At 41.3% G+C, this 72,089-nt stretch overlaps 1 protein-coding gene across 3 annotated transcripts; it reads right to left on the bottom strand.

Annotated features, from left to right (window-relative positions):
• Positions 1 to 40,971: 40,971 nt before the first annotated feature.
• On the bottom strand, positions 40,972 to 52,867 carry LOC126471191 (cystathionine gamma-lyase). Of its 3 annotated transcripts, none has more exons than XM_050099302.1 (8): positions 52,715 to 52,867; positions 52,215 to 52,402; positions 46,452 to 46,868; positions 45,431 to 45,566; positions 45,076 to 45,228; positions 43,901 to 44,075; positions 43,648 to 43,786; positions 40,972 to 41,097 (listed from the first exon to the last, which is right to left on the bottom strand). In XM_050099302.1, exons 2-8 carry the CDS (start codon positions 52,365 to 52,367, stop codon positions 41,089 to 41,091), a joined length of 1,182 nt encoding a protein of 393 aa, XP_049955259.1. In that variant the 5' UTR covers positions 52,368 to 52,402; positions 52,715 to 52,867; the 3' UTR covers positions 40,972 to 41,088. The 3 variants fall into 3 exon arrangements, with proteins under 3 accessions (XP_049955259.1, XP_049955258.1, XP_049955260.1); XM_050099301.1 differs by having other exon boundaries at positions 52,709 to 52,863; XM_050099303.1 differs by lacking the exon at positions 52,715 to 52,867 and adding an exon at positions 52,579 to 52,597.
• Between the last annotated feature and the right edge of the window lie 19,222 nt (positions 52,868 to 72,089).

The raw sequence follows: 72,089 nt of genomic DNA, 5'->3' as shown, positions 1-72,089 counted from the left end.
ATCGCATGAGGAAGTAGTATGAGTCAGGCAAGTGCCCTATGCATTCTCCATCGATATAGGTTCCTTCACTATCACATCCCTCTCCATAATGAGTTGCATGGAAATGACTATAAAAATTGTGTTAACTTCCGTACATGGGCATTAAGACAGGATCATCCACATGTATCATGTATCTTGTTTAGTGATGAAGCCAAATTTGCCAATTATGGTCAGGTAAACTGCCCAAACATGCACTGTTGGTCTGTTGATAGCCCCGTTGGCTTCATCAGCTGGAATGTCAGCATCCATGAAGTGTAAATATGTGGTGTGGGATAGTGAACCATCAGCAGCCTCCAAACAGGCCATCTTAGGAGGAACCTGTGGTACCAACATGATGTCAGCCCAGCCTATAGTGCAAGAAGTACTACAGCATGTCTTCACGAATTCTTTGCAGATTGTTAGACTGGACACAGATGACCTGTACCTTGGCCAACCAATTCCCTGTATTTCACATCAGTAGACTTTCTGCTGTGGGGAAAGCTGAAAGACACTGTCTACAAGGACATACCCAACTACACCTGATGATAGGTTTGACATATTACAGCAGCCAGCTCAGACATCTCCGCTGAAATACTAGCACGTGTGTAGCAGTCATGCCATACCAGACTGGAAGCGTGTATTGCCACTGCCTGTGGTCATTTTGAATACAACCTGTGATGGTCAACTCTCTCGTTACTAGTCAGAATCCATGTAACTAGTGTATGCACTTGTGTTGTTCTCTAATATGTGCTACCACACATATTGTACCAGTGATGGTGTGGGAACTTTTCAAAATACAATATCTCATAAACAACTTGCACTAGAGTCCTGCGACAAACACCACTGACGTTCTAATGCATCCTAATTTTAGGTTGTTAATGTCAATAGGCGTTGTTTCGTTTAAAAAAAGGTATTTTTGCACAAACAATATAGTTTCTAAATATTATTACAATTTGCTGATTGGATAATACAGGCCTGACTACCAATCTATTCTGTGAAAACTGTGCATCACTAGCGCTTTCCATTTCTGCAGTATTTGCAGTGCAAGTTTTAGGTGACTTGCCCTGCATATTGTGGGATACTTCCACAGTAGTTCCATTAAAGGCGTATTGGTTTACAAAATCGGGTTTCAGCCGTGCAGAATTTTGTTTTCACACTTCAGCACTGCATTATTCCAAGCTGACTAGAAATCAACAATCAATGCATGGAAGTTTTCACACACAAAGTCATGTGAAACAATGAAGATGTCAGAGAATTCTATCCACTACACATTACAGCTTTCAAAATAGTTAAATCACAAATTCAACAGATGGCAACACAAAAAACAGATTTTATAGCCTACTGGCTGAAATCACCCCAGACAGCTGAAATTAGCCCATATTAAGGTACTATGCTGTTGTAGGATGATGGAAGCCTCAAAGTACGCCCTCTAACAAGTGGTGTCTTGTTTACACAACAACTGTATGTGATAATTTAAAATCATTAGTGGTCCTTAAGATTAGACTGCAATATTTCATAATTAGATAATTAAATACAGAGGTTAGAAGACATATTTGGCAAATTAATCAGTTTCTGCAGTCATCTTTTATACAAATACAGGCACAGCTACACATATCAGACTGCAGAGTTAGTCCCATAAGTGCAACCAAAAAGAGGTTGGTTAGACACAAACAGATAAATTTTGAAATCAGTTTACAGAAAAGCTGATGCAGAGAATGTAGAAAATATTAGTAAGTCATTATAACAAATACATGCAAATGTAAATGGTAACAATGAAACAGTTGATTTCTGCACTAGCCAGCTTGCCAGTCTGGAAAAAGGCAAAGTAAACAATATCAGACAGCTGATACCTCTGGTGCAATGCTAATGTCCCACGTTCAGGCAGCACTGCTAATCACAACTTGAGTGTACTTGGGGATTGTCTGGATAACATAGACATTCTGTTAATGATTGCAAAATTACTGCACATTGTCCTCTGATGGACACACAGAGACTATGAAACTACAGGAAGCCTTGTCACATGCTGTTTGTAGGCAGTTATCACCAACTCCTGGAAGGAACATGTCTCTGCACTAGCATATTGGCAATGAAGGGCTCCCCCCCCCCCCCTCCCCCCCTCCCCACCCAATGGATACGGCACATTGATCTTGCCAAAAGCCAAGAGGCTAAGTGTACTATAATATGGTACATATGAAGTCCCAATCAAAATCAAGAGTCAAAACTACAAAATCATCAAGGCTCTGGCTACGCCACCCTTAGATATATATATATTTGAAGCATGAATTACTTCATCCCTTTGCCAAGAATTACACATATTGCATCCTGAAAAGTATCAGATGAAATACTGATATACTCATGAGTCTTGACTCTTGCTTTTAATGGGGCTTCATACGTAAAATAGTACAGTATACTAAGCTTCTTGGCTTTTGGCAAGATCAATGTGTAGTGTCCATGAGGGGGGGGGGGCAGTGGGGGGAAACCCCATTTCCCACATCACTGGAATTATTAACAGCAGTAAGGGAAAAAAAATCTGTCACTATACTATACCTTAATAAGTGCGCAAATGGGCTCCCACTTGGAAATTATAATGTTGTTAACTTGTAAGAATTGCAGATTTGAGCCTTACACCTTTCCTGCATGACTGGTGTGGAAAGCCCAACAAAAACTTGTACAGATAAAAGTGCACAAAACACTAGTGGTGACCCCAAACAGAATATCCCATGCCCTGCTCTTCACACAGGAATTACTACACTGTTAACTACCAAACTAGATACATAACATTCCTAGGTCATGTGAGTTTACCTTGTTACTGTTATAACCTTTAATCACTAATAAAGTGCGTGGAGATACAAAAGTAGAAACACTAGCTGGTTACATGTTACTAACTCCGTATCTGTCATTCGACTGCCGGGCCGTGACATGCGGCCGGCGCCGTTCATAACCAGGTGGCGCTCCCGCGCTCGGCCGAGCTGCGGAGCGCCTCTATCGCCGTGTTCGCGTACTAACGTAGCGGCACTTTTGAATGTCGTGGCAATGTCACAACACTTTTCCCCCCTTGAAAAAAAAAAACGCTCACTTTCGTGGAGACACGGACAGTGCGGAGACATCCATGGCCTCTTGGGAGGTCCCGAGAAGATACCGCGGAGAAACACGAGAGTATGGTCGAAAATGTCCAGGACGGAAGCTGGCGCGTGGAACGTGCCTCCTGGACGAGATGATGGGTGAAAACTCCGGAGCAGCATCCATAGGTGTCGTGGACCTGGGGGTGTGCTCCAGCGAGATGGGTCCCGGAGAAGGCGGCGTCGCGACTGGGGCCGGTTCCGGCGTACTCGGAAGCGGTAGCGACGGCGGCGGCAGCAACACGCCCGGAAGATCGGCAGCAGCGACAGGACTGGCTTCTCGGGCTGGTGGAGACGAAAAAAGGGGCGGTGGTACCGGCGTGGCCACCACTCGTGGGCGCATCTGGTCGTAATGGCGAACAACCATGCCGTCGTCCGTACGTATTTCACAAAGCCGGCGGCCGCGAAGAGCCTGGACCACCCCTGGAATCCATTTAGGGCGAGATCCATACCCCCGTGCCCACACGTCGGCGCCCACCGGGTATTTTCCCGCACTAGGGGACACAGTACAAGGCCTGACAGGGTGAAGCAGATGCAGTAGGGTGCGCGGTTGGCGGCCATGCAAGAGTTCAGCAGGGCTGCGATCACCCAGAGGCGTGAAGCGATAAGAACTCAGAAACTGCAACAGAGCGTCATCTGTGGAAAAATCACTAAGGAATTTTTTCATTTGGCTTTTGAAAGTGCGGACAAGGCGCTCGACCTCCCCATTCGATTGCGGATGGAAGGGCGGTGCTGTAACATGATGAATCCCTTGTCCAGTACAAAAATCACGGAAGGCCTGCGAAGAGAACTGAGGGCCATTGTCCGTGACAATCGTGGATGGAAGACCTTCTAGCGCAAAGATTTTTGACAAAGCCAGTGTCGTCGCCGCAGTGGTGGGCGACGGACAGCGAACAACAAACGGAAACTTCGAGAAGGCGTCAATCAACAGTAGCCAATAAGTGCCGAGGAAGGGGCCGGCAAAGTCAGCGTGCACCCGTTCCCACGGCTACGCCGGATCAGGCCACGGAGAGGGCAGAGTACGAGGCGCAGCCAGTTGTTGAACACACTGATCACATGCAGCGACCATGTGGGCGATGTCCGAATCGATACCGGGCCAATAAACGTGCCTGCGGGCCAGGGACTTAGTCCGAGAAATCCCCCAATGGCCCTCATGCAATAGTTTGAGAACAGCTTTGCGAAGAGAGGCAGGCACCACAACCCGTGGAGATGCGCCATCCGTGGCCAGAAGAACAACACCCTCACGAACAGACAGACGAAGGCGCAAGGCATGGTAGTTGCGAAGGGGATCCGACGCCCGGCCCTTGGTCCTGTCCGGCCAACCCCGCTGAACAAAACCGATCACCTGACGCAGGACCGGATCCCGCGCAGTAGCCGACGCGACCTGCGAACCTGTAAGTGGAAAACCCTCGACCGCACGACGTTCTTCCTCCTCAATGTGGAAACAGAGGAGTTCATCGCGATCGAAAACCGGGTCGGGGCCCATCGGCAAACGCGACAACGCATCAGCGATGGCGTGCTGGGCCGTGGGGCGATAGTGAATCTCATAGTGAAAACGAGACAAGTATAAGGCCCAACGTTGCAGGCGGTGAGCTGCCTTATCCGGAAGCGACGCCGAGGGGCTGAACAGAGAGACCAGCGGCTTGTGGTCGGTGATGAGGTGAAACTTAGAACCATACAAAAAAACGCTGAACTTTTTCAGAGCATAAACGATAGCGAGCGCCTCCTTTTCTATTTGAGAGTAACGCCGTTGGGCATCGTTGAGGGTCTTGGAAGCGTAGGCGATGGGTCGTTCCGACCCATTGTCATACCGATGGGCAAGAACAGCCCCTAGGCCATACTGTGACGCGTCAGTCGCCAGAACCAAGTGCTGACCCGGACGGAATGTGGCAAGACAAGGCGCCGACTGCAAATGAGCCTTCAGGCGGACAAAAGCCTGCTCACACTCGGCGGACCAACAGAAAGGAACGTTTTTGCGTAACAGCTGATGCAGAGGATGAGCCACCGCCGCCGCGGAGGGAATGAATTTGTGATAATAAGCAACCTTGCCTAGAAACGCCTGAAGTTCTTTGACCGTAGACGGCCGGGGTAGAGCGGTAATGGCCGCAACGTGCTGTTGTAGAGGGCGTATACCCTCACGGGACAAGTGGAAACCAAGATACACAATGGAGGGTTGGAAGAACTGAGACTTGTCCAGATTGCACTTCAACCCGGCTGAATGCAGAACCCGAAACAGTGAACGCAAATTGCGAAGGTGCTCCTCAGTGGAGGCCCCCGTGACAACAATGTCATCCAGGTAGTTGATGCAGCCGGGAACGGAAGCCGTGAGCTGTTCCAAAAACCGCTGAAAAATGGCCGGTGCGCTAGCGACGCCAAATGGTAACCGCTGGTACTGATACAACCCACAAGGAGTGTTGATGACGAGAAATTCCTTGGAAGATGCATCCAACGGCAACTGATGGTACGCCTCCGATAAGTCAAGTTTGGAAAAGAACTGGCCCCCAGCGAGCTTGGTAAATAACTCCTCAGGACGGGGAAGAGGATAAGTGTCAATGAGGCTTTGAGCGTTGACAGTGGCTTTAAAATCACCACACAATCGCAGACTCCCGTTTGGTTTAGAAACCACCACGATGGGCGATGCCCATTCGCTGGAGGTAACAGGAAGGAGAATCCCCAAAGCCGTTAACCTGTCTATCTCAGCTTTGACAGGCGCACGCAACGCCATTGGAATAGGGCGTGCCCGGAAAAACTTAGGGCGAGCCGTAGGTTTAAGAGTAATGTGGGCTTCAAAATCCTTGGCACGACCCAGACCAGCAGAGAACACGGACGAGAATTCAGAACACAAGCCATCCAGCTGTGGATACAGAATGTCCTCAGATATGAGGTGCACATCATCATCAATGGAAAACCCGAACAACTGGAAAGCATCATAACCGAACAGGTTTTCAGTGCCCGCATGATCCACCACATAAAACGTGAGGGGCCTAACAACAGACTTGTAGGAGTGGAAGCATCAAACTGGCCAACGATAGGAATTTTCTGCTTATTATAAGTTCGTAGATTTCGTGTAACGGGAGACAAGGGAGGGGAGCCCAACTCCAAATACGTGCGAGAATTAATGAGAGTTACTGCAGAGCCAGTGTCCACTTGCATGCGAATGTCTTTATCCAGAACACGAACAGTAACAAACAACTTATTCGTTTGAGAAAGCACACAGTTAACATCCATGTCCGATGCCTCGTCCTCGTCGACAGGAACTTGAGGGGACTGACACACAGAAGCAATGTGGCCTTTTTTCCTACAGGAATTACACGTGGCCCAACGTTTTGGACACGCGGCTCTGTCATGCTGTACGAAACAACGTGGACAAGAAGGAAGGGCGGAACGAACCTGCTTCTGTAGTTGCTGTTTTTGCTGCGAGCGTAGCGGCCCAACGCGACGTTGTTGACGCGAGTGCACCGCCGCCACGTCGTCGTTTCCCTGTGAAACAGGCACATTGTCTGCGTCGAAAGTGGTCTGGACAGCGCCTACATCACACCATGCGTCTATTTGCGCACCAGCAGCGTGAGACACTTCAAACGATTGAGCGATGATGAGAACTTCTGACAACGACGGGTTTGGCAATTGTAAGGCACGTTGCCGAACTTCTTTATCAGGAGCAAGCCATAAAATAGCGTCCCGAACCATTGAATCAGCGTAAGACTCATGATGAGTGTCCGTGACAAACTGACATTTCCGACTCAGACCGTGTAGTTCCGCCGCCCAAGCCCGGTAAGATTGATGGGGCTGTTTACGACACCGGTAAAAAGCCACACGGGCGGCAACGACATGGGTGTTTTTTCGGTAATAGTTAGACAATAAGTCACACATTTCTTGGAAGGACAGAGAGGCAGGTTCCCGCAGAGGGGCTAACTGAGATAGCAGCTGATAGATCCGTGGGGAAATCCAAGATAGAAATAACAACTTACACATAGGAGCGTCGACAACGCCGAAAGCCAAGAAGTGTTGCCGCAAACGCTTCTCATAATCCTCCCAGTCTTCAGCGGCCTCGTCATAAGGAGGGAACGGAGGCGGAGAAGAGGAAGATAGACGATGAGTAAGCAACGTCGACAACGCCTGAATAGCAGCCGTCAGCTGTGTTTGTTGTTCAATAAGCGCTTGCATAAGCTGTTCCATGTCTGCCCCGACACGAACACACAAGTCCACAACGCAGGAAAAAAAATATCCGACCTCGTCGCCAAAAAGTGTTATAACCTTTAATCACTAATAAAGTGCGTGGAGATACAAAAGTAGAAACACTAGCTGGTTACATGTTACTAACTCCGTATCTGTCATTCGACTGCCGGGCTGTGACATGCGGCCGGCGCTGTTCATAACCAGGTGGCGCTCCCGCGCTCGGCCGAGCTGCGGAGCGCCTCTATCGCCGTGTTCGCGTACTAACGTAGCGGCACTTTTGAATGTCGTGGCAATGTCACAACAGTTACACCCACAGAAATCTGTGACAGATTGTCCACAAGAAATAATTACAGACAATTTTTTCAAAGAGTAAGTCTACACTGGTTATACTCTGTAGTGAATCAGTCAGTCATCATTTTGTGCTTGTTATAAGTAAGGTCAACAACATAGCACACAGTGAATAGAACTACAAGGTCAGGGGTTGATAATAGAATCCAATGTGATATATCCACACCAACTTTCCGATTACCCACTGCTATTAACAGGAACTATCATCATGAATATAAGTCACACATTGATTTATGTATCTGACCCACTACTTGAAATTTTATCCACATAAAGCCCAACGTCAGACCCAACCCTCTCTAGGTTAAATGCTAGTCTCTCAGAATAGCTGGCTCTCAATGGAACCACTTCTGTATCACATAAAAAAGTACCATAATTAACATCAGCAGTGACTAATAGTTATAGGAACCTCAACCACGGCTGCCTCTATGATTTTTGCAGTAATAGGTACCATATACTACCAATTTCAGCCAAAGGTAGTCCAAATCCCATCCCTGCTAACCTTCAACCTACAGGTTCCAATCAGTCATGACAGCACCAGTAAGATGCAAATCTGACAAAGACAAAGTTGTCCATGAACAAATAGTCAACTGCCAGTGAAGTTTTACAGAAAATGTAACTAGTACAAAGGACAAACTGACACCATGAGTAGAAGTGGAGTGTACATAACTGTAAATAAACCAGTGTCTGTGTTTCAGGAAAATGTTGGAGTGGATTTTTTCCATACAGGGCAGATACTGTAAAAAGAAAAAGTTGTAATGGGTCTTGGAAAGAGTGATAGAGCACCAGGACAGAAATCAGGCCATACTGGAATCAGCTAGGCACCAGTCAGTGACCCTCATGCTGAGGGGTGTAATACCTCTTCTACATTGCAGCCCTCCATGTGTTGAAACCAGGTTGCACTAGGATGAACAAGTGCTTGATGTGCTGCTGGTTATGACAACCATCATTGCCTCCTTTCCAAATAATTCAGTGTGACAAACTAACATTGTGAATGTTGTAAAATCAGTGAGTAGCATTAAACATTACCAGATTTTATGACTGTGAAGCAGTTACTTCAAATTCTTGATTTCTGATGATGCTGAGATGGGGTAAATATCTCTTTGCTGCATTAATCTCCACCTACAAAAAAGTCTGAGCTCTTCACGAGTCAGGAGCTACATTTCCAGTTAACCAAATCAAAATGATGGGACCAAAAAAGTTAAATACTTTTTTAAAAAAACTTATTATGCCTGTTGAGTCTTGTGCCATAGGAATCAAGGGAGAGGATGTTGTTTGGAGGCCAGTATCCTCTTTCTACAACACAACTACACACATGTATTAACAGGGTCTTTTATTTACATAACCAGGAAGCTACTTTACTTTAAGAGTCCATGTGTTGTGGTACAAGCTCTTCACTGCTGGTGAAGTACAAGTCCTGCTATGCAACGAATGACAGATGCCAAGTTAGAATGTGAGTTAGTGTGCCAGTGACTGAGCGGCTGAACTAGTGACTAAGACTGAGTCGTCTGGTCTGTGGTCACAATCTAAATACTTGCAGTTGGGAGGGCATTGGCAGCGCATTGCTTGCAAGTCTGTCTATAGCCTCTCTCCTGATAGGCACGCTTGATCCAGCACCTACTATCGACCTTATTGCAACATCTTTGCTGACCAATGTACTGGCGAAGGCTTACGCCAGTTCATTCCTCCCACCCCCGAAATGCCCAACTGTTGTCAAGTAGGAGGGCTGCGAACAATAACGGGGAGGGAGGCAGGATGCTGGACATAGAGATGAGCTGGGAGCCATGACTGTGGAGGTTGTACCCTGCCATCTGGCTTGTGAGGCAACAGGAACATCCTGCAGAAAACTGCTTCCAGGACACACATCCAGGCCTGAGAGCGCATCCTAGCTGACGATAGTGACAGCGATGGTGGGTCTTGGTCGAATGGGTCAGCGACTGGGGATGGAGGGAGGAAGGCGCATTGTCCATCCGCTCCTCCTGGGGTGCCCTGGTGGCCCCAGTGGGTGGCTGCAAAGGCCGTGGGATCCCATGAGGCCAAGAATCTGGGGGAAGAAAAGCAGCAGAATCATGGGTTCTGTTGGTGGTGCTGCAAACCATCGGGATCTGCAGTTAAGTACATAAAAGAGCCAATGTGTTCCTGGATCACGCCTCTTTCCCAGTGCCCATAGTTGCCATAAGCCCTGAAAAGAACAAGATCGCGGGGGCAAAGTGATACTTCTGGACCATTGGTGGCACTGGAAGCTGCAATGGGTGTAGCAAGTGCAGCAGTGTCTGATGGCGGCGGCCATGCAGAAGTTTCACAAGTGATGGTCCGTCTCATGGATGGGAGTGACAGGAGGTGAGAAAGAGTTGCAGTGCCTGTTCCTGTGTGAGGGTGGTGCAAAGCTTGGCCATGTGTTGTTTGAAAGTGCATACAAAGTATTCTGCTTCTCTGTTGGACTATGTGTGAAATGGAGCACTTGTTAGATGACAAATGCCATTTCATTCACAAAACTGTTCTAATCACATGAAGCGAACTGTGGTCTGTTGTCCGAGACAAGTACTTCTGGCAAACCTTGTATGCAAAATATGGACAACATCTGAAAGGTGCTACATGATGTGGTAGCAGCCATAGGTAATGCAAATAGAAACTTGCTAAAAGGGTCTACCACTATGAGCCACTGAGTGCTCCAATATTGTCCTGCAAAGTCAATGTGCACTTGCTGCCATGGCAATTGAGTCTTAGTCCAAGTTGAAAATGTCTGTGGTGGAGCACATTGGTTTTCTGCACATGTGCAACACTGTGACATCATCTGTTCAATATGGGTGTCCATACCCTCCTAAGTACAGTGCTGTCACGCTAACCATTTAGTGTGAACAAGTCCCCAATGTCCTTGGTGGAGCAATCGCAACACATCCCTTTGCAACACTCTGGGAATAAGCACATGCAATTGTCCACTATCATTCTGAACTACTGAACTATAATCACACCCTGTTGAACTGAAAGTTTATGCCAACATGCAAAATATCGTTGCACAACTGAGTTATGGATACTGTTCTATGGATGAGGCCAAGACATACAAATGTAATGCAACAAAATCTTGAGATCTGGGTCTGCTTTTGTGGTCTGTGCAATTCTTCAGTAGTGCAAGGGAAAAGATTCCAGCAATTCAGAGTCCTGCTCATCGATTTGGCAACAAGATACGGGATGCATCAAAATCAGAATCTGGGCCAATCGGAAAGTGAGATAGGGCGTCTGCATTACCGTGCTTTGTCATAGGTTTGTACACAATTCCATACTGATACTAAGAAAGTAACAAAGCCGAACATTGCAATTTTTGAGCAGTGCATTTAGGAACTGGCTTTGACGGGTCAGAAAAGGACTGCAAAGGCTTATGATTGGTCACTAATTAGAACTTACGACCATACAAATAATGATGGAATTTGGTCACACCATACACAATAGCAAGAGCCTCCCAAACAAATCCAAGGCATCTAAACCAAATATGTTCTCACTGTCATGTGGTTTCAACACAGTAAAATTCACTGTCCTAGTGTGAGATTTGTAAGTGGCTGGCAAATTACATTGTCCAATCACTGGAATCTCCTATCCATTGTAAGAAGTGAGGTGCTTGCTGGATTTAGAAATGAGTGATGAGCCTAACTGTTCGTACTTAGTTCAATTAAGCAAAGTCACTGAGGCACCTGTGTATAACTGAAAGTTCGCATAACAGCCAGCAATTCGCAATGAGACAAATAATCTGTTAGATCATTATTGCACAGCACAAGGGAGAGAAGATGGTACAACCTTACTTTTACTTTTGGCAAAACCTGTTGTTGGTTTTGAAACACAGTGCTCACTGCATGTGAACAATCCTGTTTTCTCTTGGAGCAAGCAAAGTTGTCATTTTTGTGTAGTTGCAAAGAAACTGCTTTTCTTTTCACACGTGTAACACATTACGTCTTTTATGGTGAGCAAAACATATAAGGCAAGACTTCACTAAATTCACAGGCCTGTTTACATGTCTACATAGCTGTCCACACGGCTGTGTATGTGCTAATTGTTGTGGCTGCTTGGGGTGGTTGCAAGCAAGGGGCAACTCAATCCAACAAATTGGGGCCTGGTCCAACTTTTCAGCTGCTATGGCACCCAAATAACATTGCTCTATGATTTGCAATACTTGAGGAAGTGATGGATCAGAGTACTTTAGGATCTGTTCCCATATTCTACTATCTGGGACATTCAATGTTATTGCATCCATAACCATCAAATCACTGTAAAAGTTGCCACAACTTCACTTAAATTTACACTTCCTAGTCATGCCCATGAATTCTGTGTACCACTGGCGGTACGTCTGTTCCGGCTTTTTCTCAAGTGAAAGAACTGATATCTGGCTGCAGCTACTTAGACATGCTGGTCATAATATTGAGTTAATGCAGTGATTACTTGGTCATAGTGGAGTTCATCAGGAGACACGGTTGGCAATAGTTTTTGTATTAACCTGAACACTGGGGACCCTGCAATCGAAAGGAAATATTTAACTTTACAGTGTCTCCAACACGGTGAACTTGACAATGTACTTTGGTCTCTGTCAGTTATTTGAGTCTTTCCTCTTTGATGTCATTAAGCAGCCAGAATGGTGGTATACTGGTTGGCGGCACCTGTTGGGTTGGTTGGTTGATCTGTCGTGTGGCCGACACAGCTTGTATAGGCAGTAGTTGTACTGTCATCAGTAACGCAGCATTTTTTTGGTTCTGAAATTGAAAACCTTGTGTTAGATCCCTCATAATGGCCATCTGCAGCTGAGGTGTGGGGCCAGGGGTGAACGGGGTGGGGTAACCATGGTTTAATGTGGAATATTAGTGAAGAGCTTGTACCACAACACATGGACTCTTAAAGTTAAGTAGCTTCCTGTTTCTGCAAATAAAAACACTGTTAATACATGTGTGCAGTTGTGTTGTAGAAAGAGAAATTTGATTAGTTCTGTGGCTCCCCTCCTGGAATGCATGCAAGAACTCAACAACAACTGAGCCAATAGCAATAGGAACCCCCGCAAGCTAAAACACAAGAGAAGCAAGCAAAATCATCGGCCAAGCTGATTAACTTTTATTGCCACTATTGAGTCTTGTACCAGGAATCAAGAGAGAGGTGGCCAGCATCCTCTTTCTACAACACAACTGCAAACACATAATAACAGTGTTTTTATTTGCGGAAACAGGAAGCTACTTAACTTTAAGAGTCCATGTGTTGTGGTACAAGCTCTTCACTAATATTCCACATTAACCTCACTGCTGGTGAAGTACAAGTCCCAATATACAATGAATGACAGACATCAACTTGGAATGCAAGCTAGTGCACCAGTGACTGAGCAGCTGAGCTAGTGACTGAACTAGTGACTGAACTAGTGACTGAGACTGAGTCTGAGCTAGAGACTAAGTCTGAGCTACAGACTGTGACTGAGACTGAGACCTCTGGTCCACAGCGGTGATCTAAATACTTGCAGTTGAGAGGGCATTGGCTTGCGAGTCTGTCCTTGACTTCTCTCCTGATGGACACACTTGATACAGTGCCTCCTGTCGATCTTGTTGCTACCTCTTTGCCGACCGGTGAACTGGCGACACTTCACGCCACCACAGTGCCACAGAGTTGACGTAACATTGACACTACTACATCTGAGACAATAGTAGCCATACCACGGCTACTGTTACTGGACCTTCTATGTGTTTTAATAACTGAAATGTTAGAACATGCATGGTTAAAAACAGGTTTTTTTTTAAGTTTACAATTACTTTTCCGAAACAGATTAGAGAATTTCATTCCATTATTTGTTACAAAATTTGTAAATCAGTTAACATGCTGAAATACCATGATCATTATGGCCAAATTATAACATGATATCTGCATCTTTATTTTGTGAACAGAACAAGTATGAGTTGTTGTTTGTCTTGATAAAGTGTAAACAGTTTCATTCTCACATGTATTCTTCAAACTCTCAAAATTACTATCCTTACTACATATGAATTTAGTGAGTACGAGTTTAAACATTTGGTTACTGTGGTTTTTATGTACTTTCAGGTACTGATTAGTTATCGTGACATATTAACTATATTTCATCTTAAATGGATCCATACTCTGGACTTCACCAATTCTGTCAACAAATATCATAATCTATGTTCATAAAGTTACACATGTTTGAGTAAACATTGAAAGATGGTACTGTGCACTTCAGTTGGCAAGGAATCACAGTTTTCACAAAGTGCTCTCCTATTCTGCTACTTTATACACACCTCCGAATTATGTTGGGACTTTGTTGCGGTATACATGTACCAGAATAGGTATATGTTATACAGTAATTTTGGTGTACGTCTATAAATACAAAGAAAACTTGAATTTGAAACACCAGCACACAGAGTCTTATTTTTCCTCCAATCTACTCTGATGTTTTGTCCTTTCCTAAACCAATTCACCATCTCCATCACTTATGGTCCAGACAGAACAATAAAAGAAAAATTATATCATTTCAAACACTTGAGGCATGATTAAGGTCTTACACTTTACAGCATCATATAAATTAAAATTCAAAAGTTTCAGGTAGATTATATTATTAAGTAGTACATGTATATAGCACAACTCCTTCAAATTTACAGGTTCTTAATAACCAGAGCATTTTGTTCTAACAATGGAGAAGCATGTGGTTCACTAGGAGACAAAGTTTATAAGAAAAATTGCTAACAATCTATTAGTAATTCATTCCAATATGTAGCTCATATTTTATGTCTTACAACTTTTATGTACATGACATGGGAATATCTTCCAACTATAAGCCATCATTGTTCTAACAATGGAGAAGCATGTGGTTCACTTGTAGACAAAGTTTATAAGAAAAATTGGCAACAATCTATTAGTAATTCATTTCAATATGTAGCTCATAATTTATGTCTTACAATTTTTATATACATGACATGGGAATATCTTCCAACTATAAGCCATCATCAGGAAAATCACATATTTACAATTATAATAATCATTTTGTGACCAGAATAGGTATGAGTTGTTGTTTGTTTTGATAAAATGTAACAGTTTCCTTCTTACAAGTATTCTTCAAGCTTTCAATGACAGTAAGTTCTACAGCTTATTCAAGAATGGACTTGTATAATTTTCATTTCATAGTACTACACTAAATTTCATCTTGATCAGTTCACATACAAATAATTTCAATCAAACGTGTGCACATGCAAATTAAAGTATAAATCAATTCTGTTTCATCTGGTATAGGCTTATGCAAGTGCTACTTTCATCAAGTTATCACTCAATAGTTATAAAAATACATCTCTTACTTCTCTCATAACTGCATAGGTGTAATACAACTGTTGTGACCAAGTTGAAAGCCTTTCGCATTTCTTTCATTTGGTCATAGGGTAATTAGTGTTTTCAAGATCTAACAAAGGCGAAAACTTTCACAAACTCTCTGATACACACTTACACGTTAATTATTCATCTGCTGATTCATGTATTTCATTTCGAGGTATAAGTAGAAACATTGATAGTTGTGTAGCTTTGTGGTAATATAGTTGATGCATTTTGCCTAAAATAAGTAAATCATTATTTGTGCTGAGGTAGGAACAGTCAGGAAGGCCAGAAATAACAAGGCTGACCCCCTTCCAAGCAGAACTATCATCCAAGTTCGTGAACCACCATGTGTATAAAGAAAATTCACATAAATGCTTGTTCTTACTTTGTGCAGTGTATAACTATACAACCCTTCTTCATTTGGTATAAATACATTCTCATACAAATTGCAATTCAACAAGGGAGTTGGTGAATTTTCTCAGTGTATCAGTGGTATAACTAACACCACGACATTGTTGCCAACTACAAATGAAATGGGGACATGACACTGGACATTGGCACAGTGTCAGAGTGTTGCATGGTCTGATGAATCCAGATACCTTCTTCATCATGCAAATGAGAGGACACAAATCCATTGTCTTCCAGGGAAACAGATCCTTAACCTGTACTGCAGGACAGAGACAGGCTGGCAGTGGCTCCATTATGCTGTGGGAAACATCCACTTGGGCATCCATGAGTCCAATGGAGCTCGTGCATGTTACCATGACAACCAAAGAGTATTGAACACTGGTGCAGACCATGTACACCCCTTCACGATGCTCCTGTCTCCTGACAGCAGTGGCATTTTCAACAAGATAATGCGCCATGTCACAAGGCCAGGAATGTGATGGAGTGGTTCGAGGAATGCAGTGGCGAGTTCCAATTGATGTGATGCCCCCCCCCCACAACTCGCCAAATCTGAACCCCATCAGACACATCTGGGATGTGACTGAACGTGGCATCAGAGTTCATTGCCTCCTACCCAGAATTTACAGGAATTGGGTGATGTGTGTGCAGGTGTGGTACCAACTACCTCCAGTGATTAATAAGGCCTCACTGCTTCCATGCCATGAAGTGTCACCGTTGTTATCTGTGCCACATTAGACATAGCGGCTATTAGGTAGGTGCTCATAATGTTCTGGCTGATCAGTGTAGGATAATGTGTATGTGTGAAATATTTCAGTATAAATAACAATTATCCATATATGTATTCAACAAACTTTTCAAAGTATACAAATTCAACATCATGAGCAGCTATAGATCATCTAGGATTGATTAGAATGTAGTTTTGAATTTGAGTATCTGACACAGTGATAAGAAATATTCTGATCTCAACATATATATAATCATTACAAAAACCTTTAACTGGCTCACTATAAGTCTTTGTAGGATACTTTCTATAAAACTGTATGTCTGATCTAGCATTTTCCAACATTCATGGTACAATCATCATGTGTACAAATGAGGATAAAAAAGTCATATTTCTGTTAAGAAAAGTGTCATTCATGCTCACATGGTATCAGATTAGTTGTTTGGTATATTCACATATTTCCTTTCTTGAATGGTGTATGCCCAAATGAGATTCATAGCCACTTACAAACTTTTCATAATGCTTATGGCTTGACATTTCAATGGATTTAGTATGAGATCTCATTCATAGAGCATAATATCAGTTTGAAGTATAGTCATTCCATTCATAAACATGACATATGGCAACAGTATAAGCAGTATATCATGAAGCAATGGGCTAACATTGTAGAGCCCGTAAGAGATGGGAAGTAAGCCCACACCAAGGTGACATGATGATCTTGTCTCATCCATCATAATACTACAGTGGAATAGTAACTCACAAATACGTGATCTGATAATCATTGTAAGTATTGTATAGCTTATCAAAGTATAAGTAACATAATAGGTTGCAATTGCTCTGTACACAGGCATGTTTGCAAGTTGTCCGAGATCACTGTACACAACTTTAAATTAGAAACACTGCCTGAATGGTGTTACAAGGAGCATATATAGTTCTTAATTTTTCGCACTGATAAGTATATATTTGTTCTGAAGCAGTGCTAATATCTTCCCCTACTTCATTATGACAATTATTTGTTTACAATGCAATTCTTTTCTCATTTCAAATGTATGTGTCTATACTTCAGTCTTAAATTAACTGTACAGATATTTCAGTGAATTAAGTGACTGATATATTGCAAAGTGTAAGTTTCATACATCATGATAAAATAAATCAACATATATCGTCTCTTTCCCTACTCACGGTCTTTACATAACAAACTAACCTCAGCATGATGTAGAGTATCATGACAGTGTGAAGATAGTATGAAATGTATATATTGGAGGGCAGAATAAAGAATAATGCGGCTCTGGAAATCAAAATTTTTTGAAGTCAGATGGCTAGTGAATCAGTGTATGCCACACACTTGATTCACAAAGATGATGCATACCTCTGCATCTTGCATTAACTTTTACTAGAGCATATAAAATTCCTTATACTCATTCGCATCTTGTAGTAACAAGAAATTGCTAACCAATTTGATTGTATATTTGTATGACTTCAGCTGTACAATATTTCTTAACCTGAATAACTTTCTGGCATAGGATAAATTAGCCTATAAGTGCTTGGATGAGGAATCTCTATTATTTCAAATTGTCCACTATTAATGTCAAAAAATTTCTTAATTTCTCTCCTAACTGCTCCAGATTTTTCACTGGTTTTCACAAGAACCAAATGTCCTACCATAAATTTTCTTACTTTTACTCTCCTATGCATAGAATTATATCATTTCATTTATTAAATTAGCAGGTTTCTTGTCATACATTATCTCATATGGTGGAAATCCAGTGGTTGAATGTTGTGTAGTATGTCTTACTATATCCTCAAAACTACTTGTATTTTCAATCCAACATAAGTGATCTTCAATGCAATAACACATACATAGTGTACCTATCTCTTTCATATATCTTTCGGGAGGGTTACTTGATGGATTGTACACCAGTATTAATGTGCATTCTCTATAAACCTTCTCCACTATTTAGAAGTAAACTGAACTCCATTACGAGACAGAATAGCTTTTGGGATCCCTACCACAAAAACCATGGACCTTGCAGTTGGTGGGGAGGCTCGCGTGCCTCAGCAACACAGATGGCTGTACCGTAGGTGCAACCACAACGGAGGTGTATCTGTTGAGAGGCCAGACAAATGTGTGGTTCCTGAAGAGGGGCAGCAGCCTTTCCAGTAGTTGCAGGGGCAACAGTCTGGACGATTGACTGATCTGGCCTTGCAACACTAACCAAAATGGCCTTGCCGTGCTGGTACTGCAAACGGCTGAAAGCAAGGGGAAACTACAGCCGTAATTTTTCCCGAGGGCATGCAGCTTTACTGTATGGTTAAATGACGATGGCGTCCTCTTGGGTAAAATATTCCGGAGGTAAAATAGTCCCCCATTCAGATCTCCGGGCGGGGACTACTCAGGAGGATGTCGTTATCAGGAGAAAGAAAACTGGCGTTCTACGGATAGGAGGGTGGAATGTCAGATCCCTTAATCGGGCAGGTAGGTTAGAAAATTTAAAGAGGGAAATGGATACGTTAAAGTTAGATATAGTGGGAATTAGTGAAGTTCGGTGGCACGAGGAACAAGACTTTCGGTCAGGTGAATACAGGGTTATAAATACAAAATCAAACACGGGTAATGCAGGAGTAGGTTTAATAATGAATAAAAAAATAGGAGTGCGGGTAAGCTACTACGAACAGCATAGTGAACGCATTTTTGTGGCCAAGATAGACACGAAGCCCATGCCTACTACAGTAGTACAAGTTTATATGCCAACTTGCTCTGCGGATGATGAAGAAATTGATGAAATGTATGATGAGATAAAAGAAATTATTCAGGTAGTGAAGGGAGACGAAAATTTAAGAGTCATGGGTGACTGGAATTCGAGAGTAGGAAAAGGGAGAGAAGGAAACATAGTGGGTGAATATGGATTGGGGGAGAGAAATGAAAGAGGAAGCTGTCTGGTAGAATTTTGCACAGAGCATAACTTAATCATAGCTAACACTTGGTTCAAGAATCATAAAAGTAGGTTGTATACATGGAAGAATCCTGGAGATACTAGAAGGTATCAGATAGATTATATAATGGTAAGACAGAGATTTAGGAACCAGGTTTTAAATTGTAAGACATTTCCAGGGGCAGATGTGGACTCTGACCACAATCTGTTGGTTATGAACTGTAGATTAAAACTGAAGAAACTCAAAAAAGTGGGAATTTAAGGAGATGGGACCTGGATAAACTGACTAAACCAGAGGTTGTACAAAGTTTCAGGGAGAGCATAAGGGAACAATTGACAGGAATGGGGAAAGAAATACAGTAGAAGAAGAATGGGTAGCTCTGAGGGATGAAGTAGTGAAGGCAGCAGAGGATCAAGTAGGTAAAAAGACGAGGGCTAGTAGAAATCCTTGGCTAACAGAAGAAATATTGAATTTAATTGATGAAAGGAGAAAATATAAAAATGCAGTAAATGAAGCAGGCAAAAAGAAATACAAACATCTCAAAAATAAGATCAACAGAAAGTGCAAAATGGCTAAGCAGGGATGGCTAGAGGACAAATGTAAGGATGTAAAGGCTTATCTCACTAGGGGTAAGATAGATACTGCATACAGGAAAATTAAAGAGACCTTTGGAGAAAAGAGAGCCACGTGTATGAATATCAAGAGCTCAGATGGAAACCCAGTTCTTAGCAAAGAAGGGAAAGCAGAAAGGTGGAAGGAGTATATAGAGGGTCTATACAAGGGGGATGTACTTGAGGACAATATTATGGAAATGGAAGAAGATGTAGATGAAGATGAAATGGGAGATACGATACTGCGTGAAGAGTTTGACAGAGCACTGAAAGACCTGAGTCGAAACAAGGCCCCGGGTGTAGACAACACTGGAACTACTGACGGCCTTGGGAGAGCCAGTACTGACAAAACTCTACCATCTGGCGAGCAAGATGTATGAGACAGGCGAAATACCCTCAGACTTAAAGAAGAATATAATAATTCCAACCCCAAAGAAAGCAGGTGTTGACAGATGTGAAAATTACTGAACTATCAGTTTAATAAGTCACAGCTGCAAAATACTAACGCGAATTCTTTACAGACGAATGGAAAAATTGGTGGAGGCCGACCTCAGCGAAGATCAGTTTGGATTCCGTAGAAACATTGGAACGCGTGGGGCAATACTGACCCTGTGACTTATCATAGAAAATAGATTAAGGAAAGGCAAACCTACATTTCTAGCATTTGTAGACTTAGAGAGAGCTTTTGACAATGTTGATTGGAATACTCTCTTTCAAATTCTAAAGGTAGCAGGGTTAAAATACAGGGAGCGAAAGGCTATTTACAATTTGTACAGAAACCAGATGGCAGTTATAAGAGTCGAGGGGCATGAAAGGGAAGCAGCGGTTGGGAAGGGAGTGAGACAGGGTTGTAGCCTCTCCCCAATGTTATTCAATCTGTATAATGAGGAAGCAGTAAAGTAAACAAAAGAAAAATTCGGGGTAGGTATTAAAATCCATGGAGAAGAAATAAAAACGTTGAGGTTTGCCAATGACATTGTAATTCTGTCAGAGACAGCAAAGGACTTGGAAGAGCAGTTGAACAGAATGAACAGTGTCTTGAAAGGAGGATATAAGATGAACATCAACAAAAGCAAAACGAGGATAATGGAATGTAGTCAAATTAAGTCGGGTGATGCTGAGGGAATTAGATTAGGAAATGAGACACTTAAAGTAGTAAAGGAATTTTGCTATTTGGGGAGCAAAATAACTGATAATGGTCAAAGTAGAGAGGATATAAAGTGTAGACTGGCAATGGCAAGGAAAGCGTTTCCGAAGACGAGAAATGTGTTATCATCGAATATAGATATAAATGTCAGGAAGTCGTTTCTGAAAGTATTTGCGTGGAGTGTAGCCATGTATGGAAGTGAAACATGGGTAATAAATAGTTTAGACAGGAAGAGAATAGAAGCTTTCGATATGTGGTGCTACAGAAGAATGCTGAAGATTAGATGGGTAGATCACATAACTAATGAGGAAGTATTGAATAGGACTGGGGAGAAGAGAAGTTTGTGGCACAACTTGACTAGAAGAAGGGATTGGTTGGTAGGACATGTTCTGAGGCATCGAGAGATCACAAATTTAGCATTGGAGGGCAGCGTGATGGGTAAAAATCGTAGAGGGAGACCAAGAGATGAATACACTAAGCAGATTCAGAAGGATGTAGGTTGCAGTAAGTACTGGGAGATGAAGAAGCTTGCACAGGATAGAGTAGCATGGAGAGCTGCATCAAACCAGTCTCAGGACTGAAGACAACAACAACAACAACAACAACAACAACCACAAAGAGGACCCCTTTTTAATTTTTTGTAGTGTGTCATCAGTGGTGGCTTTCTTTATAGGATGTAACTTATGAAATTTGAAGATGGTCTTACCGTAACAAAGCTTCGACTGAACCCCCCCCCCCCCTTTTTGCTTTTAGTAACTGTACAAACAAATCAAATCAGATTCTACCAGTTCCATCTGCTTCTTTGGAATAATGTACAGCATGTGTCCTCTGCTAATTTGGTTGCTGACTTTTAAATGTTTGATGTCTGTCACAAGCAACTAAAATGGTTATAGCTCTCCTGGTTAAGTTATAAATATGTAAATATTCTTAAATCTTATGGGCACACTTCAGTGCTCCACAGCAGCTATAACTTTCATGTACATACTTAGTAAGACTATCTACACACTGTTCTGGCCAACACAACTTCCACCTATCACTATCTGGACTGTTTCTCCAAAATAATACTGCCTTATAATATTTCTCCACTTTTTCATTACCGTTCTTTCCCGTACGATTCTTCACAAGCTTCCAGCAGTCATCATCATTTTGTTTTCATCTTATATCATTACAAAACTTCCTAATTTCCTTTTCATACTTAAGTCCCTTCATGTACATGATTCTAAAATCTTTTTCTTCCTGATTCCTAATCTCTACACATCCAACCCCTACCCCTACCCTCCCCACTGTTAATCTAGACAGTTCATCCACAATTATATTTTCTTTTCCTTTTATGTATTTTATTGAATAATCAAACCATTCCAAAAAAAAGTGGCAGTCTTGTAAGCTTACTGTGATGATGATTATGATTTTGGTTTGTGGGGTACTCAACATCATTGTCATCATCAGCATCTGTACAAGTTCCAAATCTTTCTATTTTCAGTCCTGGCGCTTCCCAAATGATGATGAGGACAACACAAACACCCAGGCCCTGGGCAAAGAAAATCCTCAACCCTGCTGGGAACTGAACCTGTGATCAGAACATACTGTATTTTTATGTAACACTGTAATTCTTCTTTTTTTTTTTTTTTTTTTTTTGTAATGTTCTGCTTGCAAATGCTATAGAATGATGTTCTATCTTCCCATTCACTACTTTCTCTTGAAATAATGAGGTCCTACCCCACTATCACTACTGTAAGTCATTAAGCAATATGGTAGTGTCAAATCTGGATTGTGCAGGATTTTGCAATCACATAACTGTCTCTACATTTTATCAAAAGCTTGCTGGCTTTCCTTTCTCCATTCCCGTTTTATATTTCTCCTTAGGAGATTCCTCAAACTAGATGCATTCAAAGCCTCATTTTTTACGAATTTTCTACAGAATCCAACAAACAAACAAAAAAAAAAAAAAAAAAAAAAAAAAAAAAAAAAAAAAAAAAAAAAAAAAAAAAAAAAGGTAAGAAAAATGATTTTAACTGTCTCTTTGACTTACGGACAGGAAATTTTGCTATCTCTAATTGTTTATCACTGTCACACAAAATTCCTTCCTCTGTAATGCTGTGGCCAAGAAATTCCAAATGTTTCACAGCCATCAAATTTACACTTTTCCTACTTTTATGACATACCTCCTTTCCTTCACCTTCTCCTTAGTTCTCTTAATAATTCCAAGTGCTCTACCCATCTACATATACTATCAATGTAGCAAGTAATTCGTTTCTCAAAACAAAATCTAAACTTCACATAAACTTAGCTACAGAAATGTTTAACCCAAATGCTGCAACACAATACTTATAAGATCTGCCACTACACAAAAAAAACAGTGTACTTTCTAGAACTGGGTTCCAGAGATACCTGATGAAAACAAGACTAGTCATATATATTACATCTTTAAATTTGTGCAACAGCTCGTCTGTATTTCCAGGATGGTCAGTTTCTCTCTCTAATATTTTATTCAAGTGTCTTGTTTCTAATACTCTATTCCTGCATCTCATTTGCATACTATGAGCGCGTTACTGAATTCACTGCAACTGCTCCCTAGAAGTACCCAATATTCCATCTTTTGTAATTCTCTTTCTACAGCCCTCTCTTCTACACAATGGTATTCCATGAGGTTTAATGAAAAATGGTTCATGTTCTCTTAGCTTACGTTTACACTGGTCATTCTTTACTCTTCCCAGTTCCTCATTAAAAACATCACAATATTCCCATAAAAATTTCCTTAAATACTCCTCCAGACTCTTGCTAAGTTTCTCAGCACCCTCTACTTTGGTTTTGACTAAATTATGATAACATTTCAAATCTTTCCTCTCATTTAAACTGCTGCTTCCTCTTCAATATATCCTCTATTGTCTAAATACTTTATCCCCTTGATTTGATTATTGCTATTCCCACTTGCAGTGATCAACTTGGTTTGAGAAGAAATACCACTTCTTGGTTCAGTCAATCTAAATTCTTTGGTCGTCCAACAAAATCCTACTTTAGCTTTTACAGTCCAACCCATGCCCAAAACAGTTTCCTCACTCTGATCAGGTAGAGTCTGTGCAGGATACAGTGGTCGATGCACAGTGACCACTTTTCACCCAAACAGCTTTGCAAGTTCATTTTTTAGTTCATAAGGGGAGGCCGACATTGCTGATCTTGTTGCAAAAAAATTTTCAAATGTGTGTGAAATCTTATGGGACTTAACTGCTAGTCCCTATGCTTACACATTACTTAACCTAAATTATCCTAAGGACAAACACACAAACCCATGCCCGAGGGAGGACTCGAACCTCCGCCGAGACCAGTCGCACAGTCCATGACTGCAGCGCCTTAGACCGCTCAGCTAATCCCACGCGGCTACTCTTGTTGCATTTTCAGCAGAATTCTTTTTTGATACTAAGTAAAGCTGATCTTTCTGAATGGTCGCTATGCAAGTGTGGGTGTGAAGGTGCTCTACTTAATATTTACACAAAATGTGAGTGTAGGCTTCAGCTTAGAATGGGACTTTCCCCACAGCATGCTGATGGCCTGCCTGCAACCCCCACCACTACCGCTCTCCCCACCTGTGCCCAACGGACTACCGGCCACATTAATCTGCATGCACTCTACCACAAAGCATCCCTGGATAAATGATATGTTATTGATTCTAAATGACAGTAATATTTATTTGTTCACAACTTTACTATACCTCACAGTAGCTCCTCTAATCTTAATTCCTATTATGGCAAGTCAACAAAATCTGGACTGTGCCTTATTCTATCCCGTAACTATTCAGACACCACAGTTCGGACTCCCTGTATCTATTAAACAGTTGCCTTCCAACTTACCAGTTTGAATATGAGTATATGGACCACCCTTTACATCATTATCATCTTTATTTTCAGCCTTTATGTGTGTTTCCATTCTTGGTTGCACGGTACTAACAGGTGAATCAGTTTTTTCTAAGTTCTCTGAATTATTCCCTCTCTCCACTTAATCAATGCTGGAGGCACACTTCCATGTGCCTTTCTCAGTGTATCTTTTTTCCTACTACCACTACTTTCATTTCCATAATGATCCCAAACTACTTTTAAACTTCATTATTTATCCATTTCCCTCTCACCTCATAACAATTCATCATAGCTTTACTGATATCAACTAGTAGAACCTCACTCTCATGTACCTCCTTATATGTTCATATTCAGCAGCGATTTTTGCCAGTATTATTCCCATCAGGTGCTTAATTGACATAAGCCAAATTATATTAATTTCAGCACATGTTTCTTTGTCATCTGTAATTGTTCTATTACATTTATGTTACTTCAGAAAGGATCCTAACATTTTTTTGGTCTGCGATGGTGCGATGCGAATATTTCTATAGGTCATATTGCCCCACTACGCACTTGCGGCCCTGGTTTCCACCACCGACATCACTTCTCACTCAGTTCTTAGCTGGTCACTCTCTCAAGCACATCTCCTTGTAACACAGTCTGCAGTTGTTAGGGTATGACATTTTCATGAGCATACAAATTACCCCATCACTTATCGTTTTTATTAGCAAGTGGGTTCTTCTCTATACATCCTACATTTTTATTCATTTCTAGCCACTTCTGATGGATTGTGCCCCTTGGTCTAACGGTTAACTGGTTACGTTTGGCTTACTGTAATCCTTTCTGGATTCATAGTACATGTTTTTCATTTTTGTGTTCTAGCCCATTATCTGTTTTAGGTCACATTAGGTTGGGTGGATATGTCTTGACGGTGATTATAGTTTTTACAGAATTCTTAGGCATGCTTGAGGAATTGTGGATCCATGCTTTCCGCTTACCTGACAATTTGCTGATTGAGTTTTATATTCATAGACAAGGAATATTCAATCTTGTCCATATCGCAAGTGTAACATTATGATTTAACCTGAATGAGATTTTCACTCTGCAGCGGAGTGTGCGCTGGTATGAAATTTCCTGGCAGATTAAAACTGTGTGCCGGACCGAGACTCGAACTTGGGACCTTTGCCTTTCGCGGGCAAGTGCTCTACCAACTGAGCTACCCAAGCATGACTCACGCCCCGTCCTCACAGCTTTACTTCTGCCAGTACCTCATCTCCTACCTTCCAAACTTTTCAGAAGCTCTCTTGCGAACCTTGCCGAACTAGCACTCCTGAAAGAAAGGATATTGCGGAGACATGGCAACATCCTTTCTTTCAGGAGTGCTAGTTCTGCAAGCTCGGTTGGTAGAGCACTTGCCTGAGAAAGGCAAAGGTCCCGAGTTCGAGTCTCGGTCCGGCACACAGTTTTAATCTGCCAGGAAGTTTCATGATTTAACCTGTAAGTAATTTGCTCTTTTCCTCATTACTGATTGTAACTATAATAGACCACAATTGTAGTGAACGCTTTTTACAATTTAACATACCTAACCTGATGATGTGGTTTCTAAGCTATGAAATCAGTCGTTAAATAAATTATTTACAAGATCAGTCAAGTGGTCATTATTCACTGTTCTGGCCTCCCTGAGTACAATCAATACTGTCTCCATAATTACCTTCCTCTAATACTTTGTCTTTAACTTCTGCGTATATCATGCCATTTAATTCTTTATATAAATTTATTTATTTACACTTCAAGTTCTGTAGGACCAAATTGAGAAGCAAATCTCTAAGGTCATGGAACATGTCAGTACGTGAAATTACAACATAAAAGCAATAACAGATAAAAATAAATGTTCATGAACCTGTAAAAAGTCAGTCCATAAGTTTAAGTAAACGCAGTCAACAATACAATAAGAATCAGCTTAATTTTTCAAGGAACTCCTTGACATAATAGGAGTGACCCATGAGGAAACTCTTCAGTTTCGATTTGAAAGCACATGGATTACTGCTAAGATTTTTCAATTCGAATGGTAGTTTATTGAAAATGGATGCAGCAGTATACTGTACACCTTTTTGCACAAGAGTTAAGGAAGTCCAATCCAAGTGCAGGTTTGATTTCTGCTGACCATTAACTGAGTGAAAGCTGCTTATTCTTGGGAATATGCTAATACTGTTAACAAGAAATTACAGTACGGAATATATATATTGAAAGGCCAATGTCAAAATACCCAGACTCGTGAACAGGGGTCGACAAGAGGTTTGTGAACTTACACCACTTATTGCCCGAACTGCCCGTTCCTGATCCAAAAATATCCTTTTAGAATGGGAAGAGTTACCCCAAAATATAATACCATATGACATAAGGGAATGAAAATAAGCAAAGTAGACTAATTTTCATGTTGAAAAATCACTCACTTCTGATACTGTTCGAATAGTAAAAATGGCAGTATTAAGTCTTTGAACAAGTTTATTTGAAACCAAGCCAATGTTGCACACATCCTTCACTACCAAGTCATCAGCAAACAGAAATATTTTAGAGTTACCCATAATACTAGAGGGCGTATCATTTACATAAATAAGGAACAGGAGTGACCCCAACACTGATCCCTGGGGCACCCCCCCCCCTCCCCCCACTTGACTGTACCCCACTCAGACCCCACATCACAGCCATTCTGAACATTGTGAATAATGACATTTTGCTGTCTGTTGCTAAAGTAAGAGGTGAACCAACTGTGAGCTACTCCATGTATTCCGTAATGGTCCAACTTCTGGAGCAATATTTTGTGATCGACACAATAAAATGCCCTAGTTAAATCAAAAAATATGCCAAGCATTCAAAGTCTTTTGTTTAGCCCATCCAGCACCTCACAGAGGAAAGAGAATATAGCATTTTCAGTTGTTAAATGACTTCTTAAGCCAAACTGTACATTTGATAGCAAATCGTGTGATATAAAATGATCAATTATCCTTACGAGGTGCATTCAAGTTCTAAGGCCTCCGATTTTTTTTCTAATTAACTACTCACCCGAAATCGATGAAACTGGCATTACTTCTCGACATAATCACCCTGCAGACGTACACATTTTTCACAACGCTGATGCCATGATTCCATGGCAGCGGCGAAGGCTTCTTTAGGAGTCTGTTTTGACCACTGGAAAATCGCTGAGGCAATAGCAGCACGGCTGGTGAATGTGCTGCCATGGAGAGTGTCTTTCATTGTTGGAAAAAGCCAAAAGTCACTAGGAGCCAGGTCAGGTGAGTAGGGAGCATGAGGAATCACTTCAAAGTTGTTATCACGAAGAAACTGTTGCGTAACGTTAGCTCGATGTGCGGGTGCGTTGTCTTGGTGAAACAGCACACGCGCAGCCCTTCCCGGACGTTTTTGTTGCAGTGCAGGAAGGAATTTGTTCTTCAAAACATTTTCGTAGGATGCACCTGTTGCCGTAGTGCCCTTTGGAGCGCAATGGGTAAGGATTACGCCCTCGCTGTCCCAGAACATGGACACCATCATGTTTTCAGCACTGGCGGTTACCCGAAATTTTGTTGGTGGCGGTGAATCTGTGTGCCTCCATTGAGCTGACTGGCGCTTTGTTTCTGGATTGAAAAATGGCATCCACGTCCCATCCATTGTCACAACCGACGAAAAGAAAGTCCCATTCATGCTGTCGTTGCGCGTCAACATTGCTTGGCAACATGCCACACGGGCAGCCATGTGGTCGTCCGTCAGCATTCATGGCACCCACCTGGATGACACTTTTTGCAGTTTCAGGTCCTCATGCAGGATTGTGTGCACAGAACCCACAGAAATGCCAACTCTGGAGGCGATCTGTTCAACAGTCATTCGGCGATCCCCCAAAACAATTCTCTCCACTTTCTCGATCATGTCGTCAGACCGGCCTGTGCGAGCCCGAGGTTGTTTCGGTTTGTTGTCACACGATGTTCTGCCTTCATTAAACTGTCGCACCCACGAACGCACTTTTGACACATCCATAACTCCATCACCACGTCTCCTTCAACTGTCGATGAATTTCAATTGGTTTCACACCACGCAAATTCAGAAAACGAATGATTGCATGCTGTTCAAGTAAGGAAAACGTCGCCATTTTAAGTATATAAAACAGTTCTCATTCTCGCTGCTTGCGGTAAAATTCCATCTGCCGTACGGTGCTGCCATCTCTGGGACGTATTGACAATGAAAGCGGCCTCATTTTAAAAAATGCGCATGTTTCTATCTCTATCCAGTCCAGAGAAAAAAAAATCGGAGGCCTTAGAACTTGAATGCACCTCGTACATACGCAGCCTTTTCAATAACTTTTGCAAACAATGATGGCATAAAAATAAGTCTAAAATTATCTACATTATCCCTTTCCCCCTTTTTATAAAGCAGCTTTACTACTGAGTACTTTAATCACTCAGGAAACTGACCATTCCTAGAGAAAAAATTACAAATATGGCTAAATACAGGGCTAACATGTGCAGCACAGTACTTTAATATTCTGATAGACACTCCATCATAACCATGAAAGTCTTTAGTCTTCAGTGATTTAATTATTGACTCAATCTCCCCCTTGTCTGTATCACAGAGGACTATTTCAGACATCAATCTCGGAATGGCACTTGCCAAGAAAGTTATATGATTTCCTGTAGAAACTAAATTTTTATTTAATTCATCAGCAATGCTCAGAAAATGATTGTTAAATACTGTACATATCTCTGATTTATCAGTAACAGAAATATTTTTACTACGAACTGACTTTATATAGTCAACCTTGTGCTGTTGACCAGACACTTCCTTCACAACTGACCATATGGTTTTAATTTTATCCTGTGAATTAGCTATTCTATTTGCATACCACATAATATTTGCCTTCCTAATAACATTTTTAAGCACCTTACAATACTGTTTGTAATGGGCTACTTTAGCTTGGTTGTGAGTACTTCTAACATAATGATATCATTCCCACTTTGTTCTACAAGATATCCTTATCCCACTAGTCAGCCACCCAGGCTGCCTATTACTGCTAGTACCCCATTCAGAATGTTATAATGGAAAACAACTCTCAAAGAGCATAAGAAATGTGTTAAGGAAAGCATTGTTTTTATCATCAGTGTTATCGGCACTATAAACATCCAACCACTCTTGTTCCTTGACAAGGTTTAAAAAACTCTCTATTGCTGTTGGATTAACTTTCCTACATAGTTTGTAATTAAGGATGACAATGGTTTGAGTGAAAAAGCCTTTTAGTGTTAAAATTTGTGCAGCATTGTCTGAAAGGCCATTCACGCTTTTACTAAAAGAACGCCCATATAGTAATGAAGAATGAATAAAAATATTGTCTATGGCTGTGCTACTGTTCCCTGCACCCTAGTTGGAAAAAACACAGTCTGCATCAGATCAAATCTATCTCTCTTCCTATTTTCTCTTCATCAGCATCTACATCATCTTCACTTTCCTCGTTACTAGCAATTGTTGCCTGTTTCTCACTGATAAGATAATGATGATTGGTTTGAGGGGTGCTCAACTGTGCGGTCATCAGCACCCATACAAATTCCCAATCTGTATACAGTCCAATCTAGACACTTTCACAAATGATGATGAGGACAACACAACACCCAGTCCCCGGGCAGCAAAAATCCCCAACCCGGCTGGGAATAGAACAACTGAACTTCAATCGAACAGGCCTTGGAAGGCCCAACAGTACTGACTGGCCGCCGTATCATCCTCAGCCCACAGGTGTCACTGGATGCGGACATGGAGGGGCATGTAGTCAGCGCACCGGTCTCCAAGGCCGTATGTCAGTTTACAAGACCAGAGCCGCTACTTCTCAGTCACGTAGATCCTTGGTTTGCCTCACAAGGGCTGAGTGCACCCCACTTGCCAACAGCACTCGGCAGACTGGATGGTCACCCAGCCCAACAGCACTTAACTTTGGTGATCTGACGGGAACCAGTGTTACCACTCTGGCAAGGCCATAGCAACAACACTAGAAACAGTAAATTTTCCATCTACATACGCCACATCTTCAGTCATTAACTTGCATAAACCAAAGTCAAAGTCTCTCCCGCTTAAACTACATTATATGATACACTGTAAAGAGTTTGTGACAAAGCAATCTCGGATCTCCTTATTTCCTCTCTTGTTTTGCCATCTGCCTCCTTAAATTCATTTTTGCCTAATTACCATTAACATGCGCGAGTATAACCTGCATTTCCATATAAGAGAGAGGTTGGCCCTCAATCTTACAGTTGTTATAGGGTGAAATCGGTAATTGTTTTATAACTTAGTTTCTATTGTAGGCTTATAAACAAATATAAATGTGGACTAATTATAAACATTTGGAAGAAGAACTAATAGGATTATTAAAGACTTTATTTGGCTCTATTTGAAAACATACTAGTGAAGTCAGACCTTAATTAATTCCAAAATAATTACCAGGTCTGTCAAAAATAATGTTTGTATAATTGTATCTGTTAATTTCATTATTTAACTAAATAATTTGGCCTGACCTTTATGATACAAGGAACTGTTAAAAAGGAGGATTTTTTCCATCAGCTAATTGAATGAGTTATGTTTTAATTGTAATTTATGTAACTTAAACATCGAACAATGTACAGTTTCAGTGCCTATTATTTGAGGATATATAAAGGATGGATTTTTGGTCCCAAGACAGTCCGTCTACACCCGATTTCAAGTAACAACAATGCATCAACTTAACAGTGGAATTAGTGTAACACAAATAGGCCATGTGTTAAAACAGTGGCAGCGTCTGTTCAGGTTATTTAAGAAATAGTGTCATCACATGTACCATATTATTCTGCAAGAACTGTGAATTGTGTGGTTAGGTTTTTCCTGCTCATAGATGTTCAGCAGCAAACTATTGTAGCAGTGTGCTGATGTTTGCCTGCAACATATTAATGAGGCTTATCAACATTTACCAACAGTGAACTAGCCATGTAACTGTGTAATAATGCAGGATTGTGAACAGTGAAAGCAAAGAACTGTGAAATGTAACTGTGCAATTGTAGGCTACATCATTTACAGTAGTCAGTGTTGAACTTCCAGCCCCCATTTTTCAGCCAGTATAACAGTGCAGTAAGCCTCCCTAAATATCCAATCAAAACTTAATGTATTCATTCCATATCTATTCCCAGTATTGTTTTGTTGCCAGTATGGTTCAAAGTTTTTCACTCTTTGAAAATTCCTGTTATAATAGTTAGCCTGATTTCTTCTGTTTCTCGTCATTACAAACTGACTGGGACGATCTTTAATTTACTGGATTATTACCTCTGTTTTCAAGTCTACCATGATTAAATGGTCTATTATCCTCCTCCCGTAGTCTATTTCTTTTTTCATATGTTCTCTTTTCATTTATATTTGTATCATTTCACAGTGATTCTCTTCCCCAACCTCTTTAATTTATTCTTTTCATTTACTCCCTCTCTCCTTCCATAAATAGGTGTACTACAGTAGTTTTGGTTCCTCTCCTCATGCTGGTTCCCAGCAGGTCAATTCTGATAAAAACTATATCACTTCTCTCTTACATCCTGTCCAATTTCTCTATATTTAAAAAAATTGTTTAATAGGATCATCCGATCCATACACTAAACCCCACTGCACTTTTCTTGGTAATCTCTTTACGGCATCTATTTGAGTGAGCTCATGAAATGGACTAGCATTTTCTCAGTTGCTTTTCACAGAAATCTATCATACTACCATTACTTTCTACATAGATGCTCCATTTAAGAATTCACTTTTGATTCTAGCTTGTTCTGTTACTGACCAAAATCTATTCGAAAAGCTTTTTTCAAAATCACTATGCATCATATTTACATTAGCACACTGGTTAGCCCAATAGATTACTTCCCCACCCAAAAACTATTTTACAAACTTAATTTTAAGCAGTCAGTCCTGAGACTGGTTTGATGCAGCTCTCCATGCTACTCTATCCTGTGCAAGCTTCTTCATCTCCCAGTATCTACTGCAGCCTACATCCTTCTGAATCTGCTTAATGTACTCATCTCTTGGTCTCCCTCTACGATTTTTACCCTCCACGCTGCCCTTGATGCCTCAGAACATGTCCTACCAATCTATTTCTTCTTCTAGTCACATTGTGCCACAAACTCCTCTTCTCCCCAATTCTATTTAATACCTCCTCATTAGTTATGTGATCTACCCATCTAATGTTCAGCATTCTTCTGTAGCACCACATTTCGAAAGCTTCTATTCTCTTCTTGTCTAAGCTATTAATTCAAAATAATTCATACCACTGTGAAATTTTTTCCTTACTAACATTTCTCATGTTGGTGTTATGTGCATTCACATTGCTAGTTACAGCTTTTTCTATCTCAGCTACCTAATTATTAATTACTAATAACTGGTTTTCAATTTTGCTTTCTCAGTAATTAATTTTGTATTCAAGATTTTGATACTTTTGACTCATTTCTGATATTAATATATGGCTTTCCTGGTTTTTCTGAACTGCTTCCACAAAATTTGTTTTAACACTGAAGTCTTTGCCTTCTACCGTATCTATTTGTGCATCAATGAATTTGTGTTCTGATGCTCCCTCATTTCATTAATTTGACTATTAATATTAAAGATTTCATTCCTTTTATTCTTTTAATTCAGTATTTGTAACATCAATTTTACTGCCCAAGTCTTGATTCAGTTCACTTTTTTATGCTTCAATTCTACCACTTAAGTCTTTATTGTAATTGCTTAACTGTTCAATCATTAATGTCTAGTTGTTCAAAAATACCAACATTCAGTCCTGAAAGTTCTGTATGGTCGAAACCTCAGAATGGACAGCAGACACTTCTAGCATTTCCGTCTACAGTTTCCTCATTACCACTTTGATTAAGTTCCTCATTATTGTTCAAAATTATCTCTGCCTCACTGTGACTACACTAAACTCGATATTGTTATTTGAAACTACAACACTGTTAACCTGATTTTCCATGTTTAACTACTGACAAGACACTTCACAATCCTCAACAAAATGTTTGTAACATGGCCAACAACACTGACTTTCACCACCATACCAGAGGAAAGAAAAAACATTCAAAGTCCTTATCTTTTTGATTTTGATATCCCACATAATTATTAACACTTAACTGATTCATCACTTTCCTTCTCAGTCATTGAGTTTCACTTTTGGTCCCTATTGTTGTAAATCCCATCCACGTTTTTCAATTAAGAGTAATTAAATTTCTTTTTTGTGGCGTATAGGTATCTGACACTTAGAAATGATTAAAAGGACTTTCCTAATGATTTTCTATGTATCACAGCTTAGCCCACCAAATTAAAATATAACCAGGTTTTATGGCTACGATTCTAATACAAAACTTCATGATTTCTGGTGATATTGAAACAGGGCAAGTATCTCTTCACTGCATTGATCTAAACCAGTTAATTAAATCAAAATTTATATATATATATATATATATATATATATATATATATATATATATATATATATATATATATATATATATATATATATATATATATATATATAAAAAACAAAGATGATGTGACTTACCAAACGAAAGTACTGGCAGGTCGACAGACACACAAACGAACACAAACATACACACAAAATTCAAGCTTTCGCAACAAACTGTTGCCTCATCAGGAAAGAGGGAAGGAGAGGGAAAGACGAAAGGATGTGGGTTTTAAGGGAGAGGGTAAGGAGTCATTCCAATCCCGGGAGTGGAAAGACTTACCTTAGGGGGAAAAAAGGACGGGTATACACTCGCGCACGCGCACACATATCCATCCATACATATACAGACACAAGCAGACAGACAGACAAGCATTTCAGAAAAACCAGGAAAGCCATATATTAATATCAGAAATGAGTCAAAATTGTCAAAATCTTGAATACAAAATTAATTACTGAGAAAATATGTGTGTGTGTGTGTGTGTGTGTGTGTGTGCGTGCGTGCGTGCGTGTGCGTGCGTGCGTGCATACCCGTCCTTTTTCCCCCTAAGGTAAGTCTTTCCGCTCCCGGGATTGGAATGACTCCTTACCCTCTCCCTTAAAACCCACATCCTTTCGTCTTTCCCTCTCCTTCCCTCTTTCCTGACGAAGCAGCCGTTGGTTGCGAAAGTTAGAATTTTGTGTGTATGTTTGTGTTCGTTTGTGTGTATCGACCTGCCAGCACTTTTGTTTGGCAAGTCTCATCATATATAAGAGAGAGAGAGAGAGAGAGAGAGAGAGAGAGAGAGAGAGAGAGAGAGAGAGATCATTTTTACTGCATCACATACACGGGTGATGTAACACTGACCCTACCAAATCTGAGAATAGTAGGCATACCATGGCTATTGCCACTGATATATATCTTTTAACAACTGAAATGTGTGAACATGCTTTGCTTTAAACAGGCTTTTTAACACTTAAAATTAAAATTTTATTAGTTTGGTTCCACTCTTTGTTGCAAAATTTGTAGTTCACCTAACATGCTGAAATATCACAATCACTATGGCCAAATTACATGAAATGCCTTTCCACAATAATGTCTGATCTATATAGCTAAACACTTTTTTTACATGTGAATTCTGTTAAGTATACAAGGGTATGCTGGACAGTAATGCTTGTAGAACATGAACAAAAACAATTAGGAAGATTACACAAAAATCATTAGGAAAGTCCTTTTAATCATGTATTTATTTCTCAAGATGTCACTGTTAAGACTAACAAAGTCTCCCAATGTGTAACAAGTTTTTTCACTTGTCAGTGGAAAAAAGGACTTCTTTCAGATCCAGGGCTTGAGAGTCGCCTTCACCTCAATCTCTGAGATGTAACGATTACTCAAATGATACTATACAGTTCCAGAGATCTTTTCAAGTTTCAGACATCTATAATGCAGACTGTTTAATGATTACCCTTGAGGTCTTTCTTGAGAATACATAAATAAATAAATAAATATAAAAATCACAGGGTGCAAGAATGACGGAGTAAGGAGGGTGTGGACCTGGCTCAAAAATCAAGTTTTGCAGAGCCTCAGCTGTACACAGCATGTGTGGAGGAGTGTTGTCCTGTTGCAAGATTATTGGCACCAGGCAGCCTCTAACACGATAAACTCGATGCTGGGGGTGTTTTATAGTCTCAATGTACTGAGAATAATTTCGATTATTCCTCATACCAGATAGTCACATAAACTCGGCAAGCATCCCAAAAGACAGTTGAAAGACTTCTTTTTTTGCAGATGGTTGTGTTTTCAACCTTTTAACTCAAGGAGAAAATGGATGTCTAAATTCAGTGCCCTGTTTTTTCTCTTTTGGGTCATAATGATGAGCCCATGACCCATTCCCCATCACAATACTCAAAAGGAAGTCATCTCCTCCATCACATTAGCGCTGCAAAAGTTGCTCACAGCTTTCCAATCAACAATGACTGTTAATGTTTGCGAGATGGTGTGATACCAGTCGTGCACAGATTTTAGTGTATCCTAATTGTTCAATAATTAAGCCAAATCATTCCTTGGACATTCCAGCATGGCTTGCAATATTATTTTGACTGATTCGCCACTCATTTTCAAATCAGACTGTTGATGTGGCAGTGATCGGACATCAGCTGTGTGTTTCATCAAGAATTATAGCTTTTCCAGGCTCACAACCATACAACTTTACTATACATCAATTTACAGTAGACTTGCCAACAGCATTGTTACCACAAATAGCCTTTAAGTGACGATGACTCTCACTACGAGTCACTTTTTCAGCAGTTACAATTTTAGTAACAAATATCATTGCAGTGTACGTTCATTTAATCATGCATTGTTTAAAACAATGCATGTTCTCACATTTCGATTGTTAAAAAATATATAAGGGCCAGTGGCAATAGCTGTGGTATGGCTATTATTGTCTCGGGCTTGGCATCGCCAGTATTACTTCATCTACACTATGTGATCAAAAGTGTCCGGACAACCCCAAAAACATACGTTTTTCATATTAGGTGCATTGTGCTGCCACCTACTGCCAGGTACTCCGTATCAGTGACCTCAGTAGTCATTAGAGATTGTGAGAGCAGAATAGGGTGCTCCACTGCACTCACGGACTTCAAACATCGTCAGGTGATTGGGTGTCACTTGTGTCACATGCCTGGACGCAAGATTTCCACACTCCTAAACATCCCTAGGTCCACTGTTTCCGATGTGATAGTGAAGTGAAAAGGTGAATGGACACATACAGCACAAAAGCGTACAGGCCGATCTTGTCAGTTGACTGACAGACCGCTGACAGTTTAAGAGGGTCGTAATGTGTAATAGGTAGACATCTATCCAGACCATCACACAGGAATTCCAAACTGCATCAGGATCCACTGCAAGTACTATGACAGCTCAGTGGGAAGTGAGAAAACTGATTTCACGGTCGAGCGGCCACTCACATAAGCCACACATCACACTGGTAAATGCCAAATGATGCCTCGCTTCGTGTAAGGAGCGTAAATATTGGACAATTGAACAGCGAAAAAACATTGTGTGGAGTGACAAATCACAGTACACAATGTGGCAATCCAATGGCAGGGTGTGAGCATGGCGAATGCCTGGTGAAATTCGTCTACCAGAGTATGTAGTGCCAACAGTAAAATCCGGAGGTTGTGCTGTTATGGTGAGGTCGTGTTTTTCACAGAGTGGGCTTGCACCCCTAGTTGTTTTGCATGGCACTATCACAGCACAGACCTACATTGATGGTTTAAGCACCTTCTTGCTTTTAAACTATCATGATAGACTTAGTACAGCAATTAGGCAGACAGGTCACACTGACCTTAGTATGGCTGGAGATTTCAATACTGAGGCAAACTCCTTATTAAATTCACATAAACTCAAGCTCCAGTAATATAGATTACACAGCAGTCAACAGGAATTTGAAAGACAATGTAAGCTGATATAATGTTCATTTTCATTACTCTGATCAGTATTGTCAGTTGAGTACTTCTATGTCTACATCTATAAACCACAAGCCACAATGTGGTGTGCGGCAGAAGGTACTTTGTGTATCAGTCATACTGCCCCCCAGCCCCCCCCCCCCCTCCTCCTCCTCTTTTCCCGTTTCATTCTCTAATGGTTCGCAGGAAGAACGATTTTCGGTAAGCCTCCAAGCGTACTCTAATCTTTCTAATTTTATCTTCATGGTCTTTTTCTGTGATATATATGTAGCAGGAGCAATATGTATGTTGACTCTTCTAGGAACATATGCTCTTGGAACTTTAAAAGTAAACTGGACTGTTGCACAGACTACCTCTTTTGCAGCATCTGCCACTGGATATCACTGTGATGCTTTTGTGCTTACTAAATGAACCTGTGACAAAATCTGTTGCTCTACTTTGGATCTCCTCTACTTCCTCTATTAATCCTACTTGGTATGGATCCCATAATGGCAAGCAATATTCAAGTGTTGGTCAAACAAGTGTTTTGTAAGCTACCTCCTTTGGTGACAGACTACATTTCCTGAAAATTCTTCCAGTGATTCGCAGTCAGGCATTTACCCATCCTCCATTTCGTTTTATATGGTTGTTCCACTTTAAATTGTTCCATACACATAATCCTAGATATTTTATGGAAGTAACTGCTTGCAGTGATTGTTCTGCAATCTGTAATCTTCCAATAAGGGGTCTGCTGTTTACATAAGTATGTTACATTTGTTTTGGTTCAGCATCAACAGCCACTCCCTGCACCAAGTGTCACATCAACAATCTGCAGGTCTTCCAACAATTTTCTAGTGTTGCTACTTCTCCGTAGTGTCATCCGCAAAAAGCCTACCAGAACTTCTGATGTTTATGTCATTTACACAAATTATTATGAAAAGGTAATGACTCTAAAATAGGCCCATGGGTTACAACAAGTCACATTTATGCCTGAAGAGCTGTGTTTGTTACCAAGAAACTAATTCAATCATATAGTTGGTTCGATATCCCGCACGCTCATGTTTGTTCATTGGGTGGCTGTGCAGAACTGTACCTAATGCCTTATGGAAGTCAAGGAACACAGTATCTACCTGGGTGCCAGTACCTACCACCTTCTGGGTCTCGTGGAAGAAGAGGACAAGCTGTTACACATGATTGCTGTTCTGTTAACCCCCTTAACACAACATCCTGAGTTATCTTGTTTTATTATTTTGACAGAATCTATGACTTAACTGTGTGAAGCTATGGATAATTGATGACAAAACATGTGCTTTCAGCCTCTGTCCTGTATTGTTGAGGCAGTGCTTCCAAAAAACGACAGCCATGGAGATCCTGAATTCGCCATTGAGTTTAGCAGTCAGAAGATGAAAAAGAATGTGGTGTTAATTTATTAGAGGGTGAAAGCGAACACACTTCATCAGCTGACTGACAGCTGCTAACCAATGGTTAGACAAAAGACAAAAGACTGAAATCTCCTCGGAAGAAAGAAGAGCAACTCTCGCCCACTTGGTCACATATCATCATCCATGGCTAGTTTAGACAGGGAACATCGTTAGTGAACTCTTCGAAGTGAACAGACAGTAGTTGTAAATTGCATTTGCTATGTACTGTGAAGTCTATGTACAATTATTTGCACTTAGCCAGTGAGGGCCTTTTTGTGTTGTTACATGCAGTGTTGCAGACCTCAATATCCGTAAGTCACAAAGATAAGTAACCCTTTTTAATTCATTTGTATGACTTTGTTACTAATTTGTTAGAGCGTTGCAGAACATTTGTTCTCCTATCCTGTTACCTGTTACCTGACCCTGAGGCATAGCTGTGTACTGATGGCAGGGAGAAATTGTCTTAGTGGTGTATTGTACCAGAAGCCATTTCACAAACGCTCAAACTCTGCCTACTGTAAGAACAGTGCCAACTCTCCCTCCACAGCAGTAGTGATGAGACCTCCACAAAACTGGAGATGAGGGTTTACACAAAGTGATTCGACTAAAGAAACAATACAAGCTGCAGAGAAAAATCACTGGAAATAAAAGCAACAGTGAGCAGCGACTGAACTGCTCATCACTTACAAAAAGGCACATAAAACAAAAATTCCAGTTTATATTTAATCCACCCTCAAATTTTTAAGGAAAAGTACAGTCAAGGAAAAGGGGGAGGGGGGACGACAACTTTAAAGCATACGTTTTACACTTTATGAAACAAACAATTATGTAGTAGAGAATTCAGCCAACATAGGTAAGGCATCCTGGAAAATAACCAATAAACATAGTAAAACCAATAATGAGTTGGAAAGTGAACCAGTCAGCACAATGCACGAAGACCACAAAGTGAAGGATCTCAATGCATTACATAATTTGTTGAATAAGTACTCTCCCTCTCATTTTGACCAATCATCCCCCATTACAGACCTACAGGTTGAGACACCAAATATCATCAAACATTGTTTAGTGCTAAGATTTGTGGAGGTGATTCAACAGGAGATATTTAACATGGTACAAAAGTCGAAAGAACAAACAATCATCTGGATAGGATGGTATCTTGATTGTGGTGTTAAAGAAATGTGCCAGCGAAATCACTAAACCATCTTATTAATTGTAGTATTAGTGAAAACATATCAAGCACCTTAAAAATAAGTAATTCAGCCAGTTCATATGAAGAGAAGTAAGGAAGAAGTTTCAAATTATAAACAGATCTCACTGGTTGGGAAAACATTCAATCAATTATACACAGTTTTACACAGAAAGGAGCTGGATGGCTGATAGAACAGACATACCCATATTTTTTTTATTCAATTTTAGATGCTCAATTTTGGTACAGCTCTGGTAAAAAGAGATTATTTCAGTATAATATTTTTTTGTAGTTTGTGTAGCAACATAAATGTAATACGATACACTCCCCATATTTGAATGTAGAATACCTTGCTTTTTCTGACATTCACACTGCTGCAACAGACTAATCAACAAATGATTGGGAAGCCAAAGATGGAAACGCTCAACCAAGCCAGTGAAGTATCACATTTCTGTAATAGTGTAAAACATGAATGCAGTGGATCATAAAGGTGGGATCTCTCCACACAATGAGTGATGCCTGTACTAGATGTCTGCCGAATTTTGTTTATGGTAAGGAACGATGATCTGATTTTAATGTCCTGTTAACAATAGGATGATAATGGAGAGTGGGCACAAGCTGGTGGAGAAACTGGTCGTTTCCTTTGGAAGGAACTACATTGGAAAGTTAAATGTGGACGACTAGATTTGGAAGGGGAGGGCAAAAGTAGAACACCTGCCCTTCCAAATACAGATCCTTTGTTTTAGCACCGTGCCATCTCATTCGCTCTGTATTGACTGTCTTCATCAGAGCTTTCTTCTCCAAATGAAACAACAATTTAGCATTTTGGTTTCTGTAATAATATGAATCCACTAAAAATATGGCACTTTTTATTTTGTTACTTTTTTTCCTCACAAAAATTGACTTTGGCAAACATCATATGGAGTGGTCCCTTCATTTTGCCTGAAAAAGAAAGAAGAAAATTTGTAATTAGTCCCAATAACTTTGTTATTTCCAAATCATTCACTACACAATTGTATCATTTAGTTGAATTTTTGGAACTTTATGTTTATTAAAATGTAGTCTTAGTTTAACTTGAAAGTTTTTTTTATGTACCTCATCTAGCACAGACCAAATGAAATTGTCACATGTTGCAATGAAATTTTTTTTTCTTTCTTTTTTTTAAGGTGCCTAATGCTGTAGATTTTTATACGAAAACATCATTCTGTTATTACTCTAAGGCTGCTCAAAATCCTTATAAGAGCATTTTATTGGCATCATTTATAATGGAAAACCTATATACATTTAAATTTGAAGGAAGTAATTCATTAAATATATATGTGGCAATAAATTATGTCCTCGCTGGTTAAAATGCACAAGGAAATTATAGTTTGTGAAAAAGAGAAAAATAATTATAGCTCATTCGCACACTTCTTTCTGGGTTGAAGGACCGAGTGTGGTCAACTGAAATGTATTAGACCAGTATGTCAGACATTGCTGCAACCTTCTAACTTTGACACCCACCACCACCACCACCACCACCACCACCCCTCCTCCTCCTCCTCCTCCTCCTCCTCCTCCTCCGTCTTATGAGAAAATTGCAAATGTATGTGATCAAACTCTTGTCTTAGAAGTGCTGTGTAGCAACAATTAATATGGTTAGGCTTGGACATGGTGAAGCTGTTACTCCCACTAAGATACTACAGTCTTAATTTAGATGATGGCTTGTGCGTGTATTATTTATGAAGAAATATAACTGCAGAAGTGTGATGAAGTCCTGTAAGGGTTCATTACATTGCACCCGATACTCCCTCACCTGTCTGTCAACAAAAGCAACCGAGATAGTTTGGTACCTCAGTAACCAGAATGGAGTGCTGAAGGGGGGCTAACATCAGTGTAATTAGTCATCCCCTAGAGTCTTAAGATTTACTGCCAACAGCAAAACGAGACCTATGGTAGTAGATCTAGTTATGGGTAGTAGTTCATGCAAATACCAAAAATGTCATCACATCTTACTCACAATGAGCCCCAATATAACATTATGTCCAAAGATGGGCATTAATACCTCAGGAGTAGCTTGCCTGAACAGTAAGTTTAAGACTTTGGATCAGGTAATTCAATACTGAATTGTGTCACATATCACGTGGATACTTTCTGTGACACCTATCCTTTTATAATTTTTAATGTTCAGCCTATATTCTAACGACTAATAAGAAAAAGGTTATTTTCACAAACCGTAGTTACAACCATGTTTGTGACATGCAAGTATTAAAACTTGCAAATTAGGAAGGAATTTAAATACAAATACCACTTTATCTACTTTGACGATAACCACAAATTGCTTGAGACACAAAAATGCTATCTAAATTATTACCGAAAACAAAATGGAACATAATCTAACAAAATGCTTAACTTCAAAATCTGCATATTTATACAGAAAGTCCTTATCTTTCCATAAATTACAGATCAGAAAGCTTGGTAGACAGAGTGTTCTGAATGCACTTTAAATTTTGCCAAGTATGTTGTGTTGGGCTATTATCAAAGCATTAAACATTTAAACTGTGACATACACTGAAGTACCCAAACTTGCTCAGTTTTCGCAAAAGATAGTGCTAGCATTCTATTTGAACCATTTCCAACACTAAAATAATATACAAAACTTGGAAAGTAACTTTACTTTTCTTTTAAACATTAAAATGTGATCTCGTCTGAAAAAGTTCTAAAACAACTGTCGAGTTCACGAACGATAACTTATATATTTTTTACAGTTATTGATCATTACATAGATACAGAATTATTATGTGAAAAACACTATCATCTATTTTTTATGCAATATAAATACTGTTTTTCCAGTGGTCATCTGCACTGATTAAATTGTATACAATACTACTAACACTGGAGTACATGCACCATGGGTGGCACGAACAAGGCAGAGGGGCAGAAGGTATCTGGATGTTACCGAGTACAGGTGTAGTTTTTTGCAAAGTACATTTTATAACACAGTATTTTGTAATAGTGGCACTTATGGTGAAATGTATTATCTTGAGTTGAAGTGAACCTGCCAATTGAATAAACCAGAAAATGCAATTAAACTTATACCCAGCATTTTATTTATGACAGGACAGATCCATTATACCCTGAACTGTACAGCAGATGTTACGAACTTCGAGAAGACAAGTACTTAGTTTCAATGTCGACATGAACATCAGGAACTAATCTTTATAAGGTCACTCACTTTTTCTTGCAAAGTACAGAGTTAGTAGCGCTCGTGTTACATCAGGCATGATAACACATGCTACTTCCACACAAGATTCTCAGTAACCTTTCAACATCCAATAATCAAAGGTCCAGCCTCAACACAAAGGAGCTGGAGACAGCACTTTGGGATACACCATTTCTCCAAGTCGATTTGCAAGCTGTCCAAAGGTTACTTAGTCTTTTAGTCTACTTCCTGTGCGTGCACACACACCCACATGACATGTGTAATATTAGTCTATCCGACATTCTACTTACACTGGCCTGAAGAGCTTGATCTAAATCTTTTATTAGGTCTTCCGAGGACTCGAGGCCAACTGATAAACGTATCAGATTGTCTGTAATTCCAAGTTTCTCTCTCTGCTCTGGTGGGACAGAAGCATGTGTCATGAGGGAGCTGCAACAAAGAAATAAATAAAAAATAAATTCTTCCACCTAACTTGGAGAAAGGAACTGGAAATGTAAGCTGAGAAATATAAACATGGATCAAATACACTAAATGTATACATACGGAATTTCAGCCAAGCTTTCAAATCCACCTAAACTCTCTGCTAAAGAGATGACTTTTAGAGCACTCAGAAAACGCTTAGCTTCTTTTAGGCCACCTTTTATATAAAATGAGATCATCCCACTGTGACCATGGCACTGTCGCAGTGTCAGTTCATACTGTGGATGCGCTGGGAGGCCTGTAATAAAAATTCAAATACAGGGGTGAAAGCTGTACATGTTCCACAGTTTCACCAGGAAATGGAATTTCTCAATATGTTATACATAAAGAAACAAAGACACAGTACAATTCAATGCAATTATTCCATGTACATTTCACAGGAGCCATGATGTAAACTTATTATTCAGCTGCTCTCATTTCTTTCGCAGTGTACTATTTCAGTTTGTTTGGGTTCACCAGGATGTGTTATGAGTACTTACTGTAAGTGAAAATTATAAATTATAATATGGTAGACAGTTCCATTTGCAATTCTTGCAAGGTTAATGAGCAACAATACTGAACTGTATTATTAGTTGCACGGATTTATTAGTACAGAGATCAAAGTGATTTATGTAGAAGTTTAACAACACTGCAGGCTTAATTCTGACTGAGAAACTGTAGTCAGGATATGATTACATCACTACAATTTCTTTTATGGTTCTCCGTAGATTAAAGAGATAGTATCATGCTGTAACAATTTAATCAAATTCATTGTCTTGCAGTGGTTTTAGTGAAAACCATTCAGATACACTGACAATGTGCAACAAACTAAAATTTGTGATAACTTCTGGATGCAGTATTTGGAAGGAACAGGAGGAAATATCAATGATAATTAAAGCTTTAATCACATGCAGAGGCATGCTAGGATAGCCTAATTTTAGACTCAGTTCCAGAAAGCAGGAGATCTAAATTTGAGAGTCAGTCCAGCTGACTTTCATTTGTCGTAATATGTTCATCATACTGGGTTTTGTCACAACATCACACTAGCAACAAGGTGACTGAAAGGAACTGTCATGTACAACAATTGTCAGTCTATTTTTTTAAAAAACCACACTGTTCATTAACTGTCATGACATTTTACAGCAGTTTTATGCTGCATATTTTATTTCTATTACAGTTATTAATTTCCAATGGTAGTACTTCTCTTATCCGTGTCAAAACTTATCACCAGTATTGTGAATAGCAAGCATTTACTGTACCTGGGTGATTAACCTTTTCAACTAAAGGATGGCTTTCTAAATATTTTCCAACTGCCAGGCCATTTGCCATGTGTTCTTTCATCCTTATGTGCAAAGTTTTTAAACTTCTGTTCACTAAATAACAATCAAATGGAGAAGGAACAATACCCATGGCTGCAACAGAAATAAAATGTTAGGAATGAAATCTAAACAATATCACACATTTACAAGAATGAAAATGTATCAAAGCATTCAAATGGTGGTTAACTTTTATATAGTTAAAGTAAACCAAGATTTCTGGCATAGAAGGTATACTGTAAGACTGTTCTGCCTCTCAAAAACACTAAAACATAAAAAAGAATTCAGTGTTACTAACATTTCTGCAAGAATTTAAGGTTCTCATACACTTCTTGATTATTTGTGGTCACTGCTCCCATTATTATATCCGAGTGGCCATTCATATATTTGGTCAAGGAATAGACAACCATGTCTGCACCCAAGTTCAATGGTCTCTGTGTGCGGAGAACAAAAGAGGAAAAAAAAATAACAAAAAAGTACAATTTTAATTTCATTATCACATATGACATAGAAATTAAAAATAAATACATTAACATTTGTAACTCACAATTGCACAACCTAACTTGGTTGTGTATTGTCCATTATTTTTTCTTACATCTTATACCTTCTTAAGGTACAACTTCTTACTTAACCGAGTCTGGGGCAAGCATGCAGCTATGCAACAGTTCAAAAGTTGACCAACTGCACAGAATGTCATAATCTTGAGCAGTGAGTGCCAGAGCCACCAAATTATGAAAGAGAGAACAATGAGAGACCATAGTATGCATTTCTGAGTGTTGTCATTCCACAATGTATACACCAATATGGAAGTTCATCTGAAGTATTTGTTAGTGCATCTGGAGATGCTCTGTTACTGGTTTAACATGCTTTGGCAACCTTCCGGACAAATCAGGTGACAGCCCAGACAGTAGTGGAACACACAGATTTTTGTTCCTGTAATGAAGAATATTTAACTATTCATACAGTTTGTGAAGGTGAATTTGGCACTGTCAGGGGCTCGTGACATGGTACCACGTCATGATAAGGTCTATTACACAATGCTGCAGCTCCCGACTTTTCAATGCACACGAAAGAACTCATTTTGAACCTGTTCACGCAAATCTCATACGAAAGATAAGCCGCCCGCCGCCTGTTTATTCTTTCGCATGTAAAACCTTGCCACAAGACAGGATCTGGTAATTTATTGGAATGAGCACAACATTCTACCAAGTAGAAGACTGCAAAAGTAATTAAAAAGAAAGGAAACTTAATACGTTAGTAAGCAGTCATGCCAACCTATTCTGCCACCAAATTTACAATAAGATGGGCTTGTTACTTACTTGAAAGTATGGAGTCAAAAATGTGTTGTCAACAGCAACTAGAATGTTTTTCTTGTGTGCAATGTCACATATCTTCTTAATATCTGCCACTTTCAGTAAAGGATTTGTTGGAGTTTCTATCCATATTAACTTTGTATTGTCTCTTATTGCTGCCTCTATCTCATTATGGTCAGTGCCATCAACATAAGTGACATTTATGTTCATTCTCTTCACAATCTTGTTGAAGTATCTAACTGTGCCTCCATACAAGTCATCCATGGCAACAAAATGATCACCAGCATTGAGGAGATGAATAACAGTAGTAGTTGCTCCAAGTCCTGAAGCATATGCCAAGCCATACTTAGCATCATCTAGAGAGGCTAGGCAAGATTCGAGAACATCCCTTGTTGGATTTCCACTGCGACTATAGTCATATCCCTGTTGGGGGAAAATTGTAAGCATATTAAACAAAGATAATAAATTCAAGCACTACAGTGCACTAAGAAGCGAAGAGGTTATGGTATCCACAGCTGTCAATCACTATACAACTACCGTACATTTTAGTTTAGTTACTGTTAACAATACTGGACAGGTTAAAAAAAGAGAACTATTTTTGAAGTAGTATTACATAACTAGAATTAGCTGTGGTGTTTGAGACTGACTGAAGGGTAACTTGGTCAGGATTCACAGACCGCAATGTTAAAATTGTTCCTCATAGGGTGTCTAGCGTCAAAATACGTGTCACCTCACTTGGCAATACCTACCTACCTATCTATCTATCTATCTCTCTATCTCTATCTCTATCTCTCGTTGTACAAGATATGACAAGTATGGAAGCTACTTCATTTGAAATATGGTGTCAGTATCCAGCATCAATAACATTCATAGATCTGCAGGGAGGGTAGTTGCCCATTTGGGAGGGTAGTTGTCCATTTACAATGTACCAAAGAAAAGTAACAAATCCCTACATTGTATGTAGGATACTATGCTCTAACAAGTTGCTGTAATAAACCATGGTGTTTTGCATTGGCTGTCCTGCCAGGGAAAGCTGACATTCAATGTGATTGTGACATGGCCATCATCAAGGTGCATTGTAATTAATTTCCATCTTTGTATTCTAAATACCATAACAATCCGGAATGGCAGTTGTCACGAATGGGATATGGTTCATGTGGGCTTCGGGCCAGATTGTCAAATTATGTTCGATCAGCAGACTAGTTCTTATTCAGTATGATTGTGTGTTAGTTTATCTCCTTGTTTTTCATTTTCTAAGATGTCCACTCAAGGGCATAGGGAGAACATTCGTCAGTCCTATTTGACAATACCTGGCTTTAACAGAGCAGAACATGTTGAAACATTTTTGTTCCCTAGCAGCAGCCAAGAAGAAGAAATAGTAATAATAGTAATAGTAGTAGTAGTAGTAATAATAATAATAATAATAATAATAATAATAATAAGAAGAAGAAGAAGAAGAAGAAGAAAGCAAGAAACAAGACAAAAGCTATAAATACTTATGCTATACCAATATTGACCTACCCATTTGGAGTAGTGAAATGGAGTAACACAGAATTAGAAGCACTCAATACACTTACACAATTACAATGCCACAAATATAGAATACATCACATACATTCAGCAACAAAAAGATTCACATTAAGCAGAAAGGAAGGAGGAAGGAAATTTATCGACATAAAAAACCTACATTATGGACAGGTAGACAATTTAAGAAAATTTTTTATAGAACGAGCAGAAACTAGCAAAATACACAACGCAATCACTCATATAAATACATCGGCTACACCATTGCAATTTCATAACCACTTCTACAACCCTTTAGATCACATAACATCAACAGATATAAAGAAAGTAAATTGGAAAAAGAAAACACTACATGGCAAGCACCCGTATCATCTAACACAGCCACATATCGATCAAGACACATCCAACACATGGCTAAGAGAAGGCAATATATACAGTGAGACGGAAGGACTCACGATTGCAATACAGGATCAAACAATAAACACCAGATATTACAGCAAGCATATTATTAAAGAGCCCAATACCACAACAGATAAATGCAGACTTTCATCTACATCTACATTTATACTCCGCAAGCCACCCAACAGTGTGTGGCGGAAGGCACTTTACATGCCACTGTCATTACCTCCCTTTCCTGTTCCAGCCGCGTATGGTTCGAGGGAAGAACGACTGCCGGAAAGCCTCCGTGCATGCTCGAATCACTCTAATTTTACATTCGTGATCTCCTCGGGAGGTATAAGTAGGGGGAAGCAATATATTCGATACCTCATCCAGAAACGCACCCTCTCGAAACCTCGACAGCAAGCTACACCGCAATGCAGAGTGCCTCTCTTGCAGAGTCTGCCACTTGAGTTTCCTAAACATCTCCGTAACGCTATCATGCTTACCAAATAACCCTGTGACGAAACGCGCCGCTCTTCTTTGGATCTTCTCTATCTCCTCCATCAACCCGATCTGGCACGGATCACACAATGATGAGCAATACTCAAGTATAGGTCGAACGAGTGTTTTGTAAGCCACCTCCTTTGTTGATGGACTACATTTTCTAAGGACTCTCCCAATGAATCTCAACCTTGTACCCGCCTTACCAACAATTAATTTTATATGATCATGCCACTTCAAATCATTCCGTACGCATACTCCAAGATTTTTTACAGAAGTAACTGCTACCAGTGTTTGTTCCGCTATCATATAATCATACAATAAAGGATCCTTCTTTCTATGTATTCGCAATACATTACGTTTGTCTATGTTAAGGGTCAGTTGCCACTCCCTGCACCAAGTGCCTATCCGCTGCAGATCTTCCTGCATTTCGCTGCAATTTTCTAATGCTGCTACTTCTTTGTATACTACAGCATCATCCGCGAAAAGCCGCATGGAACTTCCGACACTATCTCCTAGGTCATTTATATACATATTGCGAAAAGCAATGGTCCCATAATGTCTGTAGATGTCTCTCCATTGAGAACAACATGCTGTGTTCTGTTTGCTAAAAACTCTTCAATCCAGCCACATAGCTGATTTGATATTCGGTAGGCTCTTATTTTGTTTATCAGGCGACAGTGCGGAACTGTATCGAATGCCTTCCGGAAGTCAAGGAAAATAGCATCTACCTGGGAGCCTGTATCTAATATTTTCTGGGTCTCATGAACTTTTCGAAATGCCCTCGTACATTTGGCGGCACAAAAAATTGTCATGGCTAAAATCCGAATTTCTCGCCACATTACACAGGGACCAGTCACATTACAGGGTGTAATGATATGCTAATAAAAGTAAAGAACACTTATTTGTGATTGTAACAGAAGGATCAAGTGCTTTTTGACGCATAAGGATGTCCTATCTAAAAACACACAAGAAAATGTTTGAATTCAGCCATCTATGTTATTAGGGTTATTGCAAATTTTGGAGATAAACATACAAGTAAATTAGCTTACTATACCTATTTGCATTTACTGCTTTTATATGGCAACATATTATGGAGTAATTCGTCATTTAGTAGTAATTGCACAAAAGCTTGTAATCAGAATAACAGCACGAGCCCTGGCTAGATCATATTGCAGACATTTATTTAAGGAACTAGATATTTCACAGTAGTTTCACAATACATATGCGTATTTATGAAATCTGTTATTAATAACCCATACTAAGTCAAAAGCAACAGCACTGTGCATAGCTATACCACCTTGAGAAAGGCTGACCTTCACTACTTTGAGTTCTATCTTTGGCACAGAAAAGGGTGAAATACACTACCATAAAATCATTGGTTTAAAAAAACAAAAACTTCAAAGTATGCCGTGTAAAGAAACCTTTTGTTAAACTGACACGTTCCACATCATTATGTAGTGTTGTATTCATGACCTATGGAACAAGTATTAATCTAATTTAAAGGCCTTCAAGTTTAACGACTGTCTGCGATCTCTGAGGAAAGGAGTCCATGCAATGGGAAGTAAATCTCTCATTTACTACTGCGTCCTCCCAGGTAGCTAGTGTGACATTCCAAAGGTCATAAGGGGTTTTTGGCATGGGGTCACGCCAGTCCCCCCACCCATTTCACCTCTGCCCATATGTTCTCAATAGTGTTAAGGTCTGGTGCAGGAGGTGGACAACTGAGAAGAGAGATCTCATTCTGTTCTGCAAATCACTCTTGCACCATTGCTGCCAAGTGTATAGGAGACTGGTCCTGTTGGAAACAGATTATTCCTCCAGCATGCAGTTGTCACACGGATGGAACTGTAATATTACCTATATTATATGTACACTGGGTAGCATCAAGTGAACTATCTATCCTGTGAAGCATTCCTCCCACTCCCAAACTGCCACAGACACATGACCACTACAAGGTAACTTGTGGATTAATTTGGGGTCAGAACGGACACCTTGGAGCCTCTATACTCTTAGAGGACCATCATTAACTGAGGACAACATTTTGCCAGAAAATACCACATTCCACCAGTCATGACTGACACTGTCCTCGACAAACACTAATCGGTAGAGTCAATGATGACAGGACCTGTCCTCGAGGACCACATTTCAGGTAAGTTGTCAGGCCTTCCAAAGACAGCTACGAACCAAATCCACCAACCTGGAAAACTTAGTATGTTTCAACTGCACCACATTTAAAGGAGGCTTTTGTTGCAATGTGTTGCAAGTTTATTGTACTCCACAGGTGCTGCTACATGCAGAAGTTCAGTTCACATACACTTACTGAATTCTTCAGTATTTTGATAATGATTTATCTACTGTTGTGCACTGCACTCAGGGATACCACACTGTGCCCCGAAGTCAGGCACTGTCAAATTCCCTTTCTCTACAAGGGCAATGAGGCAACATGAATAGCTTGTTAACAATAGAGTATGGCACATGAATAATGCAACTCAACAAATCTGGTGCAAGTATTTGTACTTTCATTAGCTATTACAGACCAGATAGTGAGCCTGCAAACCTAACTTTTCATAATGGACTATCAGTCTATTACTGTGTAATATCTACAAAACTGTAAGATTAATTCTCATGTATTACAGGTAGTAAATTTAAGTTTGACTCCATGGGGTCATTCTCCACCAGAAGTTTTGTTGGTGTATAGTCAAGATTGTCCTATCTTCTGTCAGAAACAAGCTGAAAGTATTCGAAACATGTTTCATATAATAGAATGCAGGGATTCAAAGAAAAATTGTTGCATCAGAAGAATGTACCTCTTTGAACAAGACATTTTGCATATAAAAGCTGCGCATTGCTTATTCATCTACAATGACCATTTAAAATTTGGAATGCATTGAGTTAACATTCACTATATTTATAGATAATAAATTTATTATATTTGCTAACGAGATTTTGTACCTTGTTGGAAAAGATCTGGATCACTGTAAAGACCAGTTTCCTGTAGGTTTTGAATTAATATTTCCTCATCTGTTCCCAACAGAAACAGAAAAATGTGGCATGTTGCATTTCATCCTCATCACTGTTATACTAGACTAATTACTTCTGCAATTTATGCTGATCAGTTTCAGTGTTACCAAGTATATGCCTACACCAAGTTTTGCTATTAAGAGCAGCAACAAATCTAGCCAAAATCCCAAATATTTTCCACCACAGTGACTAATATTTGCATCACAAAATTTTACAGTGATTTAAATCACTGACTGGCTGCGGCTGGGGGACACGTAGAAAATAAAGCAGTATTATCTCGGTCTTCTAGCATACAAATTTCAGAACGCTAATAAAGTACAGAAGAATGGTGTGACAAACCTTAAATACACATGGCTCTGATTGTTTGAAAGTAGTTGACATAATTATTGGCGGTATCATGCAGTGCGAGGACCATTTTTCCGGATCTTGGCCATCATGAATTGCTCTCGTTGCAAAGGAAGAATCGTTCGGTAGAAATCCTGCTGCAGACATTGTGTACTATTAACAGTCACTGGTTCCTCTATGAACTGCAACAGATAGAAAAATGAAAGATAATAATATCTGTATCAGCCTGTGGCTTCACAATGCTAAACACACACACACATGCGTTATTTTTATGCAACTCTCTTTAACTGAAACTTCCGCGGTCAAAATTGATAGCAAAAATTTATACTTCGTTTCCTGACGTAACATTAAACTTTACCAAAAATATATTCGCATCATTTAGTGAAAGAGTTTATAGCCCTTTCTGTGTTTTCGTGCCAAGTAAAATAAAGTAACAATTCCGACGTATAAATATATTTCCAAAACGATAATAAAAAATATTTACGTACACTTACAAGTGATTCCTTCTACTTCTTCACGTGACATGTGCCGATCATTCGAACAATTTATACAGCTGACACTATATCCTCTTGGTGGGGATGCGTCCAATCAGAGCGCGACTCGCATGCGAGACAGATGTTCACCGAAGCCCACTGGTTTCTACAAACTACAAAGTATATCGTCAAGCGTGCGACATGTAGTCTCATCACAGTCTGCTCTTATATTGACAAAAGCTAGGTGACGACTCTTTTAGAATTTCCCGTCTAATTAATGTGAAGGTCAATAAAGATGGTATGTGGTGCTACATGTTGTAGGGAATGCATCTTTAAGTGTATAAATAAACAGTGATTGTCTGGAGCCATTCGTTCCTCGTTCATATATTATTTTCCGATCTGCCTTGCACCGAATGTCACGTTATTGCCGGCTGCTGTGACCGAGCGATTCTAGGCGCTTCAGTCCGGAACCACGCTGCTGCTAAGGTCGCAGGTTCGAATCCTACATCAGGCATGGATGTGTGTGATGTCCTTAGGTTAGTTAGGTTTAAGTAGTTCTAAGTCTAGGGGACTGATGGTCTCAAATGTTAAGTCCCATAGTGCTTAGAGCCATTTGAACCATTCTTTGTCACGTTATTAGCATTTATGCGAGATGAAGTAGAGAAGCAAAATATGTTAATGAGAGTGACTCGCTGTCGACAAGAGATTAGAAGTAACTTAAGAGATTTCTGGCGGTAGGCAGGTCATTCTAATGCCTGAAGTTTAGTTCTGTAATATCAGCTAGCCCAATTAGTAAAATTGCGTGAAAAATTGTGGATAAATGGTAAGGACCTTTTCAGGCAATTAACATAAAGAGATTTTTCTACGCAGTGTGATAATTTGGTGAAACTGACGTGTATTTCGCAGACCTCTTACTAGTCATTGCAGATAATGTATTTTTCGAAATGAGAACGTTTTTCCAAACTGCTATGTAATACACCAATCTGTACTATATTTTAAAATTAATGAAGTAAACATTGTCACAGGGAATCCTCCGTTAAGCATCCTAGCATGGTATATACAATGATTACCCTTGCAAAAGCCCATTAAAGTTATTTTGCGTTAAAAAAGTTTTTAAAAATTGAATCTGAGGCATGATATACACAACGGCGTATTGAAAAATAAACAGTGCACCTAACGGCGTGTGGCTGGTTGCTGAAGCTCTGTCAACATCTGAGTGGATAATATTGTCAAACTGTCAATACTTTACCTCAGACGTTCAGTATGTATTGACAAAACAAGAATATTTTGAGGTCCATTAATACTGCTCGTCAATATTTCTAGTATTGACAAAGCGTCAATACGCGCCATCAGACGGTCAATATATTGACAGTTTGGCAATATTATTGAACTTGCGAAGGCCTCTTTACACTTCCCTGTATTACAATTTGTCATAACTGAGTTTTTTCCCGATAGTCTTTTACCCAAAAGGAGTTTAAAATGTATTTAACGTGTACGATTAGAAATTAGGTCAGCCAAGATAATGTTTATAAATGAAATAATACGTGAAATGTTAAGATTCAGCTACTGCTTCATGTGTCTATGGGAGCTGAAACCCGAAGAAGAAACTTCGCTTAAAGCAGCATTCGTATTTTATTTCTTAAATCGTCGATAAATGCTGTGTATCGTTAGATGTGTAAAGGACCTTTTGAGGGATACGTAGCTTTGTAGCTAGTTTACTTATCCTCACTTCAATTGCTATATGTAGCACAAAACAATTTTTTTAAATATTATTCGTTCTCCTTTATTTCCCGGTAGTTAGTCAATTATTTCATAATTATTATGTTCCATGCATCATATTCACGATAAATGTAATCATGTGTAAATTGCAACTTGAACAAAAGATTGTGAAGACCATTACATGGTGGCTATTTACACGGTGTATTTTAGAACTATTTATATCCAAGAATTCATCTGTGGCTAAAAGGATTTGTTAATATGGGACAACTTTACATTTGAAAATACTTCTGCTGTCTGTTAGAAATTTTATTTCAATGGGCAATTTTTACAGGTCAGTAAGACAATTGCGCCCACCTTTGTGCAAAAGTTTGATTCCCGACAGGTAACACCGTTAAGTGTATACAAAATTTATATGACGACACGGATTGTATGTAAACAATGTCAAAGGTGATTAAATATTCTATTCTAAGTGCAGATTTTTTCCTCGTATAGTACCGTGTACCATCAACTGGAGTTTTACATACCTTTTTAATTTCTTGTTTTTGTAAAGTATGATTAGTTACATAATTGACAGAAAAGGGTTTATATATACCATCAGGGTTCATGACAATTATGACATCAAAGTGAATGAAAATCATTTTTATGACACGTTAAAACAAAAAACATTGTGTGTAAAGTTACCCCATTTAAGGGGTACCTTTACACAGACATATACTTAGCAAAATTTTCAACAGTATTGCCCCGTAAATTGTAACTTTACACACTACTGGAAATTTTAAATGGAAAGAGCACACAAACCTGGATAGGGGTTACATTTCACAACCTTCTAACCACGCGGATCGTACCGCCATGGTAATCTGTGTGGTGGGCGGGCTTGTTACCTCGGCTCCCTGTACCCCTCTAACTGGCTGGCTACACACACACACACACACACACACACACACACACACACACACACAAGTGTCGCCACAGCTAGTGACATACTGTGGTTTAAATTCAGTTGCATGTGTGAACTCCCAGCTTTCAATGGCGCAGCCTAAGAGCCGCAACTGTATGCGATTGCAGTCTTTCTCGGTGTATTCCACTGATGAATTATTCTCGGCTTATCAGCCGAGTGGTGGCGTCGTCTTGTCGCAACGTTTCAAAGTTTTGTACCCATCATCTACTGGCGAAGTGTCGGGATGCTCTCTCACTCTCATCTAATACTTTCCCCTCTTTGTGGAAGTGTGTGGGGGAGTTCGTAGCCTTACGGCTTTTACTCCGCTGTGTACTTGTGTGTATGGTTATTTCTGTAGTTTTTGGGTGTTTGCGTGATGTGATGTATGTTCTGTGTGTGTCTGGTACTTGCCTGAGGTTGGCGAGATGATTAGTATTATGGGGGAGGGAGGAGGATTGGGAATTAGATGTAGGGATTTTTTCTTCGACTTAGTCATCGAAGATCGTCATTGGGAATTTGTGCTTATCGCGGGACATGTCATACTGACCTAGGGAGTGGATGAGGACGTTTCCTGATCTGGAAGAGCCTTCATAGAAGGCCCTTTCCAGATCTTGGAAACGCTCTTTCAGGGGTGGGATTTCAGCAGGGACATGCAGATCATCGGTTGAGAATCCGAGGGGTATATGCAGTGCCCTTCTGAGGGTGCGGTTCTGCAACCTCTGGAGTTTGTCCAGGTGCTGCTTCGCGATGTATCCCCAGACAGGGCATGCATACTCCAATACTGGCCATATGAGGGCCTGATAGATGTTCACTCGTACAGAGCAGGGAAGGAAACTGGATGTGTTGAGGATTGGGTATAGGATGGACATTCTGGCACAGACACTTTCTGTGGACCTCGTCTATGTGGAGTTTCCACCTAAGATGAGAGTCCAAGGTTACGCCAAGGTACTTGGCGGTTCTGCGCCCGGGAAGCTGGGTTCCGTTTGGGTGAAGGTAGAGGGGGGGGGGGGCGTTGAGGAGGTCCGCGCCTTCCGAGCCTATGGGTGATCAGCATAGCCTGCATCTTTTCAGAGTTGATGGTGACGCGCCAGCGACAGGCCCAAGTTTCTGTGTCATCTAAAAGCCTTTGTAGCCTACGGATGACCGGGTCTTTGTTCGAATTTCGAGTGTAGAAGGCTGTGTCATCTATGTAATGTGTGTTGTGCTCCAGGGGGGCTGTTGGTGTGTCTGCAGTGTACAGACTGTACAAAACGGGCCCCAGGACCAATCCCTGTGGCACCCCAGCACGAATACGCCTTTTGGTGGACATGGAAATTTCTACTTTGACAGGGAAAGTTCTATCTGTGAGATAGCTTTTGATCTGCTTGACTATGCTCCCAGGGAACCCTTGTGTGTACAACTTGTATAGTGGCCCTCTATGTCATACTGGGTCGAAGGCTTTGGCTACGTCTAGTAGCACCATCCTGCAGTAGCCTCTGTGATTGAAGCCATCTGTGGCTGCTTCAACCACTCTCATGATCTGTTGTGGGGCAGAGTGGTTCTGCTCGAATCCGAATTTGAAACCTAGCAGAAGTTGCTCTCTGGTAATGTGATCCTGTATGGGTATTAACAGGAGGCGCTCATGGATGTTGCTGAGAGTTGGCAAGAGGCTAATCGGCCTGTAGCGCTGTGGGAATAGAGGGTCTTTCCCTGGTTTGAGTATCATGACCACTTCCCTGTGTTTCCAGCAAGCTGGGAACTCACGGAAACGAGTAATCTCGTTGAAGACGTTTGCGAGGTGTTCGATAGCTGTGGGCGGGAGGTTTTCAACTAACTGATTGGTAACACTATCATGTCCTGGCGCCTTTTTTGTGGGGAGGGACCTAATTACTTTTGCCACGTCTTTGGGGGCGAAAAGTGTGGGTTAGTCCTCTGGGTCCTCCTCAGCATTGAGGAAGACAGTCAGTTGACGACGGACTACCTCTTCATGTTCCTCATCCTGGGGTTCTGCCGCTTGAAACTGCTTCTTGAAGGAGTCGGTGAGGGCGCTGGCCTTTCCAGCATGGCTGTAGGCCAGATCCCTCTCGCCCTGCAATGGCGGCATCCTAGCACATCTTTTTGTGAATTTCTTGGTTGTTTGCCATAGTGTGTGATTGTCTACTTTGAGAGCTGTGAGGCGGTTTTGCCATTGTTTGTTCCTTTGCACATTGAGTGCTGCCTTCAGCTCTCTCTGCAGCCGATTGAGCAGCCTCCTGGTGGGCTGATTTCTGATGATCTTCCACTCTCTTGCCACTCTGTTCTTACGTCGAATTTGAGCTAGCAAGTGTTCCAGGAGCTGTATTTGCGGGGGTGGCCCATTCCTTTGCGGGAGGCGGAGGGTGGCCTCTTCTACTGCCTGCAAGATGGTACCTGTTAGGTCTTGTAGCGACTGTTCTACTGTTTTGGCAGTAGGTGGCGGAGAGCGAGCAATATCAGAGGCGACAGTTTCTTGGTATTGCTCCCAGTTTGTACGTTTGTAAGACGTCTGGTACCATGAGAGTGCTACCCATTCTCCCACATCGACCTCTAGGATCACTGGGTTGTGGTTGGAGGACATTCTGTTGATTGTCCTTGTGGCCACAAACCCCGTGATCCTCCTAGTGAAGGCTATGTCTAACACGTTGGGCCTACCTCCATTTTTTGGAAAATGTGTGGGCTCGACCTGATTCCATGTTTCGAAGTGTTGGTCGCGCGCTAGTCCTTGCAGTTTGGCGCCTGCTCTGGAGGTTACTCTAGAGTTTGGCATTGAAGTCGCCTCCTATTATGGGTTTGTCTTCAATTTGCCCTAGAGCAGCTATATCTATCTCGTCTTGTGGAGGTCGGCAGATTGCAACAATTGTTAGGGGTCCAATGGCAGTGGTTACTTCCACAGCCACTGCTTCGATTTTATTAGTAGCTGGTAAGAATACCTGGTGGTAAGGGATCCCTCTTTTTATGTATATGGCCACTCCTCTGCCTTGGGTTGGCCTGTCTTTACGGTAGCTAACGTAATTGGGAACTGTCGCTTTTATTCCTGGTTTTAGGTGGGTTTTCCCCATCATGCATATGTCGATAGAGAACTCCTTCATGAGATCTCTGAACTTCATGAGTTCTCTGAACTCGACCTCTTGATTAACAGTGCTGTCTGTGTTATAGTTCTGAGTGGAGACTTTAATTTACCAGATATAGACTGGGAGACTCAAACGATTAGAATGGGTGGCGAGGACAAAGAATCCAGTGACATTTTTTTAAGTGCATTATCTGAAAACTACCTTAAGCGGTTAAACAGAGAACCGACTCGAGGCGATAACTATTTGAAATAGTTAACGCAGAACAGGGAATCAGCAGTCATAAAGCGGTTACAGCATCGATGATTTCAACCGTAAACAGAAATATTAAAAAAAGGTAGGAAGATTTTTCTGTTTAGCAAAAGTGACAAAAAGCAGATTTCAGAGTACTTGACAGCTCAACACAAAAGTTTTATCCCAAGTACAGATAGTGTTGAAGATCAGCGGACAAAGTTAAAAATCACCGTACGATATGCATTAGATGAGTATGTGCCAAGCAAGTTCGTAAGAGATGGAAAAGAGCCATCGTGGTACAACAACTCAGTTAGGAAACTGCTACTGAAGCAAAGGGAACTTCACAGCAAACATAAACATAGTCAAAGCATTGCAGACAAACAAAAATTAGACCAAGCAAAACGTAGTGTGAGGAGGTCTATGCGAGAGGCATTCAATGAATTTGAAAGTAAAGTTCTATGTTCGGATTTGGCAGAAAATCCTAAGAAATTTTGGTCTTATGTCAAAGCAGTAGGTGGATCAAAACAAAATGTCCAGACACTCTGTGACCAAAATAGTAATGAAACAGAGGATGACAGACTAAAGGCCGAAATACTAAATGTCTTTTTCAAAAGCTGCTTCACAGAGGAAGACTGCACTGTAGTTTCTTCTCTAGATTGTTGCACGGATGACAAAATGGTAGATATCGAAATAGATGACAGAGGGATAGAAAAACAATTAAAATCGCTCAAAAGAGGAAAGGCCGCGGGACCTGATGGGATACCAGTTCGATTTTACACAGAGTACGCGAAGGAATTTGCCCCCCTTCTTGTAGCGGTGTACCGTAGGTCTCTAGAAGAGTGTAGCGTTCCAGAAGATTGGAAAAGGGCACAAGTCATCCCCGTTTCCAAGAAGGGACGTCGAACAGATGTCCAGAACTATAGACCTATATCAGTTGTGGAATCTTGGAACACGTATTATGTTCGAGTATAATGACTTTTCTGGAGACTAGAAACCAACTCTGTAGGAATCGGCATGGGTTTCGAAAAAGACGATCGTGTGAAACTCAGCTCGCGCTATTCGTCCATGAGCCTCAGGGGGCCATAGACACGGGTTCCCAGGTAGATGCCGTGTTTCTTGACTTCCGCAAGGCGTTCGATACATTCTCCACAGTCGTTTAATGAACAAAGTAAGAGCATATGGACTATCAGACCAATTGTGTGATTGGATTGAAGAGTTCTTAGATAAGAGAATGCAGAATGTCATTCTCAGTGGAGAGAAGTCTTCCGAAGTAAGAGTGATTTCAGGTGTGCCACAAGGGAGTGTCGTAGGACCGTTGCCATTCACAATATACATAAATGAACTTGTGGATAACATCAGAAGTTCACTGAGGCTTTTTGCGGATGATGCTGTAGTATACAGAGATGTTGTAACAATGGAAAATTGTACTGAAATACAGGAGGATCTGCAACAAATTGACGCATGGTGCAGGGAATGGTAACTGAATCTCAATGTAAACAAGTGTAATGTGCTGCGAATACATAGATAGAAAGATCCTTTATCATTTAGCCACAATATAGCAGGTCAGCAACTGGAAGCAGTTAATTCCATAAATTGTCTGGGAGTACCCATTAGGAGTGATTTAAAATGATATGATCATATAAAGTTGATCGTTGGTAAAGCAGATGCCAGACTGAGATTCATTGGAAGAATCCTAAGGGAATGCAATACGAAAACAAAGGAAGTAGGTTACAATACACTTGTTCACCCACTGCTCACCGATGTGGGATCCATACCAGATAGGGTTGATAGAAGAGAGAGAGAAGATCCAACGGGGAGCCGCGCGCTTCATTACAGGATCATTTAGTAATCGCAAAAGCATTACGGAGATGATTGATAGACTCCAGTGGAAGACTCTGCAAGAGAGACACTCAGCAGCTCGGTGCGGGCTTTTGTTGAAGTTTCGAGAACATACCTTCACCGAGGAGTCAAACAGTATATTGCTCCCTCCTACATATATCTCGCGAAGAGACCACGAGGATAAAATCAGAGAGATTAGAGCCCCCACACAGTCATACCGCCAATCTTTCTTTCCACGAACAATACGAGACTGGAATAGAAGGGATAACCAATAGAGGTACTCAAGGTACCCTCCGCCACACACCGTCAGGTGGCTTGCGGAGTATAGACGTAAATGTAGATGCACATTGCCAGGCCTTGGGAATTTGGTCGTCTATCCATGATGAGGAAGTCACAGCGGGGGCGACTGCTGGACTGCTGCCTGAAGGGCAACTTGTATCTGGGTGTTCCGCCTGTGGGCCTCCTTGAATTCCTTCATCATTTCCGTGATGAGGTTCATGGTCTGGACCATAATGCCTAACACCTGATCTGAGAAGGTGGACTGAGTGTGGGGTTCCCTAGAGCTTTCTCTGCCTTGGTGGACCTGATTGTTGTTTTTGTGTCTTTCCCGGTGTTGTTCTTGTGACTGTGTTTGGTGTTGTGGTGATAGGACTACGTTTTCATAGTTTTTCGAAGGAGAAACCACTTTTGTGTATGTTGCCCTTGATGTGTCTGGTCTTGGTTTTACCCAGGCCTTGTCTGTGTGTGTTGCTGTATTTTGTTTCTTTGTGTGATTGGATGGGGTGGTGGTGTCCTGTTTGCGTGTGTGGGGGGTGGCCTTGGCTCCCTTTGCCTGTTATGTGCGTCTTTTGTGGACCTCACAGCCTTGGTAACCTGCTGTGTGGTTTTTGCCACACAGCGCGCACCTCATTTGTGGGTCAGTGGCTTTTAGTGTACAGGTCCTCATGTCATGGGGTTCAGTGCACTTTCTATATCTTATCGCCATGGTGCAGTGTGCGGTGATATGATTCAAGCCCTGACACCTGAAGTACTGCACTGTCTTGTTTTTACTGCTACGGTCGCAGGTTCGAATCCTGCCTCGGGCATGGATGTTTGTGATGTCCTTAGGTTAGTTAGGTTTAAGTAGTTCTAAGTTCTCGGAGACTGATGACCACAGATGTTAAGTCCAATAGTGCTCAGAGCCATTTTTGTCTTGTTTTTGTGTCGCAGTGGCTTGGTGGTGACAGGCACAGCGAGGACCATTTTAATCTCCCTTTTATTCTGTGGGATGTCTGGCGGTGTGACCTGGAATAGGGGCCACTTGCTTTCCACTTTGCCCATCTGCTGGACAGCCTCCTGGGCAGTGAAGTCTGTTTTGATTGCCTGGGGGGACAGTCATCTTGGGAGGTCTCTGATAACGATATTCTTGTTTCGTGTTTTTGATGTGGGGAACGTTAGTGGGGTATGTTTTCGTTAGTGAAACGTCTTTTGACTGTATTGTAGTCTTCTAGTCTTTCTAGTGATATTTTTATTTCGTCACCACCAGTAAGTTTCACCTTGGAACTACCTCCCTCGATTTCTGTTTTTAACAACTGAAAGAGTTCCTCGTAATTCTGAGGAAACTCTGCGACAATCGGAGGGAGTTGATGGGTGACTTTTTTCTGTGTTTGTGTTTCTGTCGTGTTGTTTTGTGTTGTCTCTGGCTCATCAGCCACCGCCTGAAACCTGTTTGGGGTGGGTTCCACTCCCCGGGCCATTGGAAGCCTTGGTTGTCGAAAGGTTTTCTTCGCCAACACGAAACACTCCAAGTCCTGCCCGGTTACGCAGTTCCCTTCCAGGGTGATGGTTTCCTGGTCCTCTCCCAGGGCGACAACAGGTGCTGTCGGGGGCACAGGTCCTTTCTCGCGCGCCGATGTTTGGATGAAGTGGACTTGCGTGTGTGTCGGGGGGGGGGGGGGGGGATTTTAGGTATTTGGATCGGGTTGAGGGCTGGGTCAGGGTGGTGGGTTTGGGGAGTATTTTGGTCAGCTGACGAGTCATCTGCTTGAATTTATTTAGGGTTGCTATGTACACTCCTGGAAATGGAAAAAAGAACACATTGACACCGGTGTGTCAGACCCACCATACTTGCTCCGGACACTGCGAGAGGGCTGTACAAGCAATGATCACACGCACGGCACAGCGGACACACCAGGAACCGCGGTGTTGGCCTTCGAATGGCGCTAGCTGCGCAGCATTTGTGCACCGCCGCTGTCAGTGTCAGCCAGTTTGCCGTGGCATACGGAGCTCAATCGCAGTCTTTAACACTGGTAGCACGCCGTGACAGCGTGGACGTGAACCGTATGTGCAGTTGACAGACTTTGAGCGAGGGCGTATAGTGGGCATGCGGGAGGCCGGGTGGACGTACCGCCGAATTGCTCAACACGTGGGGCGTGAGGTCTCCACAGTACATCGATGTTGTCGCCAGTGGTCGGCGGAAGGTGCACGTGCCCGTCGACCTGGGACCGGACCGCAGCGATGCACGGATGCACGCCAAGACCGTAGGATCCTACGCAGTGCCGTAGGGGACCGCACCGCCACTTCCCAGCAAATTAGGGACACTGTTGCTCCTGGGGTATCGGCGAGGACCATTCGCAACCGTCTCCATGAAGCTGGGCTACGGTCCCGCACACCGTTAGGCCGTCTTCCGCTCACGCTCCAACATCGTGCAGCCCGCCTCCAGTGGTGTCGCGACAGGCGTGAATGGAGGGACGAATGAAGACGTGTCGTCTTCAGCGATGAGAGTCGCTTCTGCCTTGGTGCCAATGGTGGTCGTATGCGTGTTTGGCGCCGTGCAGGTGAGCGCCACAATCAGGACTGCATACGACCGAGGCACACAGGGCCAACACCCGGCATCATGGTGTGGGGAGCGATCTCCTACACTGGCCGTACACCACTGGTGATCGTCGAGGGGACACTGAATAGTGCACGGTACATCCAAACCGTCATCGAACCCATCGTTCTACCATTCCTAGACCGGCAAGGGAACTTGCTGTTCCAACAGGACAATCCACGTCCGCATGTATCCCGTGCCACCCAACGTGCTCTAGAAGGTGTAAGTCAACTACCCTGGCCAGCAATATCTCCGGATCTGTCCCCCATTGAGCATGTTTGGGACTGGATGAAGCGTCGTCTCACGCGGTCTGCACGTCCAGCACGAACGCTGGTCCAACTGAGGCGCCAGGTGGAAATGGCATGGCAAGCCGTTCCACAGGACTACATCCAGCATCTCTACGATCGTCTCCATGGGAGAATAGCAGCCTGCATTGCTGCGAAAGGTGGACATACACTGTACTAGTGCCGACATTGTGCATGCTCTGTTGCCTGTGTCTATGTGCCTGTAGTTCTGCCAGTGTGATCATGTGATGTATCTGACCCCAGGAATGTGTCAATAAAGTTTCCCCTTCCTGGGACAATGAATTCACGGTGTTCTTATTTCAATTTCCAGGAGTGTAGTTTGGGAGGTTGTTGGTGGCATTGGCAAGCAGGAGCAGACTTAGGACAAGGGGAGGAGGCGTGGGATCGCAAGTACTGACTTCGTATGAAGTTGTTGGCGTTTTGTGTATTATCACATTTCTTGTGTTATTAGCCATGTCCGGAATGGAAAAGGGGACTGCTGCCAAAGGGGTGCCAATTACAGCCATTGTTGTCACTGTTAGGTTGCCTGGCTGCATTGCTGGCCCTACTGAGCTGGTGGATGCGGAGGTTTGGACGGCGTCATTGGTTCCTCACCTGGCTTCCAGGTTCTGGATCACAATTTCCCTAACCTTGGGGGGAGCAGAGCCTGGCTCTGCGGCAGCTGAGGCGCTCGAAACGGCCGGCGACATGGCCCGTGGCAACAACAAGACGCGCCTTCTGTCAACAGCAGTAGACAGCTTCGACCTCAAGGCACCACTGGAGCTCAACATCCCGCAAAACGAAAAGAAACACAATTCTGCTCTTGGGCGTCGCCAAACAAAATATCCTGCCCACCGTAATTGCTTACTGCAGACCTGTATTGAAATCCCACCGATGCTTTAATAAAAGCTAAGCTGAAGATTCTCCTGTTTTGTCACCCATGGAAGTGGGGGCCTATGGCTGACAGTGCGCGAGTTAGTGGAACAGATGTTCAACACTTGATTGCCACTCAACGGGATGCTGCTTCTCTCATCTGCTACTTTCCCCTCTTTGGGGAAGTCTGTGAGGGAGTTGGTAGCCTTTCGGCTTTTACTCCCCTTTGTACGTGTGTGTGTGTGTGTGTGTGTGTGTGTGTGTGTGTGTGTGTGTGTGTGTGTGTGTGTGTGATTATTTATGTAGTTTTTTGGTGTCTGTGAAATGTATTGATTGTTCTGTTTGTGTCTGGTACTTGCCTGAGGTTGGCGAGATGATTGGTGTTGTATGGGAAGGAGCTGGATTACGGGTTGGGTATAGGAATTTTCTCTTCGACTTAATCATCGAAGATCGTCATGGGGTGCTTGTGCTTGTCGCGGGATATTTCATACTGACCTAGGGAATGGATGAGGGCGTTTCCTGATCTGGAAGAGCCTTCATAGAAGGCCCTTGCCAGATCTTGGAAACGCTCTCTCAGGAGTGGGATTTGAGCTGCGGCATGCAGATCGCCTGTGGGGAATCCAAGAGGTAAATGCAATGCCCTCCTGAGGGCGCGGTTCTGCAGTCTCTGGAGTTTGTCCAGGTGCTGCTTCGCCATGTATCCCCAGACAGGGCACACATATTCCATTACTGGCCAGATCAGGGCCTGGTACACATTAACTGCTACTGGGCAGGGAAGGGAGCTGGTTGAGTTCAGGATTGGGCATAGGATGAACATTCTGGCGCAGTCCTTCCTGTGGACCTCGTCTATGTGGGGTTTCCACGTGATACTAGAGTCCAAGGTTACGCTAAGGTACTTGGCAGCTCTGCACCAGGGGAGTTGGGTTCCATTTAGGTGAAGATGGAGGGGGGGGGGGTCATTGAGGAGGTTCGCACCTTCTGAGCCTGCAGGTAATCAGCATAGCCTGTGTCTTTTCAGAGTTGATGGTGATACGCCAGCGACAGGCTCAAGTTTCTGTGTCATCTAAAACCCTTTGTAGCCTATGGATGACCAGGTCCATATCCGCATTTCTCATGTAGAAGGCTGTGTCGCCTGCATACTGCACAGTATGCACCAGGGGGCCGTTGGTGTGTCCGCAGTGTACAGACTGTATAAAACGGGCCCCAGGACCAATCCCTGTGGCACCCCAGCACTAATACGCCTTTTGGTGGAGGTGGCAGTTTCTACTTTGACTGAGAATGTTCTATTAGTGAGATAGCTTTTGATCAGCTTAACTATGCTCCCGGGAAACCCTTGTGTGTACAACCTGTAGAGTAGCCCTCTATGCCATACTGCATCAAAGGCTTTGCCTACATCTAGTAGCACTGTCCCGCATTAGCCTCTGTGGTTGAAGCCATCTGTGGCTGCTTCAACCATTCTCATGACCTGTTTTGGGGCAGAGTGGTTCTGCCGGAACCCGAATTGGAAATCCAGCAGAAGTTGCTCTCTGGTAATATGTTCCTGTATGGGTCATAGCAGGAGGCGCTCATAGATGTTGCTGAGAGTTGGCAAGAGGCTAATCAGCCTGTAGTGCTGCGGAAATAGAGGGTCTTTCCCTGGTTTGTGTATCGTGACCAATTCCACATGTTTCCAGCAAGCTGGGCACTCGCGGGATCGAGTAATCACGTTGAGGACGTTCGTGAGGTGTGTGATCGCCGTGAGTGGGAGATTTTTGACTAAATGTCGTGTCCTGGCGCCTTTTTTGTGGGGAGGGACCTAATTACTTTTGCCAAGCCCTCGGGGCGAAAAGCGTGGGTTTGTCCTCTGGGTCCACCTCAGCAGTGAGGAAGACAGCCAGTTGACGGCTGACTACCTCTTCATGCTCTTCATCCTGGGGTTCTGCCGCTTGAAACTGCTTCTTGAAGGAGTCAGCGAGGGCGTTGGCCTTCTCAGCTTGGCTGTAGACCAGACCCCGATCGTCGTGCAGTGGCGGCATCCTAGTGCGTCTTTTTGTGAACTGTTTGGTTGCTTCCCATAGTGTATGATCGTCTACTTTGAGAGCTGTGAGGCGGTTTTGCCATTGCTGAGTTCTATGCTTCAGTTCTCTCTGTAGACGATTGAGCAGCCTCCTGGTGGCCTGATTTCTGGTGATCTTCCACTCTCTTGCCACTCTGTTCTTACGTCGAATTTGAGCTAGCAAGTGTTCTGGGAGCTGTATTTGAGGCAGTGGGCCATCTCTTTGTGGAGGGGTGGCCTCTTCCGCTGCCTGAAAGATGGTGCCTGTTAAGTCTTGTAGCGCTTGCTCTACTGTTTCGGCAGTAGGTGGCGGAGCGCGAGCGATATCAGAGGCGACAGTTTCTCGGTATCGCTCCCAGTATGTACGTTTGTAAGACGTCTGGTACCGTGCGAGTGCTACCCATTTTCCCACATCGACCTCTAGAACCACTGGGTTGTGGTCGGAGGACATTCTGTTGATTGTCCTTCCGGCCACAAACCCTGCGATCCTCCTAGTGAAGGCTATGTCTAATACGTCGGGCCTGCTTCTCCATTTTTTGGAAAATGTGTGGGCTCGACTGGACCCCACGTTTCAAAGATGTGGGTGCGCGCTAGTTGTTGCAGTTTGGCGCCTGCTCTGGAGGTTACTCTACATTTCCAATCAGGGTGTTTGGCATGAAGTCTCCCCCTATTATGAGTTTGCCTTCAATTTTCCCTAGAGCAGCTATGTCTCCCTCATCTATCTGGCTATGTGGGGGTCGGTAGACTACAATAATTGTTAGGGGTCCGGTGGCAGTGGTTACTTCCACCGCTACTGCTTCGATTTTATTAGTAGCTGGTAAGAATACCTGGTGGTGGGGGTCCCTCCTTTTATGTATATGGCCACTTCACAGCCTTGGGTTGGCCTGTCTTTGCGATAGCTAACATAGTTGGGGACTGTCGCTTTTATTCCCGGTTTTAGGTGGGTTTCCCCCTTCATGCATATGTGGATGGAGAACTCGATCTCTTGATTAACAATGCCGTCTGCCTTAAAGACGCACATTGTCAGACCTTGGATGTTTGGTCGTCTGCTCATGATGGGGTTTTGAAACTACTGAGGAAGACGCAGAGGGGAGCGACTGCTGGAATGCTGCCTTAAGGGCAATAAAGATCTGTGTGTTCTGCTTCTGGGCTTCCCTGAATTCCTTCATCATTTCCATGACGAGGTTCATGGTCTGCACCATAATGCCTAACACCTGATCCGAGGTTGTGGGCTGTGTGTGGGGTTCCCTAGAGCTTTCTCTGTCATGGTGGACCTGGTCGTTGTTGCTGCGTGTTTCCCGGTGTTGTTCTTGTGATGGTGTCTGGTGTTGTGGTGATGGGGCTGCGTTTCCATGGCTTCTCGAAGGAGAAACCACTTCCGCGTAAGTTGCTCCTGGTGTGTCCGGTCTTGGTTTTACACAGGCCTTGTCCGTGTGTGTTGTCATGTTTTGTTTTCTTGTGTGGCTGGATGGGTTGGTGGCGTTTTGTTTGCGTGTATGGGGGGCACCCTTGTCGCCCTTTGCCTGCTGTGAGTGTTTTTTGTGGACCTCACAACTTTGGTAACCCGCTGTGTGGGTTTTACTACACAGCGCACACCTTATTTGTGGGTCCATGCCGGCCACGGTGGACGAGCGGTTCTAGGCGCTTGAGTCCGGAACTGCGCGACTGCTACAGTTGCAGGTTCGAATCCTGCCTCAGGCATGGATGTGTGTAATGTCCTTCGGTTAGTTAGGTTTAAGTAGTTCTAAGTTCTAGGGGACTGATGACCTCAGATGTTAAGTCCCATAGTGCTCAGAGCCATTTGAACCATTTTTGTGGGTCCATGTGTTTTATTGTGCATCTTGTAATGGATCTGGGAGATGTGTTATTTTCTACCGGATTTGTCGATACCAAATTGTAAATGTTTTCTTATATTTTTGTCAAAAATTTTTTATTATAATTTGCCTTATTATATGTTAATTTACTTACATTTTTGAGAGTGAAAGCATATTGATTACTATTAGTAAATGTGACGAAGAATATCAAAGAGACTGATTACAAGTGGAAGCTTGTGTGTTGTGTAAAATGTCTTTGACACTGGAGTCGTCTTTGACTATAGTCAGTCGGCAGTTAACTTTTGGTGTGTGTTGATGGTAGAACAATGTGCAGGTCACCGTCATAAATAATTTTGAATTCTGTTATTATTTTTTATATAAACTTTAAGAAGAAACTGCATTCGAAGAAATGGTATTTGAAGCACCAAAAATGAGGCAAACGCATTGAACCAGGTCATTTCTGCAGCCGACAAAGATGCATTGTGGAATCATACTTCCACTAGACAGCTGAAGCCAAGACCAATATCGCCTTGTAAACATCTAACGGAAAAGGTACTGTCACGAAATATGCCAAATTGAAGTAAATAAAAAATAGTGAGCATATTCCAACTTTGTGTCTCAGCCTGGATACCATATTTCAACTTTGTGTCTCAGCCGGGATACCATATTTCAACTGCGGACTGTAGCCAGGATATTGTGTTCACGAGATCTTCAACAGTGCTACGAGGAAGAAAATTTTTGTGTGTTAATACCAGTTTTTTCAGAATGTGTGTTACAGTATTTGTGTTCATCGGGAAGTAAAAGTTTTGGAGAAGAAATGTTTCGGCAAAAAATGTAGTTCACAACAGAAGAAGTAATTTCAAGAATTTTGGTCAACAATCACATGGATGGAACAGTGGATTTGCAACAGTAGAAGAGTGTTCCAGATGAGTCACGAAACCCTCGTATTTTGTTAAAACAATCTTTTCATCTTGTTTTGTATTGTTGTGTATAAATTTTTTTCTTCACAATGACTTATGAGATTTTCGAGAGTATTGTGCCTAAAGTAGAAAGCAGTAATTTAATAGACTTCTAAAATCAGGACAGGTCAAATGAAACAGAAAGAACCGATCAATTTGATTTAAAAAGTTTTCTTATAAATTTCACGAAAGAAATTAAACAATCAGTTGACGACAATAAGACTTACTGGGATGAAAAAATTGATAACATTTTGTTGCAAGTCCAAGCAGTCAATACCCAAGTGGGTGATCTTTCGAACAGAGTTGGCAGTGTTGAGGAAAAAATTGAATCTGTGGAAGCAAAAGTATATGAAATTGATGCTAAATTGAGCAATGAAATTAATACTGTAAAAAAGGAGTTACTGGTAGATAGGGAAAGAAATTTAATTGATTTTAATGAGATAAAAGTGGAAAATTAAAAATTTGGATGAGAATACAAAAGTTTTAGTTAAAATGTACAACAAGAAACTGACAATCGTTTGGTTACTCTAGAAAAAAAAGTAGAATGCAATGATTTAGAAAACAAAAAATCTGTCAAAGAACTTAGCAAAAAACTTGAAAGTTTTTACATTGAATTTCAAAGCAAAAGTCACAATGTCAACACATGCAATATTGTGTCTAATATTGCAGTGAAGCACTTTTCTGTAGGTGGACCCTTACATCCTGTTGATTTTATACAGTATTGTAAGGACTGTTTTTTACCTCACTCACCAGATGATATGAAAGTTAAATTTGTGAAAAAATTCTTGGAATGGGAAGCTTTGACTTGGGCAAACCAGATTGTAACTTTGGGGATGACCTTTTTAGAATTTGAATCCAAATTTCTGGAAAATTTTTGGGATTATTTTAAGCAAACTAGAATCAAAAGTGAATTTTTGAATGGGAGAAACTATAGAGAATCAGATGGGAGCATGCAACAATTTTGCAAAAGTGAATTTCAAAAACTTATTCATTTAACAAAACCTTAGGATGACTTGATCAAAATTTATACCTTAAAGAGAAGATTGCCATCAGCAATGCAGTTGAGTTTAGTTCATTGTCCTGATAGTAATGTAGAGCAGTTTCTTAATTATATTGAAAAGTTGGATAGGATAACAACAAGAACACACAGTGGGTTTACTCAGAAAGGTAATGATCAAAATTGGGGAAATGATAACTTTCAAAAAAGGGAACAAAACAATTATAATGGTGTCAGTCAAAATTCAGGGGGATACAACAATTTTCAAAAGAAGGACCATAATTTTTATCGAAAACAAGAACAACATTTTCGCGGAAATAATCAACAAAATAGAGAACACTTTAGGGATCAAAATCACAAAAATTTTGCTAGAGATCAGTACAATAGAAACTACCAACAATCAGGTAATGTTTGGTATAGGAATGGGAACAGAAATGTTGATCAGAGACATTGGCAGAACCACAATCAGCAGTTCAAGCAGGAACAAGTTGTAATTCAGGAAATAAAAAACGAGTACACGCCCCCTTGAAGGTCTGCAAGATTGAGGCAGAAGGTGAGCATGATGAAAGGACCAATGGATGTGACTATCATAAACCCAAACATGACAGTTCCAAACCTAAGGTATCACATGAGGTCATTAGTTGTTACTTATTGAAAAAATTTCAAGAGGAAAATAATGATGATATTGATAAATGTAAAATTTTCAGTACACAAGAACATACAGTAGATAAAAGTAATTGTGATTCATTTAATTTGACAGAGTTTTAGACTTGGGCAGAAAAGAACAACACTTTGTCAGATGATGAAATTTGTAGTAGTTCAGAGACGTGTGTGAATGAAACAGAGAATGCATGCTGTGAGAATGAAAATATTGGTGAAAGGGATCTGGTAACTTTAGAAAGGGGAAATTATATTTTGGGGGATAATTTGAATGTGTATGACCTGAATATGTATAATGATAATGATGTTGATGATATAGTTGATTATGATAGTAATGGTATTGATGATGATGTTGAGGAAAGGTGTTTCATTAGTTTAAATAGGGAGTTGGGTATACACATGTTTGAAAATAGATTAAATAGTGAGAGTATTATAGAAATTCCCAGGGATGTTACCAGGATGAATAAGGCTCACAAGCTGGGTGTATGTGATAGTGTGAATTTTGATATGGTTGGTAAAGAATCTGACTACGCAAATAATGATGAGACATGTACAACTTCTAGCCTAAGTGAAACTTTGACAGATACTAATGACACACACACATTTCTTATGAATCTATGGCTGAATAGTAAAACTATTTCTTTTGACAAGAACTTTAGAAAGATGATTATTAATGTATGTGAAACTATATGTCCTGAGTGGTGGAAAAAGATGAGATATTTTATTTTTAAAAAGCTGAAGGATAAGTACTTCAATAGTATACAATGTGATTTGGATGAAAATTCTTGGCTATTTGAGATAATAGAGAGTACTAATGACAATTTTGTATCTTGTGCAAATTTTATAACTGTGACAAATAATACATGTCTGATAAGTATAGGTTTGGGGAAATTGAAAGTGATTTATTACATGAGGATACAGGTTCTGAGAAAAGTGATCAACTTTGCAGTCCTTATATAAAAGTTCAAATTGGGTCATGGATTGGTAAATGTTTGATTGATACAGGAAGTGAGATCTCGGGAATATCTGAAAGGTTAAGCAAGAAATTGAAAGTGGGGAAAGATTTTGTTGAAATGCCAGTTGTTGGGGTAAAGATAATAGGTGCTACTGGGAAGAGCAGTAAATTGGT

The sequence above is a fragment of the Schistocerca serialis genome, chromosome 3 (genome assembly GCF_023864345.2).
Source record: "Schistocerca serialis cubense isolate TAMUIC-IGC-003099 chromosome 3, iqSchSeri2.2, whole genome shotgun sequence".
NCBI lineage: Eukaryota > Metazoa > Arthropoda > Insecta > Orthoptera > Acrididae > Schistocerca > Schistocerca serialis.
The sequence above is the reverse complement of the archived record's forward strand: the minus strand, read 5'-3'. Positions and strand labels throughout refer to the sequence as shown.

Coding starts and splice junctions, on each gene's coding strand:
- LOC126471191 (XM_050099302.1), bottom strand. CDS start 52,367: ATGTCTGCAGCAGGATTTCTACCGAACGATTCTTCCTTTGCAACGAGA. Junction 45,229..45,430: donor CCTTAAATTCTTGCAGAAAT/GTTAGTAACACT, acceptor TTTCTGTTGCAG/CCATGGGTATTGTTCCTTCT. Junction 43,787..43,900: donor GAAAGCTTGGCTGAAATTCC/GTATGTATACAT, acceptor TCTTTGTTGCAG/CTCCCTCATGACACATGCTT.